Below are 58,389 nucleotides of genomic sequence, written 5' to 3'. Positions count from 1 at the left end.
GATCTTATCTGTGATCAGGGAGATAACCAAGATAACCTTGGCATTAGAATACGGTTCAGTGCTTGGTATTTTATATGATGCAGTCACGCAGGTTACTTTTTAAAGTCATGGAATCAGGTTCAGGTTGTCTTTGGTGTGAATATGTCTCTGGGTATTGCTTTATAGCTTGAATCGAAAACTATGCTAGGCTATAGTGTGTATAATGTACAAAAGCTCAGGGTGACAACTGAATCTTGCAACACATGCAGGCCACGTCTAAACTTTACCACTAGCTAAATAAACAAACTGGAAAAGCCAATCATCATGCAAAGCTTAGCCAGCTTCTACTAAGTGGGCCTTCATTCATCTACTGCAGCTCTTTTCCCGCAGGATTAACCAGTCATATAACTGTAACACATTTTTAAGGAGGGTTTATTTTTTTTGTGGGGTGGGTACCTTTTGAAATATTACTCATCTTATACTGTGATTAGAGAGGTTTTATTATTTGACAACAGTAATCAGACTGTTTTAATATCAATGAATTTAAACCCATTTGGGGTTATCAGCTGCAGCTGTCTATCAATAGGCCTATCACAAATTTACATATTATTTAAGCAGATAGTGATTTTTTTAAGCTGACCACAATTGTTTTCCTTTCACAGTGATATGTTAACATCGCAACAGACAAAATGTGAATGTGAGCACGTTTACAGCCACTGAGTTGAAGCAAATACATGAAAATAAAAGAAAGCTTAAAATGAATTTACAGAGACACCTCATAGGTCTTACAAAAATAGCATGGCCTGCTGCTATAGCTCCTGTAGAGGGCAATGGTGAGTAATGTTTGTTTATTTGAGCTTGAGCCTTCCTGCGGTTAGTTGGGAGCTACTAATTATGCAGTAAAGTAGGTAATCAGCTAATCTGGCCATTGTAGACTAGTTGACAAAAAGACAAAATGTTAATTGCAGTTATTTATATCATCTACAATTTCCTGATTGTGACAGGCCTTACTATTCAGGTTGATTTTGACACATTTTCATATATTGAAAGCAACTTGACATGTAAATCATAAAATTTGGATGGAATTTAGTAGTAGTTTTTATAGCAGATACCTTAAGTAATAAGCAATTATAATTAATAAGTAAGTAGATATCTTAAGTAATAATGCCAGTAATCCAAAGGGGATGTCAAGAGAGACTGGTCGTTTTTACAAAGGGGATATTTTTTGTCTGTTTATGACCGGGAGCATGACATCCCCTTGCACCCTGCTTCAAATCAAGCCCTCCGCTGTCCCCCAGGATTCCTTTATCATATAAATGTACAAAAACACATCTCGAAACCACAAACTCTATGGCTGAGTCGTCCAAGAGCTTTGTACTGCGCAAGATTTTATCCAAAACCATGTGGCTGTCGGGACGCTCCTGAGACTTCAGTCTTAGATTTCAAGCCAGGACATACACATAAGAATTCATCTCCAGATTCAGTTGGTGCTATAATAACGTCTCACATCAATGACCCCCTACCTCTCTGAAGTTGAATTCACATGTCAGTTGTTTGTAATGAAGTTCCTTTTCTTTCCTCAGAGTCATTTTCTGCCTCTCCCCAGGAGCTTTTCAACCGTTTCTCCAGTAATTCCTCCTCTAAACAACAGCTGGACACTGGCAACAAATAGATGAGGCAAATCATATTCTTATTACACCGTCATATTTGAGGGCTGTTGTTTGCTGTTTTTCCACAATCTGCTTTTCATTCAGACTGCACAAATATAAAGGAATTGTCACTAGGGTAGTGTTTCACTTGAAGAATTTTTTTCCCCTTTGGCCAATCTCTGTTGGCGTTTGGGACTGACTTTGTGTTTGGCTGTTATTACAAAAGATTTTCACTTTGTATACGATATGCCAAAACCTACTTAGCCTTAGAAGCGAAAAAAACTAAACTTCATATAAAACCATATGCATCTCTTCAAGCTATTTTGATACAGCAGAAAAATTATTCAACGTCACGTACTGTAGTGATTCTGCAGAATTTTTGTCTAATACATAAAGACGGTTCTTAGGCCCAATCCCATTTCTTCTTTTTACCCCTACCCCTTGTTTTCGAGTGTCACCCTAACCCCTTGGAACTGAGTTACAAGGGGTAATGGTTAAAAACTTGGCCTACGAAATGGGACAACCCTAAAATTAAAAAAAAAAAACATCGCTTCATTAACAGCCTACTAGCGCTGTTCTGTAGGCGGCAGTGATAGCAGAGAAGGGAGAAGTTCAGCAACCTCGCTGCTGGGCTTTAGTTACATTTAGCTGAAGTCATCTATTCGCAGGCTTCTTGTTCGAATTTTCCCGTTCCACCTTAAATAGTGCAGCAGTTACATTCTGGCGCTTCTGGCGTCAATACTGCCAGGCTATTTAAGGTGGAATGGGAAAGTTAGCTAGCTACTGAGAAATTAGCATGCTATTAGCGATTTTTTTTGTGCTTGTTATGAAGAAAACGACCATAACACATTGAAACGACATTAAACTAAGATAATACAATAGTTATCGTATTTTTTAACGGAGAAAATTCTCACATTTGTGGGTTTCTTTGGTCGCTCGCGCAGCCATCTTGCCGGTTATTCTTTTTTTTCATAACACTCTGTTTGGAGTGAGCCTCTGAAAAATCTCCGTTTGGAGGGCCATGTAGCCCTAACACTTCGCCGTACCCCTCTATCTCAACTAAAATTGGGACACCCTTACCCTAGACGTGAACGCGCAAAACAGAGGGCTAAGGGCTAAGTGGTAGGGGCAAGGGGTGAAATGGGATTGGGCCTTGTTATCATAATCCATGTGCTCTCTCACATGTTTAAAAACGTGTACACTATTGTTCAAAAGTTTGTAATCATTTGCATTAAATATTTTTGTTATTTTATATACAATAATAACTTATACAGCATAACAATGTATTTGTAGGTGTTTTATTCAATATTTCAAGAATTCTGTGAAAAAAAGGTATTAAATAGTAAACAATATACCACAATTATTTGTTTACATTAATTAATGCAATGAATGAAATGATATTTTGTCAAGTTATCTGCCCTGAGATTTTATCTATATTCTTGAAATATAATGAATTATGGATATTAAATCTATGAAAGCTTAATTCTCAATATTCTACAGCTTTCTATGCCATTTTACAATCATCTACAGCTTTGTTTATCATTCTGGACACATCTAACATTTTAATGTACAGCTTCCTAGTGTACTACTAATTATCTGAAAGCTCTGAAGGTGTACAGGACGAGCATATTAGAATCATTTTATGCACATCTCTGTGTTAAGAGGTTTTGTTATATTGAAAACATTGCTTCCGAACGTTTGAACAGCGATCCCAAACTTTTGACCGTTGTAGTGTATGCGGAATACAGCCTATAAACTTATATTGAAAACTCTGTGTTTCAAGAGGACCTTAGGGGCCTGGCAAGTTGATGTCAATGTTGTTGTTTAAGATGTTTTTATGTGTTGGCTGTGTTTTACTGTGTTCTGCTGAGGGTTATTTAGTGTGGGTTTAATGTTTACTGTCAGTAGATGTTGTTCAGTTAGAGGTGACCTTTCCTGCTATTCTCGCTGCGCTGTAATTCAGTGGCCCTTTGTGCTTTGTTCAATAAAAGCAATAATTTCCTTGAGCAGAAAAAATGGCATTCCCTGGTTCCTTTTCTGAGCCAGTGCCACAATATATATTATTTTGATTCATATTATCACAAAGCACATGCTCTTTTACACATTTTACAGAGCTGCCCAAAGTGTAGCCCCTACGGATGTTTGATTTGGACGTCCAGAAAGTTAAAACACCACCCCCACCAAACATATTTTCATACTTGTTAAATTTAGTATTATTTCAAGTATTTTAACAGCAACATATATTGTAGTGTTATACATTTTATATGTACATGTTACAGAATTCAGTTTGGAACCTACCTTCTTTCTTATGTCTGTACCAGTTTGATTTTTGACCCTCAGTCCATCACAAACACTGCCCTTTGCTCCCCCCCCAAGACAAAAGGTTTGAGCACCCTAGTATTATTTACTGTTCTTTCAACATAACTAAACCGCATCAAATCTGCACCGTAAAAATAGATGGTCTACCTAAAAAATATTTTATATGGTATCAAGTAAATTAACTAATTTTATTCAATCTAAATAAACACTTTGAGTAAACGACTATTTCAATCAATGTCAATGTTAGTTGGATAAAACTAGTTCAACTGCTTGTTACTACATAAAGTCATTTTTAGGTTTATCTGATGAGCCGTTTCTTGTGCATCAAGTGCGTTCTCGTTCGCTGACGTCACTGGTGTGGGCATTATTTTTGCCAATGAACCGCGCGTGAGGATGAGCTGCGAGCCTATCGTAGCGCCGGGGGGCGGGGCTTCTCGAACACACGTGGAGGCAAAAAAAATAGAGCAACGCCGCGCGCCGTCACCCTGTTCACAAACGGGGCGGAGGAAGAGGATGATATAAAAGAGACCGACCTGCATCCTCAAAATGCCAGCAGGCTTTTCCACAGAGAAAGACACACACAGGGAGACATTACCAGCCAGAGACTGGGGACATTTAATCGGCTTCTTTTTTACGTTTTGTCCATTTTTCTCTGAGATTACGCTAGCCCTGTAGGATTTTTAGCAATTCTTTTCTTACCGCGCACATAAATGTCTCACACTGAGTTTTGGCCTCACCGAGCCGCCTCACTTGTTTTGGACATTGTTAAACGGAGTTTAGGGTTTTAAGCCCCCCTGTTCTCAAAACGCAGCTCTGTTAGAGGGTTCTAAGCCCCTCACTCTCAAAACGCAGCTCTGTTAGAAGCTCTGGGTTGGTGTCTCCAACTAAGCACACACCATATTTTAGTGTAAACAGAAGACTTTTCTCTCACCGAGGATGCTCGCAGTGACTCGGAACTTCTGCTGCTGCTGGATGGTAACGTTGCTCCTAGCAACAGTAGCGTCGCTGGGCGCCAAAGGCGGGAACTCCTTAGCAACCGCGCGGCACGGGGCGTCGCGAGACGCCGAAAACTCCATCAAATCCCCGCCGCTCGGCGAGTCGCCCACAGCGGCCACCAACCGCTCAGGGGTCGCTCACAGTGGAGCGGCCAGGAAAGGCAACGTCCGCCTTCAGGTAAACAAACTGTTTCTGTGCTGACTCTAGCTTGGCTAGCTACATGTCCAAAAGTCTGTAGACACCCGTTTATGCAGCGTTTCTTCTGAAATTAGGGCTCTTAATAGAAAGTTTGTCCTCGTTTGCTGCCTTAACAGCCTCTACTCTTCTGGGAAGGCTTTACAATAGGTGTTGGAACATGGCTGTGAGGATTTGACTGAATTCAGCCACAGGAGCGTTAGTGAGGTCAGGTACAGGTGTTGGATGATCAGTTCTGGATAACAAACTCCACTTCAACTCATCCTAAAGGTGTTGGATGGAGCCCCATCACTCCAGAGAACAGTTCATGTGCTGCTGCTCCAGAGGGTCTCATGGAGGGTAGCAGTGCTTTTCTATGAAGATCATACTAAGTGCAATTAGCAATGGGTGCACTTTAAAGTAGCTGAATTCACTAATTAGAAGTCTAGATGTCTGGGTACTTTTGGACATTTAGTGTATGTGCCATTTTTAGAGGTGTTTGGTGTGTTCTTACACTGGTGTTAACTTGAGGAAAGAAACAAGGTTCTCATTCAGGTACAGTCAGAATAGTTTATTAGATCTGCTCACCCTCAACTAAAATGAGCTGCTATTTGTTTTCCAGCCAAGTGTTGCATCTGTATAATGCAGGTCAGCTTGAGTGGGACGGTTGGAGAGCTAAAGTAGATAGAAATCTGTATCCCACATTTAAAATTAGTGATGGCATGTTGGTATGATGGGTATAGGTATCGGGTCAATATCAGTAGAAAATAATGGATCAGATTTTGAGGGTAAAAAAGAATGAATCTGATCCAGTCCTGTAGCAAATATATCCTGAAAAAGCACACACTCACATTGTGTGTTGTGATGCTGTTAGCTGTGTATTATGTCCTGTGGGGTAGTTCAGTGGTAGTTTACTTAAAAATAGCTCAGTTTAAAGCATAGAAATAATATTGGATCAGTACTGGTATCAGTCTTTTTGTGCCGTGTCTATTTAAAAAAAAAATACCAACAGCTCAACATGCTCTTAAAATCAGATAAAAGATTGTGCATGTGTTTTAGTATCACAAATCACTGTCAGCACATACTCATTTTTAAAAGCATTTACATGCTTTTAAGTATTTATGCTAGGATACTTAGAATGAGCTTTTTGAAGCACTTGATTTAAAAGCAGCCAAGCCCACAGTGATGATGCCACATCAGTCAAAAACCTTTATTCACATTCAGCACACATGCAGCAGTATCTAAGACTGACAAAAGAAAAGTATAGGACCACAAAGCTTAAGTGTCCCACTTTACCGCATGTCTCACTTTATCTGAATTTGCCCTACTAGTATTAACTATGGCAGGAAAAAGGCAATGTGCCCATTCAGCTTAACTCACAGTGTATTTTCAAACTGGCATTGACTTTGGCAGGCAAGACATGTGTGTGCTATATTTAGTCATGCGGGCTATTCAGTTGACTCTTCACACTTTAACAGCAAATGTGAACCAAAGTTTAACGCAATAATTAGTGTTGGGATGGTTATCCAACCAGGGATTAAGTCTAATCCTGGACTGCACAGCATTCTACACTAAAAAGAAAATTATGTCTAGGATTAGGGTTAGTATCTGTCTGGGAGACTAACCCGCTGTGTCTGAGTTGACAATGCTTTTAGTTAATATCAACAGGTACTTAAAGAAACAGGAGATTTAACCTTACTAAGCTTGAGTTTGAGACTTAATAGCTTGGGAAAGTTTCTTAAAATCATAATACATTCTCCTCATCATCTCAGCATGATCCAGTTTGTCTATGACTGAGATCTTTTTTAATTTGCTGTTGTCATATTTGTATATAGTACAGGTATGAGTCCGGATAGAAACCACTGATGTTCTGTCGCAGCCTTTCCTGATATCAGACTGATATCAGTGCAGTCTCCACTGAGTAAACCTGGCAGTTCTGGTAAAAATTTTCACTAGCAGTGGATGTATGTTGGTGGCAGGTCAGCAAAAAGTGGCCCTTATGGAGTTCAGTCACAATTTATTGGCCTGGTGAGTGATTAAATTTGAAAACCTGAAAAGTGTCAGTCTCTCTCCCCCCCCCCTCTCTCTATCCCCCTTCCAGTATGTTTGCTTTCTTACGAACCTCCATCTAAATATCTCTTCTCGGCCTTGCTAAGCTGTTCCACTAAACCCAATCCAATTGGCTGAACTGACCGCAACGATATACATGGAGCCCACCGCATTGTTATACAAGTGCTCTGCCATGCTACATTTAACCTCTCAGGCAAATGAAGACAGCTAATAGCGGTAACGGTGGTGGGAGTGCTATCCCTTTGGCAGCCTGGAATGATTTCCAGGCCTTTTTTTTAAATACACTGCAGCCAAATACTGAACTATGGCCAGCCTCCAATAGCCTGTGCCTCTAGGCACACGCCACTGACCATGTGAGCCTGTCTAAAGTGCTTGTTTATGAGTGGGGTAAATCAAAGATAACAAAGTAGATGTAGTAGTGTGATTTTAATAGGGAAAGTGTGGCCTGCGATTTGCAATAGCTTTAGAGCCAGTTCTCTTTGCGCATAAATTAAAGTTAAATTCAGTTCATATGGACTGTATGGATCTATTCTGTGGCTTTTCACTTTAACAGTCTCACCTCAGTGTGCAATAATGAATCATTCTTACGGTTACGAACTGAAGTTGGATCCAGAAGTGATGGATTGACGGAAAGCTGGCAAACTGAACACAGTCTAGCTACATGTATCTCAGTGCAACTGTGAAGAGAGCACACCACACAAACTGCTCACTGTAGCTCATTGATGCAGGACTACAGTGTGTGATGGATAGGGTGCTGACTGCTGCTTTTATCAGCCTTTGGACAGAGGTGTCTTTACAGCAGTGATTGATGGTTATCTGCTTCAGTGAAGTGTTAGAAGAGTTAGGCGCTAATTCACCATCACACCGTTTAGTCACTTTCCAACATCAAATCTGCGCTGGCTCTTGAATGAATGTGCCACATTTTTATCTTTCCCTAGAAAGCTGCTGAAATGTTTCCCCTCAAGGCCTCTAACTCACTAACATTAAAGGATAAGTGGAGGATCATAACATAAGCTCCCAATAAATAGTCCCCACTGACTTACCCTCAGACGCTGTGAATTAAATGTGCGGGAAAATGGGCCACCCACCGTTGAGCCGTCATCCCCAGAGGGAGGCTGGAGTGCTGTTTGGTGTTTCTAACTGTCACATTAGTGAAGCAGGCCCACAGCAAGCATGTCAAAGCCATGGTTGGTGGCAGCTGATGGCGCTTTAACATGTTTATATTTCACTGTCTGTTGACAAAAATTGTGCCCTGACAATGAATATCATGCATATTGGATATTTCTGTTCTCTCTCTCCCTTGATAGATGGACAGACTCACAAATCAAGAATGTCACTCAAAACAGTCCTACTTTCTAAATCTGTGTGTGTTTCAGCCAGAAATTCAGCAGAGTTACTCCCTTCAGGCGTTTTGAGGAAATGCATGTGGGTGGTCAGCAGCTGATGGTTTTTGTGGTTGCACCAAAAGAGGAGCACAGGCATGGGCACAGCATACTTTAACCCCTCAGTCCAGGCGGGATCTGGCCTATATACTGCATGATCGCAAGACCTGTTTCTCATCAGTGGTCCATTTTTTTCTTTCAAACTGGTCTCCTTATTTAATTTGATGTGGAGGTTCTGTTAACGAGGAGGAGACTGGAGTGTTTGGGTCTGGCTTGTAAAGAGGGGAGGCAGGTCCCTCCTGCCCCTTCTGGGGTTAAGTGGCTGTTTAGTGATGCTAACGAGCTGAGAGGGTGAACTAAAACAGCCCGAGGTGTGACGGCTCGTTAGCGGTAGCTGAGCTAATCATCTGTCTTGCAGTCCCTCACTAATGGCTATCATTGAGGCCAGGAGACGCCATGACCGCCACCACCAGGGAACCTTAACACATCTTTGGCATTTATGGCATTCTGAGCCTGTGCTCTCAAGAACCCACTCTCATTTAAGACGTTTAATTTCCTTACCAGCTTCAGCTAGCTCTCTTCCCTGTGCCGCTATGCCTGTGTGTGTGAAGCGGGCTACTAAGTGTTTATGTTAGTCGTGTTGAATGAGTGACAGGATCTCATTCAAGTGGCCCTTTAGGGTTTTGCTACACACATGTTTTGTGGTGGAGAGATTAACCTTAAACTTGTGCTTCAAACAGTGAGAGAAAGCGCAGACCGCCTCGGTGATCTGATACTGCAGGGGACCTCGCCCTTTGAGGCTGTATGGGGTTTGTTTGTTTAGTGACATCGTTTATTTTACTCTGGAAAACCCTCCCAGCTCACTAACACCATTCATGGTGTCAAGTGTCCATTTTGATTTCTCAAGGTCTGTTCCAGCTTGGCCAGGAGGCCCAGTAGGTGTGTGGGTGAAAGAAATGAAGCTTATAGCACGCCATTCAGGATTACACGTTCAGTTGTGCAAATACTGCTGTATTTAAGTTGAGTCTTAGGAGACCGAAATTTCTATCCTGTGGTTTGAAAATTGATATCAGCTGAATTGTTTTATTTATTGTTCTTTCTCAGGAAGGTTTTATGGAAATTTTGGGTCAGCGGGATTGTTTGGACTATGTAATGATTTAGACTGTTTCAAGCTTTAAGGATCACTTGAAATGATTATCGCTGCCCTGAAGGATGACTCAAACCCATCCAGACACGAGCTCAGTGGCTCAAATATTGCTGCTAGAGAGGCGCAAACTGCACTAGGTTTGGGTATTACACCACCATCCAACAATGATATCAAACCCCGGAGTGACAGGTTTGTGGAAAAGATGAGGGGAAAATATAGACGGCAGAAAGAAGTTCAAAGGCACGCGCATTTGAGCTTTAGAGATTGATCTCCTCACCGGCACGAGAGCAGTATGGCCATGGAAGGCTTCCCTCATCTGCCTCTGTCTCTGGCCTTATCAGCTCTGCTCTTATCTTCTATCCCAACTGAGCCCCACGCCCACCCTTTTAATGTCACTATGCACTCTTGGGAAGATAGGGGTGAGAGAGAGAAAAAAGAACAGATCAGTGAGGGATGAGGATCAAGTAGTAAAATAAAAAAGTAAAAAGGCACAGAAGCCCTTAGAAGAACGATATTAAAAATCTGCCGTGATCAGATGGACTGATTATGTGGAGATGTGGTTACGTGTCTACGGCTGGCTTGCTAAATTATGTGTTGCCTAGGAGAGGGTAGCGTCTGTTGCCTGGGATGAGGGTGGCGTCTGTGGCTTCAGGTAGCAGCCATATTTATGCATATTCTAAACAAAATGACAGAACTGGTCTCAGACCTGCCTGAAAAGCAAAGACCTGTCCTATACATTTTATATGATAAAAAACTGTCGGAACTACTCTTAGACCTGCTTAAAAGGTTAAGACTTATAAGACTTATACATTTAATATAGATTTTACATTATAAGGAAAATGACAAACTATTCTCAGAACTGCCTAAAAGGTAGAGACTCGTAATATACATTTTATGCTATAAAGGAAATGGCAAAACTACTCTCAGACCTGCCTAAAAGGAAAAGACCTGTAATATATCTTATACATGGCAGTAAAATGACACAACTGGCCTCACAATAGGCTATACGTTATGCATTATAAAGAAAAAAACAAAAGCAGTCTCTGACCTGCCTAAAAGGCAAAGGTTCATAATGTACCTATACTTTGTAAGGAAAATGACAAAACTAGTCTCAGACCTCCCTAAAGCAAAGACATGTAATATACCTTAAACATTATAGTGAAAATGATACAACTGGTCTTAGACTAGCCTAAAATGCAAGGACTAACAATAGGCTATATGTTATGCTTTATAAGGAAAATGACAAAACTAGTCTCTGACCTGCCTAAAAGGCAAAAACTCATAATGTACCTTATACATTGTAAGAAAAAGGACAAAACTAGTCTCAGACCTGTCTAAAAGGCAAGGACTTGTAATATGTCTTATACATTAAAAAGAAAATGAAAAAAGGAGTCTCTATTTTTGGACATGCTTAAAAGGAAGGACTAACTATTACTATTAGCAGCTAATCTTTTAAAAAAAATTATATAGATTTGATATTAAGATTTGAAAACATGACATGATGATGAATTAATCAAAGTATGTTGTAGATCAGCAGACATGCTTAAACTCAGAAACAGAAGAACATCTGTTTCTTACTCTGATTAAAACAGAAAGTCATTTCTAGAGTGGATATACCGATTTTATTTTGGGTAGCTAAGGTGCTGAACCTGTTTGGTCACACTGGTGTGTTCCTTTGAAGAGCAACCAGTACCAGCAATGTCATTGTTCTACCATTACAGACTACCAGCCATGCAGCCTGATATCATCACAGAGAGACAGATACTGTAAGTGCAGTGTAGTTTGTTTATAGGTTTATGAGATTAACAGCTGTATGAGGGTCTGTTCAGCTGCTGGTCTACCTTGCAGAACTCTGCCTGCATACCGACTGTCATTGCTGACAGACTAATAGTCATTGTTTAGTCTTTTTGTATCTTCACATTTGTTAATTTGTCAAATGAAAGATTTTTGTGAAGTGGATGGGTTTCAGCTTTAGTTACTGTAGACTTTAGGCATAGAGCTACATTTGAGAACAATCATTGAACAGTTCAAACCTTAGAAGTCAAAGAGTTAAGATTTACTTTTTGTTTAATTTAATATTTAATTACATAAAGATACACAATAAATGACATTTACATGAAATTGTCATTATGTATTGACAGCTATGAGTTTATAACTCCAACCTTCTCCCTTTTGTTTCGATGTCGAACAGTAACAAAAACGCGATGAAAATGTAAAAGATTTTTTAAGAAGCCAGCAGTGTAACTTGGATCTTATGGGCCGCAGTACAAAACACTGAATAGGACCTATGTACAAAAATAACAGTGTAATTTGCTTATTTGCTCTATATCACAACAAAGTTGGTGCTCTAATGTACTTAATGGTTGTAGTGTATCATTAATTTATCAGTACAATCCATGAGGGGCCCAATAAAGAGATTGGGGACTTGGTCCTATAGGACCCTTGTGCTGGGAGCCCCAGTACTATTGCCCCAACTGCTATGCCAGTAGTTGAACCACTGCTAAATGCACAAAAATAACTTCTCATCAGATTCAAATAATAATAAAATATCTCCTCTTTTACTTACAAACAAAAATGTGGCTTTGGTTAAAGTTTAGAATCCACACCTAAACTTTGACGGTGAAACAATTAGATGGAATACCATGCTTTTCATACTGCTGGCGAATACTGTAACTTCTATGGGTGAGACATATTAGCTGGTGCAACACTACAAATTAAGCCTTAATCTACATCTATAGAAACCAGACTGCCATTGGATGCCTATACCTAAACCATACCGAACGTCCTAATAAAATAAATAAAAAATGTGAAATTGGACAGTATATGGTGTTTTTTTTTGTTTTTGTTCCTGATGTTAACGCATCTTTGGCAAGCTGGACTAAATTCACCATGTGTTTCCAATGTAACAGCATTTCTGTTGCTTACCCAATAAGGGATGATCTTCCTAAGCCGTCTCAATGTCCAAAGCACATGGATTTTGGAATAACATCTTTGAAAGTTAGTTGATATTGAGATATTCTGTCTGCCTTACACTGTCCGAACATGTGTTGTGCATTTAATTCAGAAGAAGAGAACTTGTCACAATGACGTCAGTTGTTTCTCTCTGTGAATCATCATTAGTTGGAGCTCGTCTCTGTTTGATGCTTCCCTGGCTCCAACCCTGCACTGGCTCTGGCGCTGTACGGAGCAGTCGTCAAGTGCTCTCTTTCGGTCAGGACTGATGTGAATCTGTCAGTACCTCTCAGCACCGAGGAGCATCAAATGGTCAAGACGTGTCATTACATTAGCGCGCATGAGAGCATGAAACCGATCCCAGTACAAAGCTCATTCTGTAGAGGAGCGTAAGGAAGAAGTCTCATGTGATTTTAATTGATTTGGGGCTTGTAAATACAACTGATTTAGTGTTCTAGAATTAAAATATGTTTTTTTTTCAGGCATATTAAACTGTTTAACTCAATCTGCGTTCACTTTAGGGACTTTTTAGCAGATGTCACTGAGCACTGATACAGCAAATCTGTTTCAGTTCAGATTCAGAGCTCTATCACTTCTATGGACAGAAGATTTGATACCGAATTTTGATTTCTTGTCATGCGTCCCAGATGCATTCATTGCTGGCTAAGGCTGCAGCTCGAAAATTAAAGGCAGATTTCTGAATATGTAGTACTTTATCGAAGAGCACATGCTCAAAGTTCAAACTGAGAGGCTTAAGGACATTTTGGAATGTTTAAATTGGATCAAACATAAATATTGGGTAGTATTGCTTAAGTGTTTTTATTTATTCTTTGCACGCCTCCCACCCTTACTTTAGGCCAGAGGCCTGAAAGCATGTGTGAGACATTAGCACAGATTAGAGTATCAACTGTAGTATCATGGCAGTCCACAGAGACACGTGTTTTGGAAAGCAATCTGAGCTCATCATTGCATTCTGTGGTTTCCGTTCACTCGTTCTTGGAGTCGTAGCTTGATTATCTTGGTTCGGCTGATGCTAACTAACATCAGTGTTCAGTAAGTCTAAACAGGAGATTTGAAGAAACAAACATAGCTGAATAAAACAAACTGGAATACCTATACAAACACCACACTGTCAGAAGGTCCAAAAGCAGATGCTTTCAAGGAATCCAAATAAAAGATACATGTTTTATTTTGAGGTAATGACAGTGCTTCTATTGTCAGGTGGCTGAAAATATTACTAGCAGTTGGAGAGAAAAATGCGACGCTGGTTTTTGGGGCTGTTCTCCACAGTTGGCTATAAAAACGGGTCTGTGTTTCACAGCAACACCACACATGCTCTGTTAAACTGGTTAGTGTCTCGGGCAGTTTTACCCCAAGTGTCTAGCTGTCTCATAAAAATATGCTTGGCGACAGTGAAGTAAGTGATGACTGTGATCGAAGACTCGGGATTAGATTTATTTGACTGAAAGTTGGAGTTCGGAGGTTGAAAGGATTTCCATATAATGTCTGGTTAGCATTAGCAGTTTTTCCCCACGTTACTCGGAAGCCCTGACGCTTGTTTAACTTTGCTAGTGAGAAAGCACATTGATGTTTGCTCATTGTCTCTATTTTCAACTTAAGGCAAGAACTATTCCCAATTATATTTTGGAAATGTCTGATCATTTTAAATCATCTGCCTTGTAGTAAATGGATCCTCTGTCTGTAAAATGTTCATTTTTACAACATAGAATTAATATTCACCGTATTGTTATCCATATAATTAAAAATACTACTGCAGTAGGACAGGTAACAACTTTGTTGGAACATGAAGCACAATTCACTGTTTTATGCAGAAAATGATTAAACATTTCTGCATAATTTATTCATAATGATGTAAACATGTCATTCAGGGTGGATTGATGTGAAACACTATGTTCTACAGAAACCTGAGAGTCGGAATTGTGCACAGTGGTATTGATAGAAACCAGACATCCACCTCTAAAAGCTCCCTTGCAGAAAGTTATTAAATGAAATGGTTACAAATATGTTGCCTGATGCCTGAGACATTGTTTTATGATAGTTTGGAGAGGGTTTTGGCTTAAAACATTTTTTTAAAAGCCAATCTTTGTGAAGAGGCACTTTGGGCGTTGTAAGTCAAAGAAAACTTTTTTTTTGGGGGATTTTCCACTTTTTTACCAACATCCACATTACATATAAAACTCAGATGACACGGTCCACTGGTTGTTTTTTATAGAAAATAAAATGGCTGAGTTGTAGACATTATGACCTCTGGTTTCTATCACTGCTGTAAAGATATCAGCATCATTAAATTTTTCTACAATGAACCATTTCTCATCAAACCACTCTGAATTACTTTGCTGACATCTTAGCTACTGAATTCTGGAGAAATTTTGAAAAAAATCAGTGGAATTCCCCTTCAGGTAAAGATAAACAGAGATGGCACAGATTGATTACTGGGTATCAGTATGAGGGCAACATCAGCAGAAAATGCTGCATCAGATATCAAAAGGGAAAAAAAAGATGAGTTGGATCCAATCCTGTAACAAATCTGTCCCGAAATAGCGCCCGCTCACATTGTGTGATGTGCTGCCGTTGGCTGTGTTTATCCTTGTGGGTCAGTAGAGTGTTCGTGCTTCAGTGGTATCGTGCCATCTCTAAAGACCAGTAAAGAGGATTTGAGAAATATTTTAAGTGGTGCAGTTTTATTGAGCCAACTGAAATATATTAGATGTGCTTATCACACTCACGATTACAGTGAAGGATTAACGTCTCTCTCTCTCTTTTTGTGTGCAGATGTACCCCTGCAGCAGTGATAAAGAGTGTTCGGTCGGTAGTTACTGTCACAGCCCTCAGCATGCTCCCTCACGCTGCCTCACCTGCCGTCGGAGGAAGAAGCGTTGCCACAGAGATGCCATGTGCTGCCCTGGCAACCGGTGCAGCAACTGTATGTGTTCAGTTGTTTTGCATAACAGCATCCTCATAATTTTTGATTATTATGTTATGTTATGATTATCATGATAATTATGTTACTATATGCTTTTCTGGGTTTGTCACTGCAGTGGTAGGACACTGAACAACTGTATGCATCATAAAAATAGAGACTGCATACACTGTATAATAACTACCTGATTGGATGTTACTACATTATGCCATTAAGTTTTTTCCCCCTGTTTATTTGTTTAGTTACTTAAAAAATCATTGTACTCAGTTTTTCATGATGTTTTTCAAATGTGGAACTACTATTTTGCTACTATGGACCTTTTCAGGCACATAAAGGTGCATTTAGGAACCTTTTACCTTGTTCACAAGCCTCAGAAAAGCTAAATATTGTGATACATGTTTACCATGAAAATGTCTTCAGTAATTCTGCCATATCGCCCAGTCTTATTTCTGATGAATGTATTCCAGCAAGCCTTTGACATATTATCCAAAAACTGATGCCAAATTTCTCTCCCCTGCTTTAGATATCTGCATCCCATTCTCCGAGAGCCTTCTGTCGCCACACATCTCGCCCTTAGAGGAGCACAACAAACTCTCAAGCAAAGACAAGGGCTGGAAGAGGAGTGGGAAAGCCCAAGCCAAGCTCTCCCTCAAAGGTGGGGAATTCACGCCAGCCTTGTAAATCTCAACAAAGATCTTATGGAAAAAGCCATGTCTCCACCAGACTGCATGGGGTTTGAAACTTTGGCAGTTTGGAGAGGTTCTCCTGTTTCTGTGCATTTACCTCTGTTATCTCCAGTGGCCCTGCCACAGGTTGTTATTTGTGTGGAGGAAAGGAACGCCAAGCCACATAATTACATACTGCTCATAGATCAACCTATGATTTTTCAGCATGGTATGGAGCGTGTGCAGAGTCAACCATAATGCACTGCTCTTCCCGCTTCTATATAAACCTGGCGTACTCGTAGGGATGGTGACAGCATAACCCCATTCAATCATAAACTAAATCACAGGACATTAAACTCGTCTGAGGCATTTAAAAGGACTCTAAAAGTCCTGCCATGTCTGTCATTAAGCTCAAATCATGTAATTACACTTGCTCTTAACATGGGCTATAAAATTGACGTCTGACTGAGATGTATTATTTAAAATCTTCCATTTGAGTACTTAAATTGAAATGATTATCAATAATACTCATAGCCTACCACTAGGCAATCAGAAACCACTCCACATATTATTAAGGCATGTTAAATGGATGGTTTTCTTGTTCTGGAAAAGGACATGGTTCTTGTTTGTCGTTTCTTAACATGTCGCTTATACAGATATGCCCCAGCTGTGAATGCAGAGATTAGAAGCCATATGACCCTTTACCTGCTGGACACTGCTGCTTAGAGCTTTAGCCAGGAAGGCCTCTCAGGAAACTGCGGTTTTGTTCAGGGACTCGTTGAGGCTGGATTGTGTGTTTAAAAGCCTTTGGCAGGGGAAGTGCGCATGCCAAATTATTGCACAGAAATCTCACAGTTAGATGTATTATAAATATTTGCTATACTAATTATCCCTTTGAAAGACTAATATAAACCGCCTGACAAGTGTAGAGAGTTTCCCTCAACTGAATCGAATTGGTTAATAAATCAGGAAATCGTTTGCTCGGATTCTTTGGGGCCCTGTATCTCTCCCTTTATGTGCAAACCTCGTAATGCAATTTTAAATCCAATATAACAGCAAGAGCTCTGGATGTGTTTGAAGCCAAAACAATGTAACGGTTTGATTTTTCTTCTCTTCCCTTTGGAGAGTTAGAATTTACAGTACTTCCCTCGAAGAGCTGCTTGATTGCACACAGTACAGTCATTATGCTAACATACTGATGAAATTACTTAAGATAATCTAATAATTTGGTAAATTTGGGGCATGCCATGTAATACTCAAGCTAAATTATATTATCTGTGGAAAAGGGCAGTATTAAAAGATATTGACAAAGTTTTCTTAATACTGAAGATCAAGATCATTTAAAGAATTCCACCTTATGCTGTGTTTAGTTGTCGTTTTATCAGGAACACCTACTATATAAGTGCACTTTGTAGGTTTATAGTTACTGACTGTAGCCCAGTGAGCAACTGTAAACCTAAAAAATGTGCTTATAGTTGTATGCAAAAGTTTGGGTGCCCCCAGTCAAATTACAGAGAACACACTTCTGCACATTTTAATGCATAATCACTGTTTATATGATGAATTTAACATACTAGAAAAAATAAAACATAAATATGGCCTGTGCAAAAGTTATTGCACATTTTATATTTTATATTTTCTAATATGACAGCCTCTACTAAATAAGAGTAGCATGGATTTCCATACTCGATCATTTTATACTTATTTCAAACTTTGCTTTTTCAAACAATTAAATACGTATCCTATATCAATAAAGGCACTTAAGAAGTTTCAATCAGGTCTTCGTTCTTACCATAGTACTGTGACAGCATTGGTTCATGTTGTGAATGACCTCAGGCTTGGGGTTGATGCACAGAATCCTTCCAGTTTGGTCTTATTGGATGTAAATGCAGCTTTTGATAACGTTGATCTCAAGATTCTAATCTACCATCTGGAATACTGGATCTGCCTCTCAGGCAGTTTTAGAATGGTTTAAATAATATTCGATGAATAGACGGTTCTTGGTTTCACTGGGAGATCATTCAGTAAAAAATATTTAACACTTCTTGTGGAGTCCTACAGGGTTTGGTTTAGGGCCTTTGCTTTTCTCTTTGTACATATTACTTCTAGGTGATGTCATTAAGAAACATGATATCAGTTTTCATAGCTATGCTGATGACACGCAATTATACATTTCCGTTCTTTCTGAAAATCAAGACTCTGTTGAAAGGCTTACCAGCTGTGTGTCAGATGTTTCTCAGTGGATGTTACAAAATTTTCTACAAATAAATCAAGAAAAAATCGAATTCTGATCCATGGGACTAAAACTCGGAAAAAAGATGCTTTATGAGAAGCTAGACTCTTTACTTTTGTCATTTGAAAAATATTGCTGTATATAATATAGAGTTCTTATTAGCTGAACTGCATTGACTGTCTTTATCTTTTAGGATAGATATTATAGTTCTGCTACTAGTATTTAAGGCTCTAAGTCACTTATAAAATCAACAAAACATGCAAACTGCAGAGCGTTCAGATTTTTGCATATAACTGTGTATGGTAGGTATTCCGGATAAAATTGTCAGTAAGTGTAGATACAAGGTAGGTGTTCGTAATAAACATTGATTCAGTGATAAAGATAAAGTATTTAACGGATTTCCCTCCGCTTTCTTCCTTGTAGGCCATGATGGTGACGCATGCCTGCGTTCCTCGGACTGTTCGGAGGGCTACTGCTGCGCCCGTCACTTCTGGACCAAGATCTGTAAGCCCGTGCTGCGTCAGGGTGAGGTGTGCACCAAGCAGCGTAAGAAAGGCTCTCACGGTTTGGAGATCTTCCAGCGCTGTGACTGCGCCAAAGGCCTGGCCTGCAAGGTGTGGAAGGATGCCACCTCGTACTCCAGATCCAGACTGCATGTGTGTCAGAGAATCTGAGGGCGGTGCAGGTGAGGGCCCAGCAGGCGAGCTGCACCGTGGGGCCCATCCTTTCTGCCTGAGGGCGGAACGGAGAGGACTGCTTTTTTTCCAGGACTCAGCCATCTGTGATGAAGGGAGGCATGGAAGGGAGAGAGAGAGTTAGAGAGAGTGAGAGAGAGAGAGAATAACCCAGTATGTGTGTGTATGTGTGTAGTTTGGGACAAACGATTGAGATTCGTGATCTGACGCTGCCTTGGATAGTACATACCCAGCCTCTTTTCAGCAGCTTTTTTGCTGCACGTTTTAAAAACTGTATTGATTTGAAAGCCATAGCCTTTCACCAGCAATAGATGGAGGTTCTGAAGCAATTCCACTCTCTCTATGCATTTAGGTTTATGTATAATACATGTCAAACAAGACTGTGTTTACCTGTTATCTAGTGATTTGAAATGCACATGGTTCAGCATAACTCACTTATCAATCAGAAATAACCACTATATTTCATGAAAACAGTATCTAACTGTTCTGTAACACTTGTAGTATATAACCATATATTCATTTCTGCTAGATCTACATTGCTCATACCTGCCCAGAGCAAAGCACTCTAATTTGTGTTGTTGTATGCAAATGTTTGGGCACCTCTGGTCAAATAACATGTTTTGTTAAAGTTTTTTAAGTGACAATAAGTTACACGTTCTCTACAGAGAAGAAACTTCTGCACATTCTAATGCACAATTACTGTTTATTTGCTAAGTTTAACATATTGGGAGAAATTAAACATAAAATGTGGCCTGTGCAAATGTAATGGCACATTGTATATTTTATGTTTTATTTTTTTCTAATATGTTAAACTTAGCGAACAAACAGAAACTATGCACTGAAATTTGCAGAAAATGGCTAAACTCAGATGCCTCAGACAGGTTTCAAGTAGGAGGAAAGTTCAATTACAATCTCCAAAATATCAAGCAAGAAATCAGAAGATTTCGATAGGACCAAAGAGATAACTAAGCCAAAATAATGCAAAAAAAAATCATGATGACAAACACATGAATGCAGAAACATAAAGAAGAAAAGATGTCAAGAGAGAATATGTTTGTCATCTGAACAAACTATCCTCTAAACACCACATGCCACTACAGTCAAAACTCATGAAAAATTGTATCCATTTTTATTTTAACTTATTTTTACTTATAAAGTCAACAAAAATGTAATTTGAACAGGGGTGTTCAAACTTTTGCATATGACTGCAGTTATTCTCATCACTATCTGTTGTGCAAAGCTGTGTGGGTGAATCTGTGAAGGGCATCGTGCTCCAGCAGTTTGCTTTAGTGATCTAGAACCGTGGCAGAGCTGCAACATTGAAGTTCTAACCGTGATTTTGGGTAGAACGAAATGTGCAGATTTAAGATTTGGTAAGATATGAATCAGAGTGGTCTAGAATGCTTGTGTTTTTTTTCATTGGTGTTGAACTCCATTAATTACTTCCCACACTGCGGCGAGTAGGTGCTCACTGATTTACATGTTGCTTATTTGCATGCGGCAGGATTTCTTCTTCTTAGGAGCGTACATTAACCAGTTACAATGAAGAGAGCATAAAAATAGACCCATGCCATCACGTGAGTGCTTATAGATCCATTCAAATATCACTATATGAGATGAAGGCCTAGAGCACAGTACTTCACCCCATAACTCTAGACCCACAAGGGCGGAATGGGTTTTGCAGTTGGCAGCCTTTGGGATCACTGGGTGGCTTAAACTGGCTTACATTCTGAAGTTACACATTTCTGGAGAAAAGCTTTTCATTCATAGTTCAGATTCACACAGAACAGTTTGCTAATTTGTTACTTTGTCTATGAAATGACTTTTTTTTTTAATCTGATTATTAGGGGGAATTGTTTACAGTTTAAGAAGGCATTTGTTTATGGGTCATCTAAAACATTCTGTAGATATTGTTTCACACACACCAAAGTCTCATGATTGTGACATTTAGATCGAATAACTATAACCGATAATAGACGATAAAATACAAAGTGTGCCTCTGTTTTGTGAATTTGTATTTTCCTACGAGTTCTATCAGTTAACAAACAACTAATAAGCTCTTATTGTAAATAACATGGAGACAATGAAATGAAATGTATTTAAAAACAAGTGTATATCATGTACATATGATAATGGGAGGCTGTAAGTCAGGCATGGCACTTTGACATGCAGGCATTGCAATCTGCAGGAGTTGTAGCAGCGACAGGTAAAGCTGAGGGCTTTTGTACCTGAGTGCTTGCATGCATTTGAGAGAAGAAAGCATAGTTTACATCTTCAATTTTTTTCAGCCCAACTGTATTTTTTGCTGCATATACAGGATATTAAGATCTTCACAGAGAATTATTACAATTAAATTATTTTCAAAATTCCTTTAAAAGTTTAGTTCAGATTTCTTTTAATGAGCCCACATTGTGCACTTGTTTTCTGGATTTGTGCCTGCCTTAAAGAAATATGTTGGACTATGCTGTTATTTGTTTCCCAGTGTATATTTACAATGTTAAAATGATTAAAGAATGTATTTTGTATTACAAGGCTGTTTTGTAACTGCATGTGAATATCCAAAAAGGACAGACTGTCTTTAATATATAAAAGTATTGCATTCAAAGGTAAAGTTTCATGTACTCGAGTGAAATCGATCACTTTGAAAAGCTCATTTAAAAGCTTTAGAGGTGGTAAAATAAGGCAGAGAAGCATTAGTGAATACAACAAAGTTTTATTACACACTTCAATGACCTAAGAATAGCTCAGCTATATTGCATGTAAGTCCCTGTAGATACTGAATTATAAGGCTCAGTGTGTATAAGCCTGAGATTTTAAGGGGTTAATCTCTACTTTTCTAATCATAAGATTTCAGAAATAATCAATACTCTACATTACTGAAACTATATAACTGAAATGACAGGTAAGCTGGAAAAAAAATTAAAGGCCTTTTCATTATGACTTAGGACTTTTTCTTATTAAACAATATATGTAATCTAAACGTTATACAAAAACGAAAACTTCTACATTGTCAAGGCCGTCGCTGGAGGGGTTAAAAGTGATGATGGTTCTAAGGGCCAAAAGCCGAAAATGTATAAATGCATGCTCTAAGTCTAATCTCACACATCTGATCCAGTTAATAAAGGCCTTCAGGAGCATCTGAGCATTAGAACCAGCTGTGTTGGACTTAACGTTGCATTCATGACAACTGGGAACTCGGAATTTTCCAACTTCCCACCTCAAAACATTCACACAACTTCCAACTGTTGGAGGCTGGAAAAACAAAGACGCTCACAATGAGCTAACCTTTGTATGGCTGTTGTAGGTATATGAAAGGCTCCTTCTTAAATCTGGTTCTTGTAAATCTGAGTTTAATTAAAATAATGTATTGCTAAACACAGGAAGAAGGAGAGAAAGAAGCTGAGGGAGACTGAGCGCACGGACAGGCAGATCTGATGGAGGTTAGTTATCAAGAAGAAAGCAAGAGACAGTTGTTTAGGCTTTTAGTTCAAATTAATACAGAACTAATTTTTTATGATCAACAGTTTTTATTGATTTTTATCTTAGATTAATACAAAACCACATATATTTGTATTATTGCAACAACATGACAACTTTTACTCTCCCCTTCCCACCCAGTGTCGGTACTTCATTCTTGACCTGACCTAATCCAGTGCAGTACAAGGTTCTGTATCATAAAAACAAATAAACAAACAAGCAAACAAACAAAAAAACAAACTCCAGTAAATGTTTCAGCATATAGATAACTAAAGATACAGAAGTCTTCAAAAAATACAATAAAATAAAATAAAACAACTAAAAAGACAACAACAAAGGGGGTCACACCATGGAACTCATCGTTAAGAACTCTCTATAAGTCTTAAATATTTGTCCCATTTACGTCTGTACACTTCAAAACGCTTGAACAATTTAAATGATAATTTTCATACGCAGCTACTTTGCCTATCTCTGCAACCTGTTCTTGAAGTGATGGAGGACCCGCTTCCTTCCACCTTCTAAGGATGAATTGCCTACCAATTATTAAACTGGTTTAATCCTAATCTTTAAAAACTTGTCCCAAAGTAGGGGTGCGGGAAAAGCTCGATTCTTAGATGCATCGCGATGCGGACGTAAACGATTCTGAATCGATTCATTAATGTCAAAAATCGATTTTCTAAATATTTCATTTATAACGTAATGTTGACGGAATGCAAAAGGCGGAACTGGAAGTGGGTAAGTGCAGCGCCCGGACAGTCTCTGGCGGCACATAACAAAAACACTGCTAGATGAGCGAGAAATCCGACCGGCTCCCTCTGCATTAAAGCCGGGTTAGATCAGGAGTCACAACCCAAATGTTCAGAAGAGCCATTTTGCCTTTCAACAAAGTCAAATCACCTTGGGAGCCACAACATTTAATGTCCAGTATGTCTCAGTATGTGTCAATGTCGTAGTATGGTCTAAAAATATAAACGAGAGCGCAGATTTACTTTGCTCTGCTTTAAGCTTCAGCTATAGCCGCTTTCCTTCCATCTCAGCCAGAAAACTTTTCTTTAAAACTAGAAGAGTTTCTTGTAAAATGTCTCTCATCGTTCGGCTGTTTTACGAGGCTGAAGTCGCTTCTCATTCTCCAGACCTGCTGTCTGCTGTCTGTTCTCAGTCGTTGAGAGCCAGGGCTTTCGCGCTATGCTGCACACTTTGGAGTGTGTCCAGTGTCCAGTCTCGAAAACACCCCCCCCCACACACACACACTCACTCTCTACAACGAGACCAAACCCGAAGTTATAAAATCACTAAAGAAAACGAGAAGGACGGCTGTAACGTGCTGCATGGACACCCATTACCACTGGATCTTATTTCAGGGTAACAGCGCATTTTATCGCAGATGAGTGGCAGCAGCTTCTCTGAATGAGAGCCTTCTAGTTCACTTGCCACATCACTTCCATTTGATTTATTAATAAAAGATATTTTAGATATGTAAGCAAAGTATTTGTAATGATCCATAATTCATTTACATTATGGATCATTACAAATACTTTGCTTTAAAACTACCAAGTCCTCAGACAGTAGGAAGATAGAAATCCTGTATGGAGAAAAAAGATGCATTGAGATGCATCGATGCTCGTTTTATAATCGCATCGCAGCCCTCTGAATCGTAATCGAATCGAATCGTGAGGTGCCTAAAGATTCCCACCCCTATCCCAAAGGATCTCCTAAGACAAAAAATTTTGGGAAAGAGAATTTGACAACGTAATACTTCACAAATAAAATCATTAAGTGTCATCCGGAATTCCTGAACTCTAGGGCAGCGGCACGTAGCATGAATAAAGTCCCCCTCCTCAGACTCACAACGCCAGCACTCAGCTGTATCCTTCAAACCAAGCTTATGCAATCTGGTAGGGGTTCAGTAGACCCGATACAGAAGACGTACACTAAGGCATTATTTTAAAGTTTTGACATATTTGCGCCCGTTTATCCTTTTCCAGTGAATACAGAAATAAAAATTAAACTTGACCGAGAAAATATAATATTTGTCACTATGACCATGTAGTTTTGTCACCTAGCTTATTAAACATGCCTACAGAGCAAAATCACCCTCTTTCTGATTGCACTAACTGAGACTGAACTGATCTGTAATCTCTGTGTTGGACCCTGCGTCTTATTTAAGAGAGAGGAGAGAGCATTGCTTGACTTCAGTAACTCTGGTTTATCTCTGTCTGTTGTAAGTGGATGAATATAGTGTTTATTGATCAATTCTCTGATGAACCAACATTTTGGGGTCATTAAAAAATTCTCCTGGGAGAACATGCTCCCAGAGCCCCTTAGTACAGGCTTAGTCCTGATATCCATAACCTTGTAGTGACGCCCCTGCTCAGAGTAATATTCTTTCGGGGGGCCCAGAATTCCTAGTTATGCTACAATGCCAGTGTTGGTCAGCTGGCTAATTTTGAACCACTGTCTGAGGACTGATGTGCTGAGCCTAAAACAAAATCTTATGTACGATAAAACCTATGTATAGGGTTTTATATATTTAAACTTTCGTTGTCTTTCTATTTGCTTAAATGTGCCACACAATGCATGGAACATTATCCTCTATGCACAGGGGTTTAAAAGCAAGTTATATTTGATGTTTTTATATATGCAAAAAATGAATACATCACTTAGGTATGAACCACTGTGCTATTGTATTCTTCTGTATGTATATATATATATACACATATATACATATACATATATATATATATATATATATATATATATATGTATATATGTATATGTATATATACATATATACATATATATGTATATTTACATATGTACATATATATGTTTTGTTTTGACTATGTTTGTTTTCCTTCTTACTCCTTTCTTACATCTTTACTGGACTTTATCCAGTCCATCTTTTTGGACTGTTCATGAACTTTAGGTACACTTTTTTGCTTTAACATGTGTTTTTTTTACTGTCGCAATATTAGGTTTTACATAATATATGCATATATATGTATATATATATATATATATATATATATATATATATATATATATATATATATAATCTTTCTGGAAAAAAACATGGAGAAATTTATGAAGATCTACAACTGGGAGAAGTCTTTCAATCAATAGGTGAAAAGCAGATGTGAAATCCACCAGGGTCCGCTCTGAATCTCTCCCTAGAGCGGCTTTTTCCTCTGTCAGCTCCATTCACCATGGCCTGCAGCCGCGGTAGCTTTAGCGCTTTAGTGTCTGCACTGTATTTTCCTGACTCCATTTGAATTGACATTTATTGGCCTGTACAGTTAGGGGTCTTGTGTAGAAAATAAGCAACCTGTGTGCATTTTTTCCTTCTTGTAGCCCCCACAGCCCTTTTCACGATTGGGTTCACATTCACAAGGCTGACACGGCTATAAAACGGAGTGCAGACTCAAGTCTTTGTGTGTCTGGCAGACTGGTGAGAAGCACAGGCGGAAATATTGAGTGCTCATTCCAGAAGCCATTAACATGACAAACCACCAACAGTGTTGGTGCTCTCTGTGTAATTCTCTGATGACCACGGGACCAGGCCTTAATCACGGTGTCCGCTGTAAATGACATCCCCAGCTGGGGCATTGAGAGAGTAACTTATTTGAAGTAAAGGGAAGCAAATATGAAAGATGCAACAACAAATCGTTGGATTCGATCGTCACTCACACCACTTCAGAGACAACAAAATTACTCGCTGATGGAGGAAAATACCCTAATCAACCATTGCTTTAAACTTCAAGCCTTTTTGTAATGTTTTGAATACCACTGTGGTGCTTAATTTAGCAGATTTTTTGTTCTTCTACAGCACTTCAGCAAAAACAAACTTCTCTCACATTCTTGCCCCATAGTTTAGACTTGAATTCAGTGTGTTTTTGTCTCCAGGCTAGTCTGTCCTGGCCTTGTTCAATACGAAAGTCATTTTTGCACCATTTGCATCTGTTGATGTGATCGTAGATTAATATTGGCTTCATGCACACACAATTTCACTATTAGTGAAGAGTACATTTTATTTACCAAAGATGGTATTATGAAGGAACAATAAGCAGAACGATTGTCTTAAGGCAGCATTGTAAAACCTCCCGTGTTTCATTTAGGAAAATTGCTTCTTTATACACTTTCCAAGCAATATTGCTGATAAGTTGCAACAATGTGAAACAGCCTTCAATTATTCTAAGGTAATAAACTTTGTATATTAAACATTTTTAAGCTATTAAATGCTTTTACAGAGTAGCAAATCCTAACACTAACCCTATGTGCGAATGTGCTTTCCAGATGTTCAATAATGTTGAATAACCATTGATACATTCCTAACTGTGTTTTTGAATCAGAAACCATGGTTCCTAGTTTGTCCAAGCCAACTGAAATTTGTTCCTTTCGGTTACGTAAGTTGAATTTATGTAGAGATTGTGGAACGAGCGTTGAGGAGGGGCACTTCTGTTGAATTTGGTTGAAAAGAGAAATGAAAAACAGCAAATGATTGTTTTTTAGTTTGCTTTGTGTTTCATTTGTGATTTAAACTTTGAAGTGAGTCCCAACAGATATCCCAAAAGCTTTCTATTGTCACTGATGTGCGACTGAACAGTTTCCAGCGTTTCTCTTTGTGTTTGATCAGAGGAGATGAGAATTGAGGCATTCCAGTTGATTAGAATGACCCTTCCTATCGTAGCCCTGCACAGACAATAGCTGAATAGGAAGCTAATCCTCTATAATGTAGATGAATCTCCAGCTACAACACTTTGTTACTAGAACCTGAACCTAAATTCATGATGCTTAAAAAAGCATGCATGATTTGATGCTGAAGTCTTGAAAATTCAGGTCATAAAAAAGGGGACACTATTTTGAGTGGTCCTTTTAGTTGAAACAAAAACTCAACAGACTCTCAGTAACATTTCAAAAGCATATGAAGGTTAGGATTAGGTTTTGGGTTGAGGTTAAGGTTAGGGTTAGGATAAAGGCCAGGGTTAAGATTAGGATTAGGTTTGGGTAAGGTTAGGTTTTGCGTAATGGAAGTAACATATTAACGATACATCTACTTAATGTAAGTAATGTATCAACAGAACATCTACAAGATATTTACCTCAATGTATTCAGATGCTTCACTACTTCACTGATATGCTGTTGATGTGTTACTGATAATCTGTTAAGAGTTTATTAATCATCTACAAAGGACCAGGCCGAGGAAATTCAGATTGTAAAAATTCCGGTCGCGGAAATTCAGGGAAAACAGCCGGGGTACTCAAAAAATAAGACTGTCATTAATAAAGCAATTTATTTATCTTATTTAGTTTTGTATCTGGAGACAAGCGACTTGCAACTGTGAAAGCTCCACAGGGTTTCTCCACCATTGGTTGCATCTGCTTTGTGATCGACCAGGATCATTTGCTCTTTCAGAGTACCCCACAACCAGAATTTTTACAACCCGAATTCCCTCAACCTGAATTTTCACTACCACGCCAATATGAGATACTGTATTTTGTACAGTTACAAATTTTTGCACCTGAATTTTTAAGACATGTTTTTTAAACCTGGATTTTTAAGATGAACTTTTCATGATCTGATTTTTTTAGTAAGTAAATTCAGACTATTCAGATATTTAAAACTTGCAGTGAAAATTTCACATGCTTTTTTTCAAGTATCATGAATTCAGGTTCTTGCTCTAGTGACACTGATTTAACTCCTTAGCCAAACCTGTGTGCAAACTGTACTTATTATGGATTTGAATAATCGTGAAGGATTTGAGGAGAGCCTTTTTGTTTTGACTTGTTCAGTTTTCCTTCTTCCTCCTTTCTTACATCTTTACTGGACTTTATCCATTCCGTCTTTTAAAATAGATTTTGGACTGTTCATGAACTTTAGGTATACTTTTTTGCTTTAACATGTGTTTTTTTTACTGTCGCAATATTAGGTTTTACATTTTACATTTTCAAGTGGATGCAAATTGTCACTGTAAAGCAGCATGTGGTTATAAAAATCAGGGGCTATTTCAAATCATTTAGGCCACTTTACTTTTATGGACCCTTTAAAGACCCTTGTGTCTGGTGCTGAAACCCACAATAAATCATTTTCTCACTTTCCTTTGACAGTACAAAGGCAAAACCTACAGTAATTACTGAATACCAGCCTTTCCCTCATGGCCAGCAAAGTCATGCTTTCTCTCCAACTGTCCAGCTATGATTCTGGGGATTTTTTTTCTCCCCACCATGTGTTTTTAATTGTAAATAATGACCAAGTCTGGCATAAGTGGGGGTGGAGGAGGAGCAGCGCCAAGGTTTTAAGGCAAAAGAGTTGTTTCCTCCAGTTATCTGTTAGTTCTGGTCTAGAAACTATCAGAAAAGGAGGAGAAAAAAGGCTCTCTTTTGGGGAAGAGCTTAAATTTGGCCTGAAATTGGTTGCTGACTTCGATCTAAATAAAGGGTGTGAGAATAGTGCCTTTCGTTGGGCCACACACAGGCACACAGCAGCGGCTGCGATGCGCTAATTGGGCCAGTGGCAGGGCCAGTGGCCCGGAGCTGCTTTCTCTCTCTGCTTAGACGAATGTGTCTGTCATGGTAATCCAGCGCAGTTTGTTAGCGTTGGCCCTGAGCGAGGCCCAGCTTCTCCAGCAGGCTTTCACAGCACCTCTGCTGCGACTGATCGCAAGCCCTGACCATGCGCCACGCTTTTCCTGGACATCACTGCTGGAATACTGAGAGCCAGGTGCCACATGAAACCCAAGTGGATGATGTGTCCTTCAAACACACCATTACAGTTCCTACGCTCAGTGCAAAGAACAAGAGCAGTTACGTACCTCCCACTGACTGCACAGTCTTTGTCAATATTTCTCTGTGGTTTTGTGATGTTGAATCATCAGAGAGAAGCTTCAAGATACTGCCAGAATGCGAGAATGAGAATATTGATTATTAATGATTTTCTTGATTATTATTTTATGTTCAGTTGGATTCATTCTTGACATGTGTCATATTTCAAAGCTAATTTTCCTTAACCATGAAGATAAATAGCACTGTCTGTTCAGTCTACTTTTGAGCAGTGGTATTTCAGTGGAACAAACTGATATAGTTTTTCTCTTAATCCACATACAGTCAGTCATCTAAGACATTTTTGGTGTCCATAGTTTGTTTAGATTTGCATTGGCGCTACAAGGCTAATGAGTAATGGAAACGTGCACCTCGTCAATTAGCACTGTTTAAACTGCATCCCTTAACATCACACAAATAAATTTAGTGGTTTTTGACTGTATATATAAAAATAGACAAATGTTTGGCAGAATTTAGGATTCAAGATGGCAGCTCTGCTCTTTAAGTGTGCCTGAATATTGTCCATACTTTTTTCAGTATTTATAGATAACTGTACTTCCTAGTGTTAAAAGTACACAAGAAAGTCTATTTGAGCTCACTAACCCAACATGGTTTGAGGCAAATTTGTATGTGTGTATATAGGGCCTCGAAGTCCATTGAAAACCTTTTTTTTTTTCAATTACACTTGGAAATAAACAACAGAACATTTTAGAAGATTAAAAACACCTAAAATAAAGTGCTTGACAAGTAAAATGAAGAAGAAATATTCAAAATTCTGCTCTATTTCTAGGTCACTATTCAAATGTAAGCAAATTTCTTTGCCTTCGTACAGAAAGGTCAGATTTTTTTAGTCTTGTCTCTTCCAGTGAAGCACATGTTCAGATGACACTCATTTGATCGGCTCATCAGAGGGTTTTGCACAAACTTGTGGAGACCATGCCAGCCACAGTGTCATTAAAGCAAAATTTCAAAGATTATACTTTTCATTCATATTGTTATGCTGATAATACATTTTGTAATAAAAATCTTGTTTTTTTTTATTAGAATGGAGCCTTTTTAATTAGAATGAACATATTAGAATGGGCAATTTAATGTGTACAATTGGCCTGACTGCATGTCTTTGGGCTGTGGGAGGAAACCCACGCAGACACAGGGAGAAATATATATATATATAGGACTTCCACTGAGGAGGTATTACTTGGTGATATTGTGTTAGTGTTTATTGCGCTGGTCCGAGTGGATCAGACAAAGCACTGATGAAGGACTAGAGAATGTCCAACATAAACTGTGCAGCAACAGATGAGCTACTGTCTCAGACTTTTCATCTACAAGCCTACAAGGTACGAGAGTCTAATAGAGTGGACAGTGAGTGTTTAAAAGCTCCAGCAGCACAGCTCTGCCTGATTCACTCATACCAGCGCAACACACCACCACCATGTCAGTGTCACTGCAGTGCTGAGAATGAACCACCACCCAAATAGTACCTGCTCAGTGATGGTCCTGTGGGGGTCCTGACGACTCAAGAACAGGGTAAGAGGGGGCCAACAAAGTATACAGAGAAACAGATGGACTACAGTCTGTAATTGTAGAACTACAATGTGCACCTGTATGGTGAGTGGAGCTGATAAAATGGACAATGAGTGTAGATGCAAGGAGGTGTACTAAATGAAGTGGCTGGTAACTTTTATTGAAGCTCTTCAGGTATAAATCACTGTGCTGAAAAATACATGCTCTGTATCTTATGCATTTGGATTGGAGACCAGTGAGGCTTTATCGTACTGTTAACAGCCCAAAGTTTCCATTGCTCTTTCAACGGGCGCTCGTTTTTTGTTGATTTCATTTTTCTTTGTAAAATGTCAGATAATTCCAATCAGCCCAAATGAACTGTACACACTGAGTCCAAGAAATTGGCCATTATTATTCCAGAGGTTATCCAAACAGACTTGCAGTGCTCGGCCAAATCCTCATTCCTGGAGCCCGTCCTGGTGAAACATTCACCCCAACCGTCGCTCCATCATTTCTTGCAAAGCATTCCCAGTCATGAAGGTACATTAGCTCTTGATAAAAATACCAAGGCCCTGACACAAGCAATGTACCTGTAATAACTCAACTTGCTTTATTGATTAGGGGTCACAAAAATGTTGATATTGGAAAGTTTCAGGAGAAAATCTGTCATCATTACAGCAAAATGTTTTACAGCTCAACCACATCTTTAAAGCTTGCTGTATTAACACCATGGCTCCGTAGGCTCTCTTTAAAGCTCTGGCCTGTGGCGTCAGTCAACAAAGAACTCATATTCACATGCTTTTGCAAGCAGACAACAAAAGCCATGTCTGTAATGAAAACCTTGGATGAAATTAACCATGTCTTTATATCGAAAACTGAGGGAAAGCAGTGCTGCACAGTTTATTGAGTTGAGTCAGGTGCAAAGTTGTTGTTGTATTGATATATGATCCCAATAGATATGTGTCCATTGGACTTAACCTTGAACTGCACAAGCTTTACTGTTGTGTCTTTGTGATTGGCCTCTGTGGAACTCATACCAGCTGATCATGGGATAAAGTTTACATTCATTCTTTGATGTATTTCTTAATGAACAGTGTATCAGAGTTAGCTGGCACAGGGAGGTGAAACGTGTTATTGTCAATTATTTCTCCCACTTGCTGGTGCGTAGTGATGCAACCTAAGCTCAAAAGACATTTTAGAGGTGGGAAGATTATGGGAAAACAACAATTTTGGTTTTAAACCATATAATATAAGGAAAGGAAGGAACAAACAGATGTGCAGACAGAAGAAACATGTTAATGAATTAACAGAAGAACGAACAAAGTTTATATAGATGAACAGCAACAGACGGGGGGTCTAGCTTGCTAGCATCTGGTTTCTCTGTTTTGTATGGGGGGGCAAGAGCCTTGTGATTGGTCAGGGGAACGCTTAGGGCAAGAGTTACCCAAGATTAGGACTGCCCAGTTTACATCGAAAGTAGAGAAATATGGTGAAATATAGTGGTCATTTATTGCTTATTGAAACATTGTTTAAAAGGTGTATTTAGTGCATGTTTACGGTTCGCTTGCAAGAACAAGATCAAAGCTAATCAGCGTAAAAACACAGATTAAGGTTCCCTGGGTCTTGCAAGCAGCTTGCAAAAAAAAAACTGTTTTGCAGCGATGGTTCAGTCAACTAAGCTATCATTGCATTGTCATTCATCCAGCACTGTGAGCTACTCCTTAGTATTTTGGTGTCCAGCCAGTCCAGCCAGACCTCTGATCTTCTTTTAAGCCTGAGATTCTGATGTGGATTTTAAAGGACGTATGACAGAGTCAGAAAAGCTCCTATCAAATGTGACTTGACAGCTCAGCCTTTTTAATTCACAAATACTTTACAGTGTGACTTATAGCAGCATACGAACACCATGTTTTGGTGTTTTCTTTTGTACTGAGTAGTTTTTCACTATTAGCAACAAAAACATACATAAGACTGAGTCTTGCTTTGAAACACAAGACTAAAACAGACATAAAATAAACAGTTAAGACTATTTAGGACCAGAATAAAATGGGTTCTTCTTCTTTGAATCTTGGTTCCTCTCAGTATTTCTTCTTCATTCTTTTAGAGAGTTTTTCCTACAACTGTTGCCCTCAGTGACGCTTGTTTGAACACTATGTGCCATATAAATTGAGCTGAATTGAATTGAAGACATTCTCAAGGCCATTATCTCCATTCTGTAGAACTGCTCTAAGTCTGCTTCAGCATCTTTGAGTGATCAGCCTATCCAGAAGATTTCAAAGGAACTTCCACAAGAAAAAGACATGAAAAGTGAGCAACTTTATTGTGGCGGACATTTTAAAAGACTGGTGCTAAAGTTGAGAATCCACTTATGAGGTGCAGTGCAGACGTTGTGTCCAGACAGAGCTGAGTGTGACTGACAGATAATGTTGTAAACATCGGAACGTCTTCATACGCATCAAAGAGATTTGTTCGTTTAGTTTGAACTGACCGTCACAGGCAGGCCAGAACAGTATCAGACTACTGAGCTCACACTGGCATCCTGTGTTATGTATTACCTGAGCAAGGCTCCACCAGTCTGCAGTGCTCTTATTGTCTTTCATTGTGCTATTTAGGTAGAAAATTTCACTCTGGCACTGGACGTTTGTAGCTGGAAGATGAGAGCAGTGCATATTCTCTCTCAGGTTATTTCTCAGTACCCCATTTTGATATAAAGGCCTTTTATTTAATTTCTGACTCGGCGAACTATAAATCATGTGATATGTGCTGGGGGAAGGATCAGGGAATTGCACCTTATCTAAATCTCGCCATAAATCCTGAGGATAAACATAATCTTTTCTTTTGACTGCTTATTATGGGGTGAAAAATCAGTTGATTTTGACAAGCCAGAGTACTGTTTTTTTGAGGTGAGGGTGGTGTTGAGTGCATGTGTGTCAGGGTAATCATTCATTATTCCACTTCCAAGACACAATCATTTGATTTAAGAGTTTGAGAATGACTGAGATTTACTGGAACTTGGAACCTCCGGATCTGTGAATCTTTTGTTTTGACTTTTTGGCCTTAAGTTCTCTTTTAGCTCTTAATAGTGTGTTCCTATGACCCCTTCTTGGACGAAATACTACTAGAACATTCTTAAAAACAATTTTGCCAAAATAAATTCTGTGGAGCAATGCCATCCAAAAACGCCTCTAGTTTATAGCAGGCAGAATGGCCCAAAATGTACATTATGATATAATTCAAATTTCAGGAGGTTTTGGTTTATATCAAGGTTTATATATTTCAGAAAAAAAAAACAGTTTAGATGTGTAAGTAAACCTATTTTGTAAGCTAACAGTGGTTAATTATCCTGGGATGTCCATTTTTAACAACCGAAGTAAATCTGAAGTAGTTTAACTGTGAAAAACAGCAAAAAACAAAACTGAACAGTATATAGTTAAGCCAGTATTGCCATGCTAACACTATCCCCACAACCCTGGCAAAAAAATGGTGCTAAATGTTGTTTCACATCTTAATTCTGAAGTTGACTTCTTGTTCAGCAGTTTTTTGCTGAAATTTTCCATTCCACCTTAAATGGAGCAGCAGTTACATTGTGGTACCTGTAAAGGCAACTGAATATAACTGTTGGACCATTTAAGGTGGAATGAGAATTTTGTGGCACAAATCCAATTTTCTGCCCTAACGTGACTCAGATCTGATGTTTTCAGGGCAGTGTGGACACGCAAATCTGATCTTTTCAAATCTGATCTGAGCCACTTTTATATGTGGTCCTAGATTGGATACATATCCAATTTATGGCCATGTGACCTTAATGTGAACGTTCAGATCAGAATTCATGTGCTTTTTCCCACTGCGTGTGCGCCATCATTCAGCATTGCCATGGCAGCAGCACTGAACAAAGTTAAAGCCTGTAAATGGTGGAAAAGAAACACATCTCACCTTTTTCTCCTTCGTCTCACTCTAATAATGAACAGCTGAGAGCTGATCAGAGTTAATTGCCAGTGAAGACTGGTTCTGTTTGTTAGTGTGTTTGCTGATGATGTGCGTGATTCATTCAGGTGACGCTACTGAGTAGGATGTGTTCATGTTGGTCTTTTCAGGACGCTGGTTTGTTCACATTAATGACAGATTTGAATCACTTGCCTCAATGAGTGTAAACCATCATGTCAGAGAGATTGGATTCGAGCAAAAAATCAGATTTGAGCAATGAGGCTTGTAATGTGAACTCCGTCAGCCCGACGCTGCTAGAGTTTGGAAAATATTACGGTCATTCATACTGTCAGTACCAACTGGTCCATGGCTCACCGAATCAGTGGTTTGAGACGAAGTGCAGCAATCGGTCTGGTGTCCATGTTAGACTAAGACTGTCCCCAAAAGACCACCCGTTCCTTTATGTGTGCTGCCTTGAAAACAATGTGGACTACTTTAAACGCATTGGACTACATAGTGGGAGATGATTGAGGCGCTGCTGTCTTTTCTTTTTCATTTGAAATGTGACTGAAACATCCCTGACTGAGCCATTCAGATGAGGGGGATAACGTTAGCATCTTTTGCACTGTTTGTACATCTGATCATCTGTGCTTATTTGTGGCACATTTGTGTAACAGATATGACAAAACTCATACCTGAGGAGCAATTTCAGTCAAGATACCAGATAAACCAGTGTACCAATCACCTACTCACTACCATCAGTTTCCTAAAGAACATTCTAGTGGATGGCCTTTTACAAAAACCTTTTCATTACTGAGATGGGCGAGTGTAAAGAATGCTTTTAAAGTCTGAAGAACTTCCAAAGTTCTGTACCAGTCAAAGGATTTTAGTAGAACCATGCCTCCAAGCCAAGAACCATTTAAGAACCTTTTATTTTTAAGAGTATACACTTGCGTTTGAACTACAGCTCAGCTCGTGATAGCTTAGAATCACAGTGCTTTAAACTTTTATTACTGTTTCATTTTCAGTTTAAACGAGGGAACATACTGAGCCCTACTCATGCACGCAGAGGTAATGCCATGGGCTTTGTTTTCCAAAATTTGGATCACCCGCTGTAATACGGTACATGAATCAATGTTAGCATCTTGTTTTGTGCGATGCGCATTGGACTGCTTTGTTCCACTGGTGACAGTGACACCACATAACCCATTTATTTTGACCAATCATGGTCAAATCTATGCCAGCTGGCATTTTTGGATCTTTTGAATTGGTTGCACTCTGTTCGCAGGCTTTGCTTTTCAAGAAAAGACTACAATAGAGACCTCCCAGCCTGCACACAATTATTTTATAATCACTCTGATAGCATACACATCCTTTTTTCTTTCGAAAAATCCAGCACAGCATTTTCCACTGCAGATGCTATTTTAATAATCCCTTCAAAGATAACATGGAATAAGTTATTTTATTATCTCAATCTGGGCAGTAACAACATTGCAGCTGCTAATTCAGATGCCCCTCATCTTGTACTGTGATTAGACCGCCCATGCATTCTTATAGAAGACGTATAACATCACTGTTAAAAAAAAAAATCTGCCCTTTACATTGTGTGAAAATTTCATATTGTTTCAAAATTGCTTGGAACAAAAATACTTACATTAAAAATGAAGAAAGTTCTCTCTTATAATGTTGCCATTTTGAAAATACTTGTATGTCTTTGGACAGCAAAGATAAGCACTTCGTAATCCTTCAGTCATTGGACTTTTCAACATTGAAAAACACACTTTTGTATATATTCACCTCTTTACTGGGTGATATGTATTGATTTACAATATATATTGTTCATTATTCTCGTAGAAGTTCAGGTTCAAATGTTTAAGGTAGAGCCATTCAGCCATTCTGGCTCAGGTGTGGAATACGACATGTTTTGGTTCCTGGTATGAAAATTGTTCCCCAGTTATGGCTTATAAACTGAAATGCACTGCTTTGGCACATTATTGAGCATATATTCAGCCTACAGAAGTGCTTTGCCCCCTTTTGTAGTTGTGAAATGTTGCTGTTGACTTTACTGTTTATCAGAATTAAACTGGTGGAGAATTGAGGTGATGGATATGTGGTGGTAGAAAGAGGGATGAAGTGCATGTGAATGTGTTTAAAGAGGAATGCAGGATGTGCCGTGGGAGGGTCACGGCCTCGCTTTGATCAACAGCTGGCCTGATTCACACCACTGGACAGAGGAGTTTTGGGAAGGTTTATTGGAAAAAGAAGCTTTATTTAGTTATTTATTTTTCCCTCATTCATTTATTGTTGCTTCTTTTCTTCCTTATTGGTAACGTATGCTCAGTGAATGTGATATGAATTTGTAGAAAATCTAGCAAGCAATTTTTTGAACTTCATGCAAATTAAATGATAAAAAGATAATGCCTTAACCATTTGAAGACCTTTTTTGAGCAAATTATGACAAATGAGCAACTATAGGACCCTGCTGGTAGTGGTGTGAAATATGGGCAAAAACGTATATCACAGTATGATTAAAATGTCTGGCGGTTTTGATATGTATCTCAATACCTATTATAAACCTATTTTTGTGGGTTAACAGTGGTATATTATTCTGGGATGTCCCTTCATGTTTAATAAGAAACATTTTTAACAAACAAAGTAAATCTGAAACATTTTTATTGTGCAAAATACTGTACAATATTTAGATAAACCTATGTCAATATTGATTTCTAACACTAGTCCTGCATGCCCGTCAATGGTAAATATGGTTTAACATATAAATTGCTATTATAATACTACTAATAATAGTAATAATAATAATATGTTTTAGCTATATAACGCCATTCCAAAGCTCAAGGTCGCTTTACATTCCAAAACAGCGTCCAAAACAGGCCAGAAAAACAGGCAACTGTGAAACACTATAATATTATAAAGAAGACAACATGTACATTATTAACTAAATTAACAGAGAAAAACAGAAAATTTTACTATTCACAAAAAAGACAATAACAGACAAAGACAGTACAAACCAAAGGGATAAAATAAACAGGACAGAAATGGGAGCACAACATACAAAAAGGCTATGAGGTTAAGCTAGAAGAGTAGCACTGAGTAAATAGAGTTTTTACAAGGCAGAAGTTGGCTTCTTATTTTCCGTTCTGCCTTAAATGGAGCAACAGTTACATTCTGGCACCTTAACAGGTGTCAAAATGTAACTGTTGCACTATTTTGTGGTGGAATGGTGAACTAGAATAAGAGCCAACTTCAGCTTTGTTGGGTTTCTCAGTCATTTGTCTCATATGTGCATCCCGTACACTTGTGCCTCTGAAAATATTGCAGTCATGCATGGTTTAGTAGCAGCTGGTCTATGACTTGTGTTGTGCTGAGTTAGGCAGCTTCTTAGCTAGTATGAGAGAAAACAGAAGTGCGGCAATTGCTCTGCCGTCCATGTTAGGCTAAGGCTAACCTCAAAAGACCATTTTTTATGTCCACTGCCTTGAAAACAAAGTGGACTAGTTTAGATGAAACAGACTAGACAGCAGGAGGTGACTGAGGGACTACTGTGTTTTCATTCTTATATGAAACTTGACTGAAGCATGACTCACTCAGCTAAATGGGAAACGTTAGCATGGTTTGTACATTGTGATGTGCTTTTTGGTGGCATATCATATAATGATTATGACAAAACTGATACTTGACGAAGAATTTCAATGGTATACTGTCTACTACTACCTGCTGGCACACTATTGGGTACAGGCCTGTTATTCTCCAGCTGGAGGACCACAGCGCTGCACATTTATTTTCCAGCTCCACCAAGCATGCTTTAACTTACTGGGCCTTATTAGCTGATAAGCAGAATCAGGTGTGTTCGAGCAGGGAAGATACTAAACGTCAGCGCATGGTCGATGAAGATTTAAAGTGGATTTGAGCATCTCTGCATTGAGGCGTAATGGATATGCTTGGCCTTGAATGTGTTTGCAGTGCGTGTGTGTTTAATTTTGTGGGAGACATTGCAGGCCTTCTGTTGTTTTCATTCCGAAGCATCTCCAAAGCATTACATATAATTGAACGAATATATTCAATTGCTGTTATGCCCAACTGAGAAGTGTCAGGGTAGTGGGTGGATTACTGTTCTTCTGTGTCACCCTGATTTGTGACAGTTTGTGTGAGTGAGCCTGTTTCCTCTTAGTTTACATCCTCAGTTTATCTTCAGCTTGTTTGGGGTTGAATGTGACTGCCTGCAAGCAAACACTGCCAGTATTTATTATGCGAGTGCCTCCCTGACGGCTCCAGGACTGGGCGCTTACGGTGCTTTTCGCTTCATCTTCCTCTTGTGGTCACCAGTGTTATGAAGGCTCAATCAACACCCCCGGAGGAGAAGCTGTTTGGTGGTGTTTTATAGCCATCAGATGGCTACTTTCTCTCCCACTGCCTTTAAGCTGGCACATCCATGTGTATGTGCGTTGCAATCTTTCGGCAGAATCTCAATAAACACTGCAGTCTGCCATTGCGCAGCTTGACACTCAACATTCAATTTGAGGTTCGCTGATCTATGGCGAGGACACCACTCTGCTGAAACACATTTAGCGGCGGGCGCCTGCCAGTAATCTCCCTTGCTCCTGCAGTCTACGCTGTGGTTCTGGTGCATGGCTGTACCCTGCATGAGGGTTATCGCTCTTGGCCTAGTCACTGCTGGGGATCCATTTGTCAAACAGGAAAATATGATATCCTCCCACATTGTGCACCTTTCAACAGTTCAAAACTATGACACTGCCACTCCTACTCCCAAGAGGGCCTCTCCAGCCCCCCTCATTCCATCCACGTCCACTGTTGTCCCTCATCTCCAGAAAGAGCCCTTTGTCCCGATGTCTCACTTTAGCAGTTTAACTGGATAGGCACCATTGAGTGCTTCTGGGTGGCAAAGGGTACAATTTCCTGTGTCTAAATAAAGAGACCAAACAATTACTGGAGTGTCCATGAATCAGTGAGTCCATAGGTCCTCCCATAGGTTCTCTCGGTACACAATGGAGCCAGAGCTGGAGCCGGGGTCCTGGTGTATCATTGGCTGCACCACAGAGTCTGAACGAAGGTTTGGGCGCAAAGCTGGAGCCAGCCGTCTCTGTTAGTAATCAAGCCAAAGTCAGAAACATATGGTGAGCTTTGGTTGGGGAGACATGCAAGCTCCTAGCCAGGTTTTATTTACGGGCTGGGATCACTCTCGTCTGCCAGCATCTGCCTCAGATTGCGGAGAGCTAATTGAGCCGACTACGGGCATTAGAATTTCTCCTCTTAGCATTGCACCATAATGCTAAAAGTCACACGCTAGGGCTTGCCACAGTGTGTAAAGAGTTGCAGTGTTCTTCACTTGCCCTGCACAGTGTGGTCTGTGGCATTGATCAAAAGCATGATCGCGAAGAAGTTATTGTCATACCAATTAAATACAAGTAGACAGTGGAATTAAACAATATTCCTCCAGGGCCTTGTTGCAACATACAAAACATGGCCAGTGTTTGCAGAACCGCACAGTACCAGGGCCAAGAGAGACTGCGTGTAGTGCAATTGAGTGTTGCCGTTTAGCAGTGACGCTTGTTGCTTGAGGTGACACCATAAGTAGCTGGTTGAACTACTCTCTTTCTTCACCCTCTCCTCTCAGCAGGGCTGCCTAGCAGTGGGACAGGAGGTAAAGGCTCCCATCTACAGTACTGGCTTGTGCCTGCTTATACGTTAGAGCAGAAAGGTATTCGCATAGCTGCAGCTTTCCAAGTTCCCGTCTCGGGGCTGTTCCTGACCACCCGGGAGCTGACCCTTTTTCAGTGTGCTCATTTAGAACGGGTAATTGTGTGGACAAGGCATGCGGTATCATTTACAAAACAATCTTCCTGAAGAAATACTGCTTTGTATTTGTATGTGCGTGTATGTGCATGTACATATGTAGCGGAAGGAGTTTGTTCTGTTCAGCCAATAATCAAGTATTGCCTGAGGTTTCTAAGAAGTGGAATTCAGTGCATCAGTGCGTATTGTTAGCGTCTGCTAATGCAAACTGTTTTCGATTCTGTGCTTATTTATGAACATGTATTTAAACATTCTCCGAATTATTAAGTCTTGGGTGAACCATCTAGTAGGTGGTGATCAGTGCAGTGGGGTAAAGTTGGCTGTCCTGCCTGGCTATCCTGTCCCGCATGCCTGCTGCTGTGTTCTGGACCCCTGGGAGTGATCCTTTAGCAGGCTTGTGCAGGCTGGGACGCGCTCACTAGGGGAGCGACCTGAATGAACGACCTGGAAATGGCCGTTTCAAATGACTGCAGTGCGGAAGTGGAGCTGTGAGGAGTCCCATTATGTGCCCAACAACTCCCACATTGTGTTCATTCACACACTTTTGGACATGCGTATACACACACACACACACACACACACACACACACACACAAACACACTCAAATGTATGCTCACATCACACATTCACGCATGGAGAAAGAGAGGGAGATAAAAGAAGAACAAGAAAAATAAGAAAACAATGAAAAATGGAGCTAATGGCAGTAGAAGAGAGCGATATGAAGGGAAGAACCGATATGGAGGAAGAAAAAGAAACATGGGAAAATGAGAGAGATGAAGAGAAGAATGATGTATTTGGAAGCAGAAAAAGAGAGAAAGGGAAAAATGGAGGGAATGAAAAAGAGAGAGATAAAGAGTAGAACAGATATGGTAGAGAAGAAGAGAAAAGAAAGAAAAATGGAGGAAACGAAAAAGAGAAGTAGATGAGAAGAACAGAAGTGGAGAAAAAGAGAAGCATGGACAAATGGAGAGAATGAAAGATAGATGAAGAGAAAAACAGAAATGGCGAATAAAAAGAAAAATGAACAAATGGAGTGAACGAAAGAGGTACATGAATAGAAGAACAGAAATGGAGAAGAAAAAGAGAAAGATGGACAAACGGAGTGAATGAAAGAGAGGAAGATGAAGAGAATAACAGATATTGGGAAGAGAGCAGAAGGAAATTGGAGGGAATGAAAGAGAGGTAGATGAAGAGATGAACAGAAATGGGTGAAGAAAAAGAAAAGTGCAGGAAATTAAAGATAGCAGTGTATGAAGAGAAAAACAGAAATGGGGAAGAAAAAGAGAGAAGGAAAAATGGGGGAATGAAAGAGAGAGGTAGATGTAGAGAAGAACAGGCTGGGAAGAAAAAGAGAGCAGAAGGAAAAATGGAGGGAATTACAGTGTGCAGGCGGGTGAGAGGAGAGGGCACCCCGCCCTACCTGACCCTCACCAGGGACCCCGGTGTGTGACATAATGTCTCTTCCAGTCAGCAGACTGCATTGTTGTCCTTGACTGACTCGACCGCCCTCCCCCCTCTCTTCCTCCTCTGTTTTTTGGCTCTCTAACTCTTTTTGTTTTGTTTTCACAAACAACAAAAGGGACGCCAGAGTTTCATCAAGGCAGGAGACATCCTTCCTCCCCCACGCCACCTGAATGGGCAGATCACACAAATGGGGCGGCTCCCACAGGATAGCTTTACCTGTGCCCCCCCGCCCCACCCCTCTCCTCCCTCCCGCACCCGCCACTATCCCATCATTCATCAGCAGGGAGCCGGATCTCAGGGGCATCACGGCTGATGCTCATGCAGCTTTATCTCTGATGCCACACTAATCTGGGTCCAGTTACGCAAAAGCACTGAAGTGGTAAGATCATCGTGGCTATTAGATGAAGTGTTCAAATCAACTCACTGTACCATTTTACAAAGCTTTTTTTTTGCCTGCAGATTTTTTTTCCTAGTCAGTGGCTACGCTATATTCATATGCTGATTATGCCCAAATCTATGTTAAGCCTAATTCTAGACTAAAATGAATTTTTGGAATCATTTTTAGAAGTATTTTAGAAGTATTTCACACAAGGAATTTGCCTTGGTGAACATACACATGTGCAATATGTAAAATACTAAAAAGACCAGACAAATACACAGACTATTCACAAATATTCAAAATAAAATAAGACATTGAAAATGAGAATAAAATGTACCAGTGTAAAAGGATCCAAATGGGATAAATATGTAAATATGTACATATGTGCATAAAGGTCTAAGGACGCCTAAAATCAACTATTATTTACAATATGTTACAGAATAATTTGTACAGTTGTGCAGAAATGCAGACAGCACAGAGTGGAGTTGTGGGCCACAGTAAGAGGGGTTTGCAAGTTCCATTTAAAGTGCAAGATGTCCAATGCGGTTAACTGCTCTGGGGAAAATCTGTTAGCATGTCTAGTTGTGTTGGCTTTGATGGCCCTGAATCTTCCACCAGAGGGAAATACTTGGAAGAGGTGATGTCCAGGGTGAGAGGAGTCATCTATAATCTTGCCAGCATGCTTCATGTCCCTGCTGTCTGCATTGGCAGATTACATCTGATGATTCTCTCCACTGTCCTGGTTCTGCTCTGGTCATTTGGCTCGTTCTTGTAAGTTGGAAGATCAAAATCAGATGGTTGTAGATGAAGTGAGGACGTGACGATCGTTGTGTAGAACTTGTTCATCACGGACTGCAAAAGGTTGAACATCATCAACTGCCTTAGGGACAAACATTGCACTCTTGGCTAGAGACTGTGTTCCTCTCCTACCGCAAGTCTCTGGATATGGTGGTGCCCAGGAACTTGATAGACTCCTCAGTGGAAACCACAGAGCCATTGATGTTGTAGGGAGGGGGTGTTGTACATGAGGTCCACCAGTATCTCTGTAGTCTTTTATGTGTTCGACAACAGGTGGTTGCTACTGCACCAAGACACCAGCTACTCAACTTCCTTTCCATCGGTGTCCACCGATGGTTATGAGGCTGATATATTCAGAAAATACTTTTTTACTACATAGTGCTTCCATGCCTGATGAAGTCTCTCAGTCGAGTTGGCTTCTTTTACTACTAGATGATTTGATGGATGATTGAAAAACTTCACAGATACCTACACAAGGTCTATTCCCTACGAAAGTCTTAGGCATCTGAACAAATATGTATAGCCATTTATCTGGGCAGTAAGTGTTTTTGTGCAAAAAAACATAGAATTAGAAATATAAATATTAATAAATATTAAAAAAACAAACAACACATTGTGTTTTATGTGTATCAGCTTAATTATTTCCAAAACTCTCCTCAAGGAAGCTCAATATTTACAGTTATCATGCAATACTAATGCTTAAATTAAATCAACTACTGCTGGTGGAATTTAACACATCCATGCACTGGTTGGAGTGCACAGAAAAGTCAGAAACCAAACTTGTGTCTGTGTATAGTGTTACCTTTGTACTGCATTTATGTGTTTATTCTAATGTTCTGTAGTGTTTTTACTGGCAAACAAACTTACTCCACTTAGAAAAATGGAAAAACTACACTGAGCCGTCCAAACAAGTGGCTTGTTCCCATCAGATAGAAGATAATCATGAAAGGACTCATGGAAGCCGCACTGTTGTACACCACGATCTCGTATTTGGACATGTATTCTGAGGCTTACCAGGCGGTGAATACTTTGGCTCCACACTCTGGCTCGTCAGTTCCTTAGAACACAATGCAAGAAACACTGGAATTTTTCAGATGTTTTTTTTTTTTTGGTTGGCTTCCCACTTATCCAGTGCATTTTAAAGTCCGCATGCTTCAGTCACATTAAAAATATTAAACAAATTTCTCACCTCTTTTCTGTTTTCCTACATCATTAGCATTATATTCATCAAACTTGAGAAATACTTAGTTGCGAAAACGCAAACTTGCTTTGCTCTGCTTTAAGCTTTTAACTCAGCTACAGCTGCTTTTCTCACATGTCCAGCAGGAAACTTTTCCGCAAAAGTAGAATAGTTTCTTGTAAAATGTCTCTCAGTGTTCGACTTTTTATGAGACTGAAGTCGCTTCTCATTCGCTTGTTCAAATTTTCCCATTCCACCTTAAATGAATGACTGCTGTACCATTTAAGGTGGAACTGGAAAATTAGAACAAGAAGCTGGCGAAGAGGAAGCTGACTCAAGCTTTATAACTTTTTAGTGTTTGACAGTTTCTCGTTGCAGATTAAACATATCAGGAAACCGGCTGGAGTGCTTATAAATGCAGATAAGTCCATTCGACTCCAAATCATCGATATTCATCTTTAATCTTTCTCTTTGCCCTTTTGATAGCTACTGGCTGGGTGAGATTGTTGTCTGCGTTTGCTATGGTGACCAGCAATCTGTGTGCCAACTTTAAGCGTTAAAAGGTGAATTAGCAGTTATACATTAGCTCCAACGTTTAGCATTTATCCGTAAAACAGTGTTAGACTGATCAGCAGAGCTTTATTTTACTGCAAAAGAAGATTATTTTATTGCTGCCTAAAAGTCTAATTCTGCTGTGGAGCCGCAACATAGCAGTAAAAGAGCCGCATGCAGCTATGGAGATGCATATTGCCGACCCCTGGCATAGACTTTATGGGTATTTTTAATGGTGAAGCAACATTGATGTTGCAGTTTTATCTGGGATTAGACTTAAACCATGTCCGGTTAAAAAATGTGCGTATTCAAGGATTTTTTGATAAAGGCTGTGGTTCTGTTGAAAACCACGAGATCTATATAGAGCGATTTCATGCTTAAATGTTTCTTTACGTGGTAAAATCGTTCTTCAGATTGAAGGAGAATGTGTTGTATATGGCTCTATATAGAACCTTTTTGAAAATGGTTCTTTATAGCACCAAAAGGGTCCTTCTGTTGTTACAAGCTTGACATCATAAAAATAGCAGCTTTTTCGGTGCTTTATAGAACATTTTCAACAACGTTCAATATAGAAACATATACAATACATTCTCCATTGATCTGAAGAACCACTTCACCCTGCAAAGAACCATTTAAGCACGAAATGGTTCTATATTGAGCCATTGCCTTTACTAAAATATCCTACAGTATTTGTACCTGCATCAAATTGCCCCATAATGCTTCACTGGCTATTTTATATTATTAGTCTTTCTGTTTTTTACTTTTCACTCTTTAGAATCAACAAAAACTTTGCAGGAAGTTTGAGCTTCATGAAACACTTTCACTTTAAAGAAAGGACTTTCAATCCAGACTCTAGGTAAAGTTACTTCCACACTTCCACACACCTCTGAAAATAATATGATCTGTTTACTGCCATCAGCCAAGGAACCGGCCCGGGTCCCACCGTGGGAGGAATGATGTATTCTTTGGCGAGTAAATCGATCCTTTTATATCAAAAAACCCAGCTCCACACTGTCATGACAAATTAACAGTAGTGCTCTCCTGAGACCTCCCTTTTTTGGATATATGGCAGTGCACTTGTTACTGTATAACTAATGATCCTACATTATGTTAAGTATCCATGGAAATTGGAACAACAGCTGTAAAACAAACTGCAGAGTGAGGACATCACAAGTGGAGCAAGGATGTGAAATATAAGGAGAGAGGTGTGTGAGAGCGTGAGTTCAGAGAGACCTCATTAGTATTTATGATGTATATCAGTTCAAAATGTTCAAAATGCCAAGATTATTCATTTCCATCAGTGTGTTTGTTCAATGGTCATATTTTCATGACAACATATTGAGTTATGCTTTTGTAGATTTTAAGTTTGATCAAAAGGCTAGTAGGGAGCAGGATACAAATTAGGCCTGGGCTTTACATGGCCTGAAAGAGCCCCCAGAGCACAGTAAGGCCTTGAGTTGAGCAATCAGAGCATTATGTATGGCTCAAAAACATAACTACTCAAATTTTAGTTGACAAAATGAAAAACATGCAGAATAAGCGTCTCACATGTTCTCCAGAAACTCATTAAAATGCCCGCAGAGAAATGAAAGTCAGGAGGGCTAACCGTAACAACATAAAGCCCCCCGGAAAGGCTGCTGTTTAATGTGGCCTGTGTGCCATTCGTGAGACTGGAAGGTTCTCTTTGGTGGAGAAAGGCTCTTAATCACTGCACTGTATTATTTGATTAGGGGTCAAATGAAAAAAGAAGGACAGATTATCCCTTTTAAGTGTAACCCTCTTTCTTGCTCTGCGTGAAGCTGAGAGGCTCTCAGTAAAGGGAAGCGCTATTTGGTATTTGTCAAATAAAACAGGCTCCTAATGGTACTTGTCTGGAGGTTTCTGAGGTTTCGAAGGCTTCGTGTACATTTCCGCCCTGCTGAGCACTTGACCGCAGTGAGTGGCAGTTTTGATATGGTTTCCAAATCTTGGTGGGTGGCTGTGGAGTCGGTGGAGTCACTAGAGCTTTTCATAGCATTTTAATGCCTGCTTTTTTCCTCTAATATACTCAAACCCAATAAGTGGTCTGTTCCCAAAAGCTCTAGTTGTTAGTCCTTGATTTTGAAAATGATATTAATGGAATACTCCAGTCTTTTCAGCCTAATCTCCATCTGCTGCATCTGTGGCATGCAGTCGATTACTACAGACAGTAATTTTGTTTCTGTGTGTTTACTTAGAGAAAAGGAAATGCATTGACTTGAAAATCACTTACAATAGAAGCTTTAATATAATGGGCTTGAGTTGACGACAGTGACGTTTGCTGGCTTTACTTTCCCACTCAGGTTCCATGTGGGTCCCCTGCTAAACCTCCAGCCTTGTAAAAGCTGAAATTGACTCATCTCCTCTTGCCAGGGGTCAGCCTGTGGTCTCTGCATCCCTGTGAGGCTTTTTGGTTTGGTGGAGGGTTTTAGGTGATGACAGTGGCTGTAACTGACCCCTTGCCTTTACTTTCAAGCCAATTTCTGGTTTCTCTTTCATGTTGGGAGCTCTTTTGCCTATCCGTTCATGGAGACAGGCTGCAATCACTTCCCTGGCTGCACCTCTGCCTAAGTGTGTCCTCAGGCTAGCTTTCAACCCTGGGATAAACCCCCCCCCCAAACTGAGCACATGCAATTATTAGATCAGATCTCCAAGCCTTTTGTTTTTGCACCTTAAAGGACATTGTTTTGTGTTTGTTGGAGAATTGATGGTGGTGTCCGGTCAGTAAAAAGTCACCAAGAACAAAAAAAAAAGAAAAGAAAAAAGAAATAGGGGGAGTAGACAAGACCACAATGCTTTGCACAATGCGCTGCATCTCCTTTCTTTCACCTTGGCTCTTGCAGTAACCGGACACCGGGCCTATTGGGGTAGTGTGTTTATCTAAGCGTCTCTGAGGGACAGTTCAGCGTGATTCTTTAGTGGGACTCTTTTCACTGTCCCACTATGAGAAAAAGTGCACTACTCCCATGCTGCCTATTCTTCTTACCCAACTAATAGGTCTATACTGCTACAGAAACATCCAGGCCTGACAAGCCAAGCCCCTCATTCCCACCCTTGTCAAACAAGACCTGGCACTTGCTTCAAAAAACCCATTGGCTGTGAGATTGGCCAGATGCTTCCTTCCTATAAGATTTAAGGGATGCTGGAATAGAAGTGCACGTAATAAATCACATCCAATATAGAACATCCTCTCTGATTCAGCACTTTGGACAGCTCAGAAAAGTTATGACTGCCTGGGTTTCCTCATATGCATAATCCCAAATACTCCTTCTCAGCCAACATGTGTAGAACATCACATGCAATTAAACAATGATTTGTACCCAAACAAGAAGGAACATTGAGTTCTGTGCCCAGTACAGACAAAAAAGAGAGAGAGTGAGAGAGAGATTTTATTAATATGCTGCACGCTTGCCACCCTGAGAAAGGAGGAATTGCACAGCTGCCGCTGGAGCTTAAGATGAGAATGGCCTTAGATAAACACAACCAGACTGCAATAAACTGCTTTTGCATTGTCATCTTTGAGGGAGCAGGCCTGCACTGAAGTCTCTTATCGCAGACCTGGATGTTTACTGTGGTAACTGAATCTGTAGCTCCAGGCAAGGCAGATAGCATCGCTGCTGTAGTCCTTCACTGGTGTGCGACATTGAGCACAGTATGTGTGTGTGTGTGCAGTGCGATGACATGAGACAGAGTGATGGACGTGATTCAAAAGGTGGGGGGGGTGCGTGGTGACGTGGGATCAGGAGGGTCTAATGGCGGCCAGATGGGGTGCAAAGGTCAGGGATCACTTCCCATCTCTCTTCCTCTGTCATGAAGAGTGAAGTGCTCTGTCATCCTTATCCAAAGTCTTTTATCTCTGTTGTTGAAGTTCACTTGGGTGAGGTGGCGCATGCTGACTGCATAAGCAGTGATGATCACGTTAGATGTGATTTATGCAATGATTTCTTGTTTACACATGGAGTTCTGTTGGGCTTGTGTGTACAGTCACTTATGCTTCAAAATATAGAGAATAATGCAACATAGAGGTGGGTGATATGGCAAAAATACTGTCCCCATTCTATGCAGGGGCATAGCTAGAAGTTTTAGAATGGAGTGGCCAAGTAGGACCCAGATATTTTATTGGAGTGGCACACTGCTAGGAAAAAAGATGAATGAAAAGTCTTACTGTTTTAAAAATGACATACCAAGTGACACACTGTTTTTTCTCTGTACATAATTAAATCTGTTCATCATTTCCACATGTATAAAATAGCATATCACTACAGTTATTGCCATAGAAAGGCCATATTCATTTAGGCTGCCCTCTCTGCAGATCATACATGAGTCTAATGATTAGAAAGCTAGCCAGACAGCACTGTAAAAGGTAACCAACAACACATACATGTATTCAACTGCAAAAAAGTAATCGGCCAACATGATAAACCATTATAGCTGACTAGGTTTTGATAGTTAACTGATCTTACCATCGCATAGCCTACTTCATAATGTAGCTCACAGAGCAGCACAGCTGAAAGGACCCAGCACACTCACCTACTTGCTCAGTATATTAACCTGTTTAATTAAATTAAATGTACCATCATCAGACTCTTATACCTAATTTACCCTGAATGCAGATTTTTACCATAAAGCATAATTGATGCTTTATTGATGATGGCTATTTTACTTTCCATAACTGGGGTGGCCAGAAGGGTGGCCGTGCTTCATTCTACGGTAGCTCTGGCCACTCCTGGCCACTGTATGGATTCTATGGTGGTGCAAAAACATCCATTGCACCCTTATTAAAAGGAATGCAATTAGAAAGCCTGCCTATCTCCTTACTGAGACAAGTGCCATAGTGTGAAGGTAAGTCTTTTGGTGCATAGAACAGCTCTGGCAATCTAGTATGAACACTGTAATTAACATACATAGCACTTATTCATCTGCTAAAGCCTGAAACTTTCATGTGATCACTGCAGGTCCTGAATTGTGTTGCTATTAGCATCCCCTGTCTTGACATACTAGATGTTTGCTAATGTTGAGGAAATAATTTGGAAGTAACTAGCATGCAGGCTTATTAAAATGGACCAATTTTTAAAACAAATTGTATTTGAATATTCTAAAGAGAAATCATGCTATTATGTAGTGTCATTCATGTGAAACACCACTCTTCTCTGGCACCCCTGGTACTTTTTTGCTTGTGGTAATCACCACAAATTAGCAGTTAAAGCATCACTTTTTATTTTTTAGTGATATGATTATGAACAAATGCCAGATGTGTATTTCACTATATTTTTTAATACTTTTCTGGTATGTATGCCCACTTATTTCTGAGGCATCCTACATGATTTTCTTCTGAAAACTGGCCTGCAAAAATATACCATCACAATATTTGAAGACATTTTCACTACCTATGTTATGCATTATCATATTTAATTTTAATCTAAGGTCTGAAAAATTGGAACAGACAAGCATCAGTAGTGCCACATTTCATTAAGAGCACTGCAATAAATCCAGTTAATTAAGACTCATTGTGCTCTATTTGTAGCAAAACATACAGTTGGTCTTGGAACACTGACAATGTCCATGATGTGCTCAGAAAAGTATATTGTGACATAGTTAATTAGTAGGACATGAGATGGAATGTGTCGTTGTGAATGACATGGCTGTGATGTAGCCGCAGGCATGAGCTAAAGGCGAGTACAGTAGATCACAGCTGTGAAGTTAGTCACAATAATGCACAACTTTAACTGTTCTGTTGCTTTTATACAGCAGTTCTAAAAAAGTAAAGCTGAAAAGTCCCAAATATTGTACCAAATGTGCTTTGATGTTGGGAATTCCATCTGCCAAGAAAGTAGTAGCCCTTTGCCTTATGGATACAGCCATAAAACTGTCACAATATCAAGTTCAGCTCAGCTTTTTCAATATTTGCCCTATTATCCTGAATGTTGTTTGGCTCCAGCCAGTCTGCGAGGAGCTTCACAGTCTTGTTTGCTGAATTGTGTTTGGTTTGTTCCTGTATTATTGTTTTGCCTTCACAGATACCACATGAAAAGCTTGCTTAGAGGCAATGACAGACTTGGAGTAGTCTTGATGTGACACTCTTCTTTATAATCTGACCAAACAGACAGTCAAACATCTTAAAGAAGTTACCAAATATGCCCATTTTCTGTTTTTTTGTTTTTGTGTGCTGAAGATAAATAGATGTGCTAAAGACAAGAAAAAATGTAGAAACCATTAATAACCATGTGGTAACCATTGACTACCTTACAAGTGAATTGTTACTTAGCAACCAAATGATACAGTAATTGTAGAAAAAATGTGCTCTTTTTGTGATGAACACTTCTCAGCCAATCAGACTGTGCCTTTGGAATTAATTGTTGTGTAATGTGCCATAATTCCTCATAATAATGATAAATATTGCCATATTGTCCATCCTAATGCAAAGTTTCTTCTCTGATCATTTCCATGGCATGTCATTAGTAAAATCCAGAGCACAATGGTGACAATCCAAAACTGTAGCGCATAATGACAATGTAGTCGTTAAGTCTATTCACTGGTATCCATTCTCTTTGTTGATTATATATAAATTCTACAATTTTAGGACCTCATGTAGATGTCGGCATGTAGTCTCCACTAAGTCCAGAACCACATCATTATGATGTGAGGTGGAAAGGGCAGCAGTGAGAAATCTCCTCAGGCCTATGTTGGTAAACCCTAAATTACAGGGTCTGGGTGCGTGTGGGCAGTGCTTCGAACACAATGGCTGGGCCAGCAATCATCAGCATTCAAAGCCAACATGAATGAGATGTTTCTCTTTAATTAACATTGTCATTGCGCAACACGTCCTTTTGTCATGCATGAATGGGCCAGTTGAGATCATTTCAAGATCTGAGTTATTGCTATTGTTATCCAGTTACTGTTATTGCAGCTGGGATGCTCAGGGCCACATTTCATTGAGGCTGAGATTCTGAGGGCATGGAAATAATGTGGAGTGCTGTTTCACTTGTGATTTCACTGCTTATTTTCCATTACATAAGACAGACTCTTCTACTATAGAGACAGCTGTGAAAACCAACGAGTGGCTTCTGTGCCTTTTGATGCTGACAGTCATAGTCTATAAATTCTATATTTGTGCCCCATATGCAGCCCCTGGTGGGTAATAAATCTTAGCCATGGGAGTGAAAAATGATATTTAGATAAGGAAAAAATATCTGAACATTCTTTTCAACCTAACAGCTCAATTAAAGAATTCAACGTTCTTTCAGTGCATTAAAACCGAAAGGTCAAACTACAGCACCTCTCTGACAGACGTGCTAGAAGATAATGTTTCTTTCGCTTCCCTTCTTCAGGATTTAAAAAACAAAGATTGGATAAGCACTAACTTGAGTAGGGGTTTCCCAAAATGCCATAGACAAATTGAACAAAACAAGGCTGTCGTATTCAGTTTGGCAGCTTGAGATTGTGGGCACCGGTAACTCTCCCTTTGTTTATAGTTAAAGCAGCTGTTCTGCTGGGCACAGCGAACGTAACGTAAGACAAAGCTGAATTTGCAGGACAAACTCTACCAATATCACTTACACTTGGCTGCGTTATGATAATTGGCCGCAAGCGCATTTAGAAATTACTTTCATATGAGAAGTCTATCTTCGGAAAGCCCCGTTCAAGAACTTCAAACGGACCTGGGAGAATGAGAGACAGCGCAGCGTTGCAAGTTGAATATCTTTTTCCCAGGTCCTGAATGATTTGCTGAGGTGGCCTGCGTGTAGCCCAGTTGGAGCGCGTCGAGCAAACCTGAGAATACATTAAGCTAACCAAGGGTGCAGTAACTGGCACTTTTGGTTAGAGTTCACACAAAAAGGCTGTTGAGGTGGCTGTAACCTAAAACAGATCAAGGGTGTTAAAGTTAAGCCTTAATTTGTCCAAAAGCCATCTGTTTTCTGGTCTTCACCCCTTCGGTTGGGTTTTGGGTTTCACTTGGAGATCTCTGGGGGACAGTGATGTCCTTGTCTTCTGCTAATTGTGGTCCTCACCTCAAAGTTCCCCTCCCTGGGGACTTCCCCATGGTGAAGACTAACACCTTGCTGAGTTCAGTCACAGAGGTATGACGGGAAGGAAGATTAGATACATATTGAGATGTCTGCGGGCTTCTTATGCAGCCTCATTCTAAAACAATGGAGGTGGGGGTTGGTGGGGGTTTCAGATGGCCATGAGGGCCAGGAATGAGTGGAAGTGGCAAATTCTACCACTTTGTCTTTGCAGCAAATCTGCAAAGGTCTGCATAAAGTAGATATGCTACATGATCAGGCACATGTTGGAAAATTCATGTGTCTACGAGGAGGAAGATCCTGCGGTTTTGGATAGTCCTCAAGCACAAGCGCAATATTTTATCTCTGTTTTAATAAGACACAAATACAAAAGAACCACGCTGTCACAAGATTTTTTATTGGTCTCATTGATGTTGTCCATGATATCAGAGCCTTTTCTGCTTTAGACACCATTAATGGTAGGGTTCTGCCCTCCTGTGGTCACCCTGGCTACTCCTCTACTTCAAAGCCCAGGTGTGCCTCAGTGTTGTTAAGAACACTGCTGATGACACTTACAGGTTGTCCTGACTGGATTTGCCTGAGAAGTACATTAACATGTAGAAGGCTGTTGGAGGATGACTTACTGCCCATGTAAGGAGTTGGTGATGAGTGGCTTGACTAATTGTTGCATGTTGGTATGTTTATGGTGTTTTGCACTGTACCACCAGACGACTGGCTGTGAGCTCTGTTAGCTCTGTTTTGCAGCTGTGTCATGCTGAGTGATGCATGGAGATCATGAACAGGCCCTGCTACAGTCGAGATGTGAAGAGGCTTGAGGATTCTGTGTTTCATGCCACCCTGAATCACAGACCAATTCAAAAGGGATTATTTAGCTGTTCACCATGTGACTGTGTTGTTGAGTCTGTCAATATGAATTTAATGTGGAGTGGGATTTAAAGCTTGGATCAGATCGACGTGGTGGCTGAACTCTCGAGGCACCATGTTCTAGCCAAATCCACAACACACGGAAACAAAGAAGTTCTGAAGACTTTTTACAAACATGCAAGCAAGAGTACACACTCGATTAGCTAGGACTTGCTGCAGAGGCCTCCATCTGAGACTTGCCTCTTCCTTATAGTTTGCTTTTGTCTTTGAAAAGACAATGAAATCATGACATAAAGCTGAAGAAATGGACTCAGATTGCTGAAAACAAGCCACCTAAATAACTTTGAAGGAAAAAACTATGCACCAAGACTTAAGTTAAGTTCTCATTTGAATTATCGTGAACACCATATGTTGCACTGTACACTAAAAAGATTCCTAGGGCCTTTGGGAGAAAAAACTGCCCACCATATGTCTACCACCGAACTTGACAGTGAGGATCATTTCTCTTTTTGTCTTCAAACTTTCCTGTGGAATTTATGGCCAAAAACGTGTATTCTGTTCACATGATCATAAAATGCAGTTCCAATCAGAGTTCCAAAGTGCCCAAGGCCATAAAACACCTTAAATTTTCCCATTACCATCTGAAACTTAAAATGTGATTTTCCCTTACCTAAGACACTTACTTAAGGGTGTTGAACATAATCTCTCAAATGTTTCTCTTGACTAAGGGAAAACATGAGGGTTTACTACTGTGACTGAGGATCTGCTGTAGCAAAATTCAATTGCATCTATATTAGCATTCTCTCATTAACAGAATTTACTATTACTCGCTAACCTAGCTATTTACCAAAACTAACCTAAATCTTATGTGTATATATGTGTATATGTGTATATATGTGATACATATATTATCCCATACCCCATTGACATTTACCTGTTCCAATGGACTAAAATGTAAAATGTACATGGGAGGATACATCGAATACATATCACAGTTAATGCCTGGGGAGGTCATTGATTGTAAACAATTGTTTATAATTGAGAAAAGTGTACCTTCTTTTTTTCTTTCTTTAACACAACTTTCTCCCCAATTTAGTTGCAGCTGCATTTTATTCTTCCGAGTTACATGAAGCACCAATGCATCAAACTGCCACTAATGCATTTTCATTGGGCAGGTCAACACGCTTGGAGAACACTAACCACCAAATCAGTTACATTAGGTAAGGGATGCCTGCAGTTGTGATGCGGGAAAGCCATGGTCATCTTAACCATTCAGAGAGAACAAGGCCCAGATTCCTGACCACAGACTGCTGTGGCATTGCAGGAATCTAAATCATGATTTCCTGTTGATAAAAGTGAATTCCTGAAGCACATTCTTCGCATTTTTTAAAAGATCTTAGGGTTGCTGTATAAGAAGAGTTTTTAAAATGAGAAGAATCACAGTTTTTGACTTCCACTGGATGAATGGAACTAGATTGTGCTTTCAAGTAAATCAAAAGTACCTCTAAGGTATTAAGGTATTAACCTCTAAGGACCATTTTTGCATTTAACCCCTATGAGGCTCAATAACCAATGCACAATTGCACTAGTTCTTTTTCCATTGAAGAAGATAATCACAAATCTATGCAAATGTTTTAACACACCTGGTCAAATTATATATGTTAAAATATGTTAAGTGAAAATAAGTTCACACATCCTCTACAGGAAACAAATATTACATATTTCTCCCCCTGCCCTAAATATGTTAATTTCAGCAAATTAATTAACCGCTATGGTAAAATGCATAAACCTCACTAACCTCTGTTTGTTAGGTTTAGTGTAGCTAAAAGTCAGTCAGAAAGCTGAGTTGAACCTGCTTCATTAGACAGACCCCAGATCCACTACTGCTTGTCACCCAACTACCAGCCATAACAAACAGCATAACATTAACCACAAAAATCTAAATATGCCTTTATCTTTAAGCTTTAATCTTCTCTTTCTCTTTTCCATTTTTAGCTCCAGATGTGTACATACATTTTTTAAAGCATGATTAACCAGTAGCTTTTTCCCCCCTCACTCAAATGTTAGGCAACATAAAGGGGACAGCAGTAACCCAGAAGTTGTTAGGGGCCCCCTAGCAGCTGCAGGGCCCTAAGCAGCTGCTTATGTCGCTTATTAGGTACAGCCAGCACCGTTTCATACTCTACTGTATGTGAACAGAAAGACGGAAGACGAAGGTGTTAATGCAGCTAATAGGTTTCTTACAGCAAGCAGAGGGCTTGAACGGGCTTTCCTCATGTTTAAGCGAGGCATGACGCCACACACAGCAGCATCCTGCAGTTTCTCTTTTAACTTCAGCCAAACACAGTCCTCTGAGAGTCTTTAACCACGCGCTTTCTTTCTTGACTTCTCCAGAATATACAAGAATAACTGGTCTTGAGTAAACTGTTACAGGGCGTGTAAAGATCATTTCCAGCACATTCTGTTCTCAAGCAGAAGCATATTAGGCCATATCAGCCAATGTACTATATCTGGTATTTCCTAGCGTTCGTTTGGTACTGAATGTTTGGAGTGTATTCACTAGCAGGGTGGTAGAAGCCTGAATGATGTAATTTTTCAGTTGGGCATTGTCTTGAGTAATTGATGTTTGGTGAAGCAGTTATGTTCCTTTGAACAATTGCCTAAAAGGCTCCTCAGAGCACGCTGCCATGTATTTTGTGTTTGTCAATCCCCTTGTGCGTATGCAAGAGTCCCAGTTATGCTTTGATGGGATTTGTTTATATTGTAAAGCCTTTTTAAAATCAATCGCTCGGTTTTGCCAGCTAATTAATTCAATGTCACTGCGAAATAGGAATCCAAAACAAAAGACGTGTTTGCATTAGTTTAAAAGCGATATGGAAAATACTATTCTTCAAGGTTGTCACAACATTCAACCACATTAAGACACTGAAAATGTGTTGTGGGTTTGAGATCAGAGACGAACTGTAAATCAATAAGCAGTCATTGTTGTCACTAGTGCTTTTTGATGTCTTAGAAACCTCTGTCAGATTCTGGGGCAGAGCAGTTTGCCAAGTCATACAACAACAGACCACTACATTTTTTTCTAATTTAAACCAAAATGTTTAATAAGAGTGGCTATTTCTAAACTTTCAATACCTCGGCAGGCAATCAGTTGTTCAAGAAAATCATTTTTTAGTTGTGGGGATAACATTTTTCAAAATATGTTCTTACTCATAAACTGAGCTAGAAAAACTATGTCAATGTCAACCAAATTGGAAGGTATACCTGAGGACCTTACCTGAACAGTCTTATGTGGGCAACACAACCTCCCCCCACTGTAAACAATACATTCAGTGAAACACTTGATTTTTGGATGATCGGGGAAGAAGTTGCAGTTTGAAAACATATCCATCACAGTGACACGGTATACACTCCCCCAAACATTCCTCAAGCAGTCCAGGCCACACAAACCAAAACAAACCAAATTTTGAATGATTCTGTACTGCCATTGCAATCAAGTGAAATTTGTGTCCTCTAAACACTATTTGCTATTTGCTGACCTTGATCTGTCCTTGTAGATTATATATTGTTCAATTTAAACTGCTGCTACTGTATCTCAGCCAATGACTTTTGATTTCCTTTTACTGTAAAGTAGTAAGGCTTTTGTGATCTTGGTTGCTCTCCTGAATGGTAAAAAAAAAAAGCATTCAAGCTGTATTTAGGATATTTTTATTGTCTGTTATACTGAATTTAATAGTGATTACATTATTCATATATTGGTTTGGACTGAGTCAAGTTTAGACCAGCAACCTTGCTAGAAATTTGACTGACATGTAGTGAAAAGCAGTTCAGTTGGTTTTATTTGAGTCAAATATTATTTTTTATTCAAATAAGGCAAAGCCTATTTTTAGTTTAGATGAACAAAAGCAGTTATTGCCCTCAGTCTAAATCTCACAAAAACTTAAAATCAACATGTGCACTGTTACATTTTTACAGTGTAGGATTAATGTAATGCCAGGCCAATTAGGAATCTTTACAGATGTTGTTCCATCTACCATCAACCACTGCACATAAGGCCTTATCTGTATAAGGACGCACTGAAAAAGACCTCCCAATCTATAACGTGGTGCTCGGCTAGGCTTCGTTTAAGGCCTGGAATACACTGGAAGATGGAGGAAGATGCGTCCAAGCATGACACGTGGAGACGACTTTTTAATTTACCCCTAATCACAGCTCAAGTGTGGTGGCTAGAATTGAGCATGAGCCTGGCAATCACTCGCCCCAATTACCACTCGCTTATGGCTCATCCAGACTTTCATCTGCTCTCTGGGAACAAAGCTGTCTGGAGTCTACCAAGTTCCCAATACACTATACATT

At 39.6% G+C, this 58,389-nt stretch overlaps 1 protein-coding gene across 1 annotated transcript; it reads left to right on the top strand.

Moving 5' to 3' along the window:
* The first annotated feature begins 4,508 nt into the window (after positions 1 to 4,508).
* On the top strand, positions 4,509 to 19,875 carry dkk2 (dickkopf WNT signaling pathway inhibitor 2). The gene is made up of 4 exons (XM_036573503.1): positions 4,509 to 5,120; positions 15,462 to 15,612; positions 16,133 to 16,264; positions 18,931 to 19,875. The coding sequence occupies exons 1-4, from the start codon at positions 4,884 to 4,886 to the stop codon at positions 19,179 to 19,181; spliced, it is 771 nt and encodes a 256-aa protein (XP_036429396.1). The 5' UTR covers positions 4,509 to 4,883; the 3' UTR covers positions 19,182 to 19,875.
* Positions 19,876 to 58,389: the final 38,514 nt, after the last annotated feature.

Source organism: Colossoma macropomum, unplaced genomic scaffold, assembly GCF_904425465.1.
Source record: "Colossoma macropomum unplaced genomic scaffold, Colossoma_macropomum, whole genome shotgun sequence".
Lineage (NCBI taxonomy): Eukaryota > Metazoa > Chordata > Actinopteri > Characiformes > Serrasalmidae > Colossoma > Colossoma macropomum.
This window is presented reverse-complemented; position numbering and strand designations above follow the sequence as displayed.

Coding starts and splice junctions, on each gene's coding strand:
- dkk2 (XM_036573503.1), top strand. CDS start 4,884: ATGCTCGCAGTGACTCGGAACTTCTGCTGCTGCTGGATGGTAACGTTG. Junction 5,121..15,461: donor AAGGCAACGTCCGCCTTCAG/GTAAACAAACTG, acceptor TTTTGTGTGCAG/ATGTACCCCTGCAGCAGTGA. Junction 16,265..18,930: donor AGCCAAGCTCTCCCTCAAAG/GTGGGGAATTCA, acceptor TCTTCCTTGTAG/GCCATGATGGTGACGCATGC.